Raw genomic sequence first — 71,313 nt, 5'->3', positions numbered from 1 at the left:
AACTGAGCATCCACAAATTCATTCAGACTTCTGGAGTGGTGAGCCTGCAAATGTAAAAACAATTGGTTGATAATACAATTATTTGGCAACATTACATGTACTTTGCAGTAAACACTTGTAAATTAGGAAAAAATGGTTTTAGATATTATCAAAATGCTTATATGTGAACCCTAAAAATACTTTAAAACTTATACTGTACGTATACCAAACAATATATTAAATTAAGAATTTTGGTTTTATAAACTGACAAAAATAGTATACGATAACTTCAAAACCATAATCATAAATGCAATTACATATCTAAAATTTTACATTAATAAAAGTACTACTGCAATATATACTTCATAAAAACTCGACTTAATTAATTAAATAATATAAAACGATTACAAAAAGCTTTTTACTTTAATTTAACAAAATAGCAAAAAAATAACTTTATTACATAACAACTTTAAAAATAATGTTATTTACATACATATGCTTAAGTGTTTAGTAAGTATTTTTTCTGCAGTTTTTCATTTACAAAATATTAAATTAAATAACAATGGGATTAAGAATTAGAGAAACTATTGGTTAATACTTATAATGAAGATTTAGTTAAAACAACGGTATGCAAATTAATATAACGTTTTAATTGTTACATATACAATGAACACACATATATAAAACTAAGATAAAATAAACTTGGAATATTTATTACAACATCAATGCCTCTTCAGCCAAATGTTTCAACCAATAAAAATTAAACATATATATTCAAAAGAAAAAAGTTATGAACTAAGTTCTAGTTATCAATATTTAAAATCTAACGTTTATAAGTAATTGATTAAATTTAATCTTCAATGAATATAATATAATCTATAAACTTTAACAAATTAAAAACTCTTATACAGTTAAATTATTTTCAAAGTTTATTATATATTTTAAAATTTAATAAAGCTTTTTACTATTGCTGTATACAGTTAGTTTTTGATAACAGTTAATGTTAAGCAGTAAGTATTATATTATAGTTCTGTATATACTATTCAAGACAATTTGAATTTGTAAGTATATAAAGTTCCTTTTATTTAATACTCTAGGGGTGTTTCAATTTTTATGGATCAAATCTAGTTTAAGCCCAATAACCCATTCTCAGTTTATCTAAACTATTTAGCTAAAGTTTTTTTTCTGAAATCAATAGAATTTTAAAAATTATACAGTTATAATTTTTTTACAGTGAGCTTGTGTTTTCCATAAACTAGCTAAACAGGAACAAAAACTACAAGAATATCATTTATCTACGAAAAATCTCGATAGTCCAAGTAGAAGTTTTTTCAATCAGTTATTAAATGTTAACTACACTGTTTCCCTTGACAGTCGATTTTATTATCAATTTTAAACCATTGAAATGAAAATATTATTGATATTGTTAGAAATTTTATTAGTTGTAGAAATAAATATCTTACAGGAAGTATTTTTTTCTATAGCTGCAAAATGTTTTTTCTTTAAACCAAAGAATCTAAACTGCTATAAATAACTTTTTATGCATACTATAAATAGTTACATACACTATTAAAAAAAATCTTTTAAAATAAGTTTTTCAGGTAAAAAATTATTACAATTTTTACTCAAGTAAAAGACCCTAAACAAACTACATTTACTCATTTTCAAATTAAAAAAATCTTTAAGCCTATCAAAAGAATATAAGCTGAGTTTGTTTATTAAACACTTTTAATTGTTAAGATTATAAATAACTATAAAAACATAAGAATTTATTGTAAAGTTTTATAACTTGAAAACTACAAACACGCAAACACTAGATGGATTAAAAAGGAAAGTAACTCACAAGTTTGTTGCTTAATTTTGATTTTTTGGTAAAAATTTGTGTATATACAACTTAGTATACTAAAAATACATAACTTAAATAACTTACTAATCATCTAATAGTAATAGTAGAAGTAGTTTGTTATTCAAAAAAATACTAATAAAATTTTTTATAACTGATAAAAATGAAGTCATTAGAAATATTCATTTAACTATAGATCATTCACACGCAGAAGTTTTGAAAGGTAATTTTTTAATTTAAACAACAAAAATTCGTGAATGTATTTAAGTATTTAGTAGTGATTAAACAGTGAAAAGTTTAAAAATTATGACTGGTCTCTACTATCTTTTTAGTTTGCAACCTTAGAAGGATGAGAACATGCTTTTTTACAAAAAATATTATTGGGTTTTGTATAAAAATTTTTAGTATAAAATATAAGCCCGTTTTTATAAAACAAAAATTAAATAATTTTTGAGATTCTTGAAAAAAATGCCAATACAAACATATGAACCCGCAAATATTTTTCGTCTATTTTCAAAAAAAAAAAACACATAATCAAAATATACTTACTTTTTAATTTTTTAATGTTAAAGACCTTAAATTTTAATTAACACTCGTTAAATAGATGAGAGTATTCTTAAGATTGGAATCTTTTTAATATTTAAAAAAATAAAATTATAGATTAAAAAAGTAAAAGGGTAGTTAAAAAAATAATATACATATACCTTATACAAAAAATTCATTAAATTAAAACGAATTTAAATATTAGTAATGGAATTCCTTAAAAAAAAATAAGGAGAAAATACATTTTTATTGACTTAGTCATTTTTCTTGCTCATTAAGTTTTATTAAAAAAAATATTTTTAAACTTATAGAGGTCCTCAATATCTTTAAAGTTATTTTGATATTTTTAAGCAGTTAAAAGTGACTGGTAGCCAAGGTAAAGCTTCATAAAATAAAATTGTGAAAACAAAATGGACCCCTCTATGCCCTTACATAAACCACTTTAATTTTATATGCCAAAAAGCACTTGACAACTTTCAAGCTGTTAAAGTATTTGGGAGCCGAGATAAATCAAAAATATATAAATGTGGTTTAACTTTGAATCTAAAACAGACCAGCTTAAGGCCTAAGTAAAGTATAATTTCTAAACAAATAGTCAAAGAAACAAAAATATTTTATCAACAAAGTTAATTGTTAAAAATTATAGGAGTATGATACTTCATATACTTTAATAAACATAAAACTTCATAATTTTAAGTCAATCCTCATTAAATAATACTTTAAACTTAAAAAGTGTGTATTAGATAAAATTTTATCACCAAGTTATTATTATAATCTACTCATCTTTTTTATTTTAGTCGGTATTACACTCATTGAGAATGCTTATTTAATTTCAAGTACTTGAGCAATGTTTTTGAGTGCTGGAAAATTATTTGATATAGAGAAAAAATAAATTAAACAGTTTATAAAACAAAACATAAAATAATTCAAAACTTTACATTCTAAATAGTAACTCTAGAAATAAATATACAACTAAGATAAGCTTTTTGGTATATACGGACGTGATACCAGTAAAAAGCAGAGCAACATATCATAAATTTACAATAAAAAGTTAAGAAAGAAATAACAGTAATATTTAAATAATTTAAGGAAACTAATTGAAAAAATTTAACAAAGTAAGTTAGGAAAAATTTTATTATAAGTGTATAATATTATTTTGAAAGTTTTTAAACACTATTAAAAAATCAGAGGGAAATAAAATATTGAGAAAAAATCAAAAGTACTGCACAAAACTTGTCATTTTTAAACAGTTTAACATAACAGAAAAAATGAAACAAAGTTTTATGGACGCTCTAGAGCAGGGTTTCCCAAAATATTTTCGAAAGGCCCCCTAAACAGAAATAAAAAAAGCTATGGCTCCCTCCAACAATACTACTTTTTTTACTTTTCTTCATCAAGTCCAGAATATCTAGATAAGTTTCAAATTATGACCTCATGGCCCCTTTACAGCTCATGCCCCCCTTTGCTCCTCATGGCCCCTAAACTTGGCCCTTTTTGGGAAACCCTCCTCTATAGTATAGAACTAAAAAAACAAGTCAATGAAAATGTTAGCTGTTTTTAAAATTTTATATTTCATATACTGCGGAAATATGCATACATAAAAAATTGTAACTGACAAATAAAACTAAACAAAAAAACATTTTAAATATAATTTAATATAAGTAAAAAAAATAATAAGTATATTAGTATTTATGTTATTCACTAGTAGTCAATAAAAAAAAGTCTTTCTTTATTTGATATTTTTTAAAATCAACCAAATAACTTACTTGAGTGCTACTGACACCTTCTAACAGCAACTTTGTGATTTCTTGCTGTCTGTCGAAATCGCCTTGTGCAACTTGAAGTTCGCGTTCCGCCTGCATTAATATTTTACACTTTTACTTTCATATATAACTTTTTCCACAATAACATAACGTAAATTGTAGTAAAAAACAATCATTTAAAAGCAATATTTATACTTTTTATATCAACAGTTTGTTATTTATTTTCATGTAAAATTACTTAATTTAAATTATTACACCCAAACTATTTAACAAAGTACTGATAAACAATACAAGCATGTTTCAATAATTATCATACAAACTTGCTGCCTGCTCTCCAAAGTTTTCGCCTTCTTCGCCTTGCTCTTGCACGCGTCCAGGTCCAACCGCTTCGTTTCCAGCGTCTTCGCCTCCCTCTGTATGGTCCTGCTGTCTCCTTCCAGGAACTTGTTCAGCGGCAACAAGAAGTTCTGCACGGTGGTCCGCAGGAACGTCTGCTCGGCCTGACCCAGCTTCATCTGCGTCTCACCGCACCGCTTCAACACGCCACCTGGCGGATAATATATATGAAGTTTCAAAATATGCGAACCGTTAGCACTTTTTTTTGTAAACTTCACACATTTCTTAGTTCAATTATTTGAACTTTAAGGTCATGGTGGTGTTCAGGATGAGTACAGAAAATACTTAACGTAGAAAGTTATCTTTGAAGTTTTTTACTAAAGTTTATAGATATCAATAAAACAAGTAAAAGAATAAAGTTTCTAAAATATTATTTATGTTATGTCAAATATATATTAGTATAGTTCAAAAATTTTGTATAATGAACTTATTTATTGAAGAACTTTTAACTTAAAAATTGTTAATCTAAAACTAAATAGACCAAAATTATATTGACAAATAGTTATTAATTACAAGGTTTGCCATTCTTTTAATCAAATAACAAGTCCTACATATGTACTTACAAAAACTAATTAACAAAAAAAATATAATTAATTAAACTAGATAAAAGATTATTAAACATTGTTCAGCATAATACACAAAATTCAAATTAAAAAATATTACAAACTGTACTCTCTGAATAAAAATGCTTCTAAATACAAATTTTGCTTTAATTAAGAGAAGTAGGCAACAAAACCACAAGTAAAACACAAAAGTCAGATAACATGATACATTTTTTATGCAAAATGCCATAAAAAATCAGTTATTTACTTAATTTTAGGCCTGAGAAACCATGAATTGCACATAACTTAATATATTAACTTCAAAAATGTTGTATAATAAAAAAATCTTTAGGCATGTTCTATAAGTATTTTTCTGAAATTTTTTAATGTACATAAAGTATTTCGAAATATATTACTACTAAACCACTTCCAGTTTTTGTAGACAACTCACTTAATACATACAATAAACTTTTTTACAGTATAAACATATATCACTTCAAATTTTTGAATTACCTTACCAAAACAATGTTTCAATCAACTTCTTCAGCTGTTTAAGTTTTAATTTATAATATTTTACTATGAAGCTGAGCGTCTGGTTTTAATTGTTAAAACAAGTGAAACACTGTTTTCATAGTATAGTTAAAAAACTTGAAGTGATAATACACTCCTTATTTATAAGTTAAGAATATTTTTTTGTTATCTTAAAAATTAAAAGTACACAACTAAATATATACATAAATGAGTTACAAACCATACGAGGTCCCATTACCAAAATCATCGCCAGCTTGAATCATTACTTCACCCAGCTGTTCGGAATTGTTCAATCTGGATGGCGGCTTTCTGTCCAGCTTCGAATAAACGAAATCCTCCATCCTGGTTTCTAAATATAACATTTTTCTTATATTTGAATCAAATCTTATTGTACAAATACAAGTGAGTATATAGAAGCATAAAAATATATAAAAAAACTTTAACTGTATGTAAAACTAAAACTTTTTTTTAAAGTTTATCAAGAAACTGAAAAAAGTATAGCACAAGTCAAAGAATGAGAAACATACTAGTAGTTAAAAGCTGGAATACTTAAAAATCAAAAGTATAACAAAAGAAATTAATATATGCACTAACATTCATACTTTTAAAAATATACAAGTTTTTTTTGAAATCTTAAAAAGCTTTTCTGAGATTTAGGAGCAAATTTCAAACCAACATGACTCTTATAAAAACCTAAAAAAACTTACAGTAGAATAATTTAAAATTGATCGAGTGTGTGGATTGAGTGTGTTCTAAGTACATGGGGTATACTTGCTAGAAAAAAGAGCTTTTGTTATAATGAAAAATATTGAAAAGGTAAAAATCAAGTCTTTTAGAACAAGCAAAATAATCATTAAACTTTACTGGTTAAAAGTTTTGCACTAAGTTTTTTTTAAGCTTGAAATGGATGCTCATTGTTTGAATTTGATGAGATTTTTAATTACCTTCAATTTAATTTTCTTTGTAATTTTTATCAATTGGACAATGTAATACATTTCTTTTCAAATTTCCATAAAAATGTTTTATAGATATGGAAAAACTAGTTTTAGGAATTTATAAAATATAGCTATTTTTAGCAATTATGAATTATTTATTTAAATGCAACCTTTTTTATTTTTTCCTTATATTATTATAAATTTTTAAAATTTCAATTTATTTACATTATTATTTTTTAGAAATTCAGACAGTATTTTGAGTTATTGCACGTAAAAATTTAGAATCTAAACTGTTAAAAAAACTTTAAAATACATTGTAGAACAGGGATTTCCACTATACTGGATCTAGCTTTTAGACCTTAGTTTGCTGACCTTATCTTAATACATTATCTTGAATAAAATAAAAAAGCATACTCTTTTATTACAAATTGACAATTTAATTGTTTTCTTTACATCAGTTTAACTTAATATTTAAGTTTATTATAACTGTTTGAAATTTACATCTAACTTTTTTTCATAAATTTCCTTTAATAAATATATTTAAGTTTGTCACAAGTTATTTAAAGATTGCCTAAGTAAAAAAAAAAAAGTTAAAATAAAAAGATTGTTATCAGTTTTTCAATAAATAAGCTTTTGCACCTAACCATTTATCTTAGTAAATTTTTTACTTTTTTACCATTTTATATAACTGTTATTGAAAAAAATACTTTTTTTGCTCTATATAAAAACTTTTATACTTCAAAAAAATCAACAAATCTTTGATTTTTTTTTCACAAAGACAAAAACAACAAAAAAAAAATCACATACCTAAAGGACGGTTTGAGAAACTTAAATATTATAATATTAAACAATTTACAAACATATATTTTTTAATTTCAATGCATTTAGAAATATCCTTATATTATAAATACATGCTTATATTTTATTAAACAACTTGTAAAAACACTTTATTAAAACAAAAATGATTAAAAAACAACTTGGATTAGGCTGTAGAACAGATTCTGTAGTAGCTTTTAACTTTTCAGTCCATTGTTTAGTTTTTTCATACCTCATTTGCAAATTTTCAAAGTTAGCATCATACTCAGTTTTTTCTGCGTTTCCTAGTTTTTCCTCTGTGAACTGTAGATATTAAATCAAGTTAACTTTGTTTGAAATTAAAAATCCAACTATTAATACCAGGTGTTAATGACATTTTGTCAAATATTTTAAATAACTTCATCTTCAAAAAATGTTTAAAAAGATTGTACTTCAACAGTTTTTAGTTTTATTTGAAATAAATACTTATTTTAACTGTATCTGAATAAAAATGTATATTGTTTCAAAAAAAGTATATCTACTATCTTTATAATTTAAAGGTTATATACTTTGAATACATATTACAGGGTAGCTTTTGTTTATAACAAAAAACTCAGTCTGGTTGATCAAAAACTAAACTGAAATACATTAATAGCTTGAGTGGTAAGAGCAGAGATACGAAAAAAGTATAAAAACTTAATAGTAAAAAACAAGAACTTTAATAAAATACTGTTAATCAAACTTAAATCATAATCATAACAAAGTAAGTTAAAGCAGAGGTAAATCACTTATTCTATAACTTGGTTTTATTTTGTAAAAGTGTTAAGTTGCTTTTTACAGATTTCTAATATTAAAAATAATTCATGAGATATATTAGTTAAGTTGGAGAGTACAATAGGTTCCTTAAAAAAGGAGAAAACTATAGAAGTGAATAAATAGACTTTATGTACTAAAATGTTATGTCCTACTACAGTTTTAAAGATAATTACTTCAAATTTTAGGAATTATTATTTGCAATATTTAGAAAACTCTGTAATAACAAATTAAAATTATAAAATAAAATTTTATAATGAAAAAACAAAAACAAAATTACTTTAAAATTTAACAAGTCCTTACAAGAGATTAAAAAATATATATATATTTACAAGGCTATCTTTAAATATTTAGGAAATGTTCTTTTCAATTTTTAAAACAACTATCAGCAGGCAGAATTTTGAAAAATATTAAATAAAAAACTTATGACTGAAATTTAAAGATTTCTTGTGTTTATTTTACATTCAACAATCGAAAAAAAAAATTCCTACAAGTTGTTAAATATTTAAATGATTTTTTTTTTAAATAATTGCACAAAAACTGAAGGAGGAGATAGATTTTTAGTAAAATAGTTTATTATCTTTTTAGTTTGCACCTCCCATAAAGAACCTATTGAACTCTCTAATTTTGATTGCTTTTATCTTAAAAGTTACTTCGAATTTTAAAGCAGTCAAAAGTAACTGGTAGCTTGATGAGTTATGAGAAATAAACCAAAATTTCAAAAGCGTACAAAAAATTACATGAGCCTCCGTAAAACTTTAGCTTACTTTAAATTTAGTAAAAGTAAGCTACTTTTACTACATTTAAAGTAACTTTAGCTTACTTTAAATGTAGTAAAAGTAAGCTAAAAACTCAAAGGTTGTACTTTTATAAGCAACCCAATGTGCATATAAATAATATAAACAGTCAAACAAAAGTTTCAGACTAAATGACAAACACTAATATATATTGTTTTACCATAATATTTTGTTGAATTTTACAAAGTTTTAGAACAAGTATAAAAAATTAAGTTTTAAGTAATTTATTTATACCTGTTTTGCTCTTGAAAATATTGTTGTTGCATCTGATGTTATTTGTCTTAAATCTGACATAGATATCTTGGGCAGACTAAACTTATCCATTTTTAGTTACAAATTATTACTAAAAACTTGTAGTTATAAATAAAGTGCAACATTAGAATAAATTTTTATAAAAGATGAACCAAGTTTTAAGTTTTCAGTTTATTGTTTGATTCTATTATAATTAAATGAGTTTACTTAAGTTATTTACTCTATAACAAAATTCAAAAAATTATTTAGTTGAACAAAATTGTTTGTAAAAGAAGGCTACAGAAAAACGAGTAATTCAATTATACCTAAGGTAGAATTTAACTATTTTAATCAATCTCTTTGTCGTTTAGATAAACTGTATGACATGTCAAAGACATTAAAGAAGATATATCCATAGCTTTTGTTTCTTTGTACTTGGATTTTAATTTGAAAACTTGTTTTATAAACTAAATAAGTTAAATAAATTTTTTTACAACTGAAAAGCTTTTGGTTTTATACATGATCTACAGCTATTTAGAACATAAAGTTCATTAAATTATTAATTCAAGTTTATATTATTAAATTCTTAGATTAACAAATATTAAATACTTCTTAAAGTAAGTAAATGTGGCACTTTAAATGTGATACTTTCTTGCTAATGCAGTGGAAACAAGTTGAACAGGTTTGCCAGTAATTAAAACAAAAAAATAGCCTGAGTTTATTTAAAAGCTTTTAATTTTTTCCTTAGACTTTCATAATGTTATGTTAAGTTTAAAATCACTAGGAGCATCACTGATATTCTTAGTGCACTAAATGTTTACAAAAAGCTACAAAAAATGAGAATTATTAAAAATTAAAAAACAGCAAGACTGCAAACATAAAAGATATTTAGAAATGTACATGCCAAATTGAAAGTAAATTTTGAAACTTTTGTTGAACAATGCTCAGTTTAAAAGAAAGATAATTAAAAATAATTAAACCATCAACTATCAAACCACATATTGCATTTAATATATAAAATAAAATTTTATTAGAATATAACAAAAATATGCTTCAATAAGTAAAAGACACAAAGTTTTTTTAAATTAAATCTGTTTGTGGTAACATTTTTACTGCATTGAAATTAATACTTAATGCTATATTAAAGCAAAGCTAGGCGCAAAAAAAAAATTTACAAAATAAATGAAAATAAACTAATAAATTAAATGATAAACAAAAAGTTTTAAAATAAATCCTCTTTTTCTTCTTTCAAGTTTTAACAAAAACTATCCTGAGTTTCTTCAGAAAATCATAAACTTTATCATAAAATTACTTATTTAAAGATTTTCTCTAAAAAAAACCACTAAATTGTTGCAAAATATAACTTAATAAATTTTAAGCTAGCTAAGAGTAACCCTGGTAAACTTTTTTATAAAAAATTCAGTACCTTTTTATTTGGTATATTGTCAAAATCCACCCATTTTTTTTTAATATATTCTTTATTTATTAATTCATTTTATAATTTTTTTGCATTTTTTTATCTATTTTTCAAGCAGTGCACTATCAATGTTACCCCTAACCATCATTGGTAAGCGGTTCTCAAATTTGACTGGGTGGATTTTGAACATGTCCTTTTAATTTATTTTACTGATGTACAAATATTTTTTCTAGTAATTCTAGATTTTTAACTAAAAAAGATTTCCACCAATACTTTAAAACTTAAAAAAATTAACATAATTATTATTTAATATCAAATTAGAATAAGTTATATTTTATACTGAAAACTTTTTTTTTTCTTTCTCCTTAGACTGTATTTAAATTTGTATTTATTTAACAAATCATTTAAATTTTTTATTTTAATTGAAAACTAATTAATGCTAAAAACAAACTTAAAGTTAATTCTTTTCATTTTTGCAAAATTTAAACATCTTAATTAGTATTTTTATTAAACTTAAACTAAAAATAACTATAAACAAAGTTTTTTTTTTAATTAAACAGTTAAAGTTGCTCAGACAGAAAATTAAAAAAATTACATTTTTAAAAGTGCCTGACAGCTTTATAACTCTCTGATTTGAACATTGCAAAATCATAACCTTGTGGTCAACAAGTTGACAAAAATAAAGTTTTGAAAGAGTTACCATACTTTAATAAAAATCCATATCTCTGTAAGAATCTTTTCCTGTCAGGTCTTTTAACTCCAGTGTCTTTGATCATGGACAATTGTAGAAAATCAAAATGGTGTATTAGGACCCAATACACCATCAGGCCACACAAATATTTATTAAATAAGATGAGCTTTAAAAAACAAAGAACTATTTAACTTTAAATCAGGCAAACAACTATATTTTTATGACATAAAAACATCTCACTCTTATACATTACAACATCTAACAACTCTTGTTAAAGGGTTTGGAGTTCAGGAATATTAACTTTTGTGGAATAATTATTGCAACCTAAGTAATTATACAATGTTGTATGTAAGATAACAATGAATAAAAATGATTCACTAATAAATTAGTTTGTATTAAATGTAAAAATTATAATATTGAAAGAAGGATTAAGGGACAGCTTCCATTATAAACATTTAAAAATAAATTAAACTTTGTTTCAATTTTAAAAGTGTTACACTATATTTCCTTGAACTGTATATTTCAAATTATAATATTTTTAAATGCATTAAATCCTTGAAAGCAGTGCACTTGATAAACAAAACATTTCAAAGTTTATAAAACTGATACAAGTAGTTCTGTTTTCCATTCACATTTTTTAATCAGTTTCGCTTTTTGACGTATTTATCAATAATGGTTTTGGGTGAGGTTTTATGAATTTTAAAAGTATTAAACTATTAAGTTATAAAAAAATATTGTACATAAATAGAAAATTACGACAGATACTAAAAAAAATTAAAAGTGTAAATTTTATGCATATTTGTCGGGTGGAGTTTCGATCTTTCAAGCTAAAATTTTTCAGTTTATAAATTCATACTTAGATTGTCTATTAAACGACAAAAGAAACGCTCTAAATTTTTACGTACATTTTGGAATAAAACCTATAAAAAATAGTTAAATTTTTTTTTAAAATTTTTTTTGAATATCTTCAAGCATATTTGTACATTTTCTTTTAAAAACTATGTTTTGGATGTACAGTGATTTTTTTCAGTAGATTTTTACTCTTTCTTCAATTACAATATTTAAAAAATGTTTAGGTTATATTGATACATATTTAATGTAATCTACAACTTAAAAAAATTATGCTGGCATTAGATGCTCGATCGAAAGGGGGAGCTAAGTAGGCACAATATTACTAAAGCATGTAGTTTTAATAAAAGAAAACGTTTATTCAGAACTCTTATTTTTGGAAATCTAGTGAAACTGATGCAGACTATTAAATAAGTTTTATATATTTAAGATAATTTAAACAACCACGAAAACTTTAAAGTAACTTTTGCAAACTGCAATAAAATATAATTAACATTAAGGTATTATTACAATTTGTTTTATCAAAAATAATTTAGATAAACTGATCTAATCTGGAGAAATTTGTTTCCATCTATTACTTAAAAAAAAGAAAATACTAATTTTTTAGACAACTTTTCACATGTTGATTAAAAAAAACTTACTTTGTTAATCATTTTTGCTCAAAATGATTATACTTTTTGATATTTTAACATTTTGTAAGTTTTATGACACTAAAATTTTAAGGTATTATACTTCTCAGTTTACGTAAACTGCAGTTAAGTTTTAATCTTATTTTAATTTGTATCTTTACAGTGTAATTATTTCTTTTATTTTACTAATGACACAAATATCAAACAATAAGCGTTTTATTTTATAAAATATTTATAAAAATTTTTTCAATAACGTTCTTATAAGAATGTTTAAACTAAACAGAAGTTAACAAAAATGATTCGTCAAAATTTTTTTTATAAAAAGCAATCATATTGCTTTAATAAAAGTCCTCCAACTCTTTTTTTTTGTTTATATAAGAGATCTGGAGAAGTATCCGTGATGCATAACTCGATCTTGTGAAGGTTTAAATAAATTTAAAGACGATTCAAGTTGATGTATGTTTAAACAAATTTTGACTTAGTTTTAAAACTTGAAACTTTACAGAATTCATACAGGGGAAAAACCTTAAGTTGGTTGCTAAGTATAAAAATAATTTAGGATTAAAGATGAAAACAAATATTTCATGAGTTTATTTGTTTCCTTAAAAATATATTTTATATTTAATGATTTAATTCCTATAACTTTTAATTATTAACCAAAACAATGTTCAATTTAGTAGATACTGTGTGAAATTAGTTTTTTTTTTATCATCTCAATGGAAACTCCCAAAAAACGTTTATCTTTGCAAGGGGTAGAGTTTGAGACTTTTTTTTACCAAACCAAGATTCCTCTTTAAGCAAAAGTAAGTTGACTGTGTATAGTTTTGAAATGCTACCCTGGTTAATTAAATAAACATATATATACATATTTATTTAGAAAATAAGGTGATTGTTTAAACTTAAACACTTTCTACAGAGCCCACTTGAAGGGCTTTTAAATAATTTATTAGAAGAATACAATTTACGAAATTCTAGAACATGTTTCGTAAAGACTTTTTTTTTTGTATAATTTTTGCATCTCTGTTTACCAAAGTGCTTTTTATTTTAAATTGAACCAGCTGAAGATTAAGGACAATCTTTTTTTGTCTTTATAAAACATATGCTCTAAAAATTTAAAAACCGCATTTTTTAAAACTAATTATATATATATATAAAATGAATAAATGTTGTAAACTTAAGATATAAATACTGTTATAGTAGTTATTAATACTGTAAAAATAGTATTAACAAAATTGTTTAGACTAACTTGTTTAAGTGAAAATTAACAATTTTTACACTAAGTTACAGACGTTCAGTCAATTTGCAGTTTGAGTATAATGTTTGCAAAAAAAAATGTTTGAATATAAAATAGAAATATATATTTTTCTTAATTTTAATTTGCTGAAGAGTGGTAATTGATATCAAATTATAGTTTTATTATAACCTTGTTTTGTATAAATTTAAAATAACTTGTATAAAAAAATTTGAAATACACAGCCTGCAAAATACTTTTTCTAATAAGTTAGCTACACCAACTATAAATTTTTCCCATCCTTATATACTAAAGTTCAGGGTTGCCACAAAACCTGAAACATTAGAAAAAACCTAGAATTTCACAATTTAGACTAAAAACCTGGAAGTTGAGAAATCTTGAAAAACCTGGAATTTGAAACAAGTTTTGCAAATCAAGTAGCATAATGTTGATTTGATAAAAAAAACTGTCATATAGATAATTTTTGTCATCATTAAAAATGTTTTTATTAAAATACATATTTACATTATTTTTACGTTATCTTTTCAAATTTTTTACGTTACTAGACACAGTTTTTAACCTTAACCTTAAACTAAAAAATGACCCAAAAACTTGTACTATCAAAAACCTGGAAGAAATTCAAAATAACTTGAAAAAAATTCTCAAAAACCAGTGACAACCTTGTCAAGTATTATAAAAAAACAGTTAAACAAGTTAAGTTACTATTAATCAAATTTTATTTATAGTGTTTTGTTTATTTATATATTTATCTACAGAATTTACAGAAAAACAATTTAGTTGTAAAGTTTGCCATAAAATTTATTCATTCAAGAACATTTATTAACACATAAAAATCCATGACAAAGCAACAGCATTCAAATGTGATAGATGTTCAAAATGTTTTTATAGCAAATTACAGTTTGAAAATCATTGTAGAACTCATACAAGAGAAAGACCTTTTGCTTGTGAAATTTGCAATAGAAGTTATTTTAGCCAAAACAGTCTCAAGCAACACACGACTAAACAAAATTATTTAAGTGTGACATTTGCTTAAAGGTGTTTTATAGCAAACCAATGCTTCGGAGACATTACAGATTGCACACAGGAGAAAAACCTTTTGCTTGTCATATTTGTGATAAAAAAATTGCTGAAAAAGTTACTTAGAAAAAACATCAAGCAATTCATAGTAACAATAAGACTCGAAATGATTTAAAAGCATTTCAATGTGATGTTTGCTTGAAGATATTCTCATTCAAATTTAAACTACAGATTCATGTTAGAGCTCAGTGAAAATCCTTTTGTTTGTCAGATTTGTGGAAGAAAATTTGCCAGAAAAAGTATACTAGTTCAACATCTAACAACTCACAGTTAGAAATTTAAATTGTTCTATTTGTCCAAAAGGAATTTTTTTTAAAACAAAAGGTCAGCTGAATAACCACATGTTGTTTCATTATGAACCAAAGTTTCAATGTAGTTTATGTGATTATAAAAGCTATATGAAAAGTCATTCGATAAAACACATAGAAACTCATTTAAAAAAAGTATGTTTCTTTTTGAATACTTGACTTGTTGAGTTAAAATTACATACAATGTATATTATAAGGTTTTAGATGAAACTTGAAAGTTTTTTTATTTAAATATTACAAAACAATCTATTTGTTTATAGTATCAACTTGATTTTATTTTAAATTGTGTATTATAAATGATGTTTGAAATACCGTTAAATTATATTTAGAATGAAATAGTAAAATATTTTAATTGCTTTCTCAGTCAAAAATTCAAACAAATTATTTATATATTTTTCATTGTTTTTAAATTAATAAAATATTTTGTTATTAATTTATATATTATAGATTTTTTGAATAAAATACAAATTAAACTCTTTATTTATTTAGCTTTTCAGTATTTTAAATAAGTATTTAAAAGACTTTCTTTTATGATTTTTAAGTTAAAAATATAGTTTTCTAAAACTGATTAATAAAAACTTCTGTTTTATGGTTGTGTTGTATATAAATAGTATTATTTTAAAAAATAAAGTATTTGAAGTTTGATATAAATATTTATTTTAAACTGAACTAGTTTGCTTTTTATAGTTTTTTATAGTTGTGTTATGGCTTTAAAATTGATTATCTACTTAAACTACATAGTAAAAATGACTAAGAAGAAAACTTTGTAAATAAATTTTCAAAGAACTTCTTTTAAAAATCTCTTTAGTTGATTTTTTTTTGCAGTTTGATCTTTTGTAAATAATGTCAAAGTTTTACTAAAAAATTATTTACAAAAATATAGTAATTAGAAAATGTATAAATGTGTTTATTTTTGCATTACAATTAAGTAAAAGCTTTAAGATATTTAATTTTTACTTTATTTAAAAAAGGTGTCTTCATTACTAACTGTTTTTTTTGTACTTCTGACCTAATTATGAGTTATTTAGAAGAACTACTACACTCTATTGAATATTGAAAATTTGGAGATTGTTATACGTATTTACTTTAAACAATAATACTTATCCAAAGTAATTTCATGCATACCTTATAGTAAGCAAAATTCAGTGAATTATTTAACATATCGGAGACTAAAAATAAAAACGTTTTTTCAATTGAAGGCAAATTAAGAAACAATAACTTTTTTACAGCACAAAAATAATTAAAAAAATAAAAGTATAACTAAGTAAGAAGTTATAGCTTTTAACTAATCATTAAATACTAGTATTTAACAAAGCAAAAGAAAAAATTACTTTATTCACTTAAACATTAAACTTACTCTATAATGCTTTGCCGCATTGATATAAATTAAAGTATACTTACTGAATTGTTTGAGAAAACTTCAAAAACTACTAATTTTTGCAAAGTAATATTATTTTACTAGTTTTCTAAATTTAGACTAACTTTTCAGTTTATTTATGTATAATAAAAAGTTTGTTAGCATAGTGCTAGTAAATGAACACAATTTACTAAGCTACTCTACTTGCTATTAAAAAAAACATCAGACTAATTTAGTCGAGACCAGCAATTCTTAACCAGGGGGTAAATTACCTTGTTTTAGGGAGTAAACTGTCTTTATCACAAGCAGAGATGTTAAATCGCAGAGCACAAAATCCCCGCAGTAGAATAAAAAAATAAAATCCCCGGCAATAGAATTAAAATTTCTTATGAAAGAAAAAGCTGTATTTTACAAGTTGAGAACATAAAAGTTTCATATATTCAATTACACCAACATATTTAAAACCATATTGTTTTTATAAATACGAATGCCTTAAATGTAAGTTTATGTTTTTTATTTTCATAAGGTTAATTTTAGTCACTTTATTGTTAATTTAATCATAACTACCTTTTAACCTTATAGTTGTAGGTAATGTTTGGTTAGAAAAATTAAAGAAAAGTATCTTCCACTTATTTAAATAATTAATAAACTAAAAACATTGTAGCTTTGGAACTAATTGATGTTAAGTTAATTTATTATTTGATTTTTTTTCCAAAAATTAGATGAAATAGACAAATTTTTTTTTCTTATATCCAACTTTTATCAAATTATTTGAATTTTTAAACTTGAAAATAAAGTTTGATTATTATAATTTTTTAAGATTCATTATAAATTATTTTATTAAGACATAGATTTCACTTAAAAGTAATTTGAATATAATTTATTATTTTTGTTTACAAACTTGAAACTACTATTTGCTAAGTAGAAATCTATTTAAAATTTTTAATTTTTAATGTGGCAAATTTATTGAGTCTTTTTTTATTATAATTAGGTAATTTATCTAAAAAAAAATTATACCTGAAAGTTTTAGTGTACAACTCAAGGTTTTTACAACTAGTTTTGTAAATTAAGCAGAGTTGAAACAAGGTCAGGAAAAGTCAGAAAACTCAGGAAAAGCAGAAAAAAAAGACAAATAACAAGAATAGTAAGGTTTTTTTTTTTAACAGTCAGGAAGTTTAACTAAATATTAAAAAATACCAGATTTTGTCAGTTTAAATTTACTGAATTCCTTATATTCAAAAACAAGTCTTTGAATGGTAAAGAATTAATTAAAATTCTTTAAAGTGTGATTAAAATTGAAAAAATTTCCAAGAATTTTACAAAATTACTTAATTATCAATGCCTTCATCTTGTAAAATTAAATGAATATCCTTTATAAAACTGCAAAATGTTTCTATTAAAATTTTGTTAAACTACCCTACTTGAACAGACAGTTTTTGTAGGCAGTATGATAATCTGTAGCATTTTTTAGTAAAACAATGATAATACACAAGAGTTTATCTAGCATACTTTAGAATTGAATTGTTTTTTGTTTAAGTAAATAAATAATTTCATTCTAATTAAACACTAGGTTTAGTGTTTTGGGTAATAAGTTTATGTTTATAATTTACCTCATTACAATTTTTTCAAAATTGTTTAAATTTTTTAAACAAATTATAAAAGAGGTGAATTTCATGGTTAAGTTTAATTATTTATAGTTTATTGTAGAATAGTTGTTTTTAAATATTTTTTACATAAATAAGGGTAAAATATTTACTACTAATTTTATAATTATTGATAAGATGAAATATAAAATTGAAAGCTTTATTAATTCCTTTTATTAATATAATTTAATATTTTTATTAACAAACTTGAAACTACTATTTGCTTAGATGAATTCTATTTTAAATTTTTGATATGGCAAATTCATTGAGTCTTTTTTTATTATAATTAGGTAATTTATTAAAAAAAAAAATTATATTTGAAAGTTTTAGTATACAACTCAAGGTTTTTACAACTAGTTTTGTAAATTAAGCAGACTTGCAACAAGGTCAGGAAAAGTCAGAAAACTCAGGAAAAGCAAAAATAAAAACAAGTAACAGGAATAGTAAAGTAAATCTTTTTTTGAAAACAGTCAGGAAATTTGACTAAATTAAAAAAAAATACCAGATTTTGTCAGTTTAAATTTACTAAATTCCTTATATTTAAAAACAAGTCTTTGAATGGTAAAAGGTTAATTAAAATTCTTTAAAGTGTGATTAAAATTGAAAAAATTTCCACGAATTTTACAAAATTACTTAATTATCAATGCCTTCATCTTGTAAAATTAAATGAATATCCTTTATAAAACTGCTAAATGTTTCTATTAAAAAATTCTAAAACTACCCTACTTGAACAAGCAGTTTTTGTATGCAGTTTGATAATCTGTAGCATTTCTTAGTAAAACAATGATAATACACATAAGTTTATCTAGCATATTTTAAAATTTAATTGTTTTTTTTAGGTGAATGAATTATTTCATTTTAATTTAACACTAGGTTTAGTGTTTTGGGTAATAAGTTTATGTTTATAATTTACCTGTTTATAATTTTTTCAAAATTGTTTATATTTAAAAAAAAATTATAAAAGAGGTGAATTTCATAGTTAAGTTTAATTATTTATAGTATATTGTAGAATAGCTGTCTTTTAATATTTTTACATAAATAAGGGTAAAATATTCACCTCAATATGTTACATGCAATGTTTAATCTTTTCTCTAATAAATAGAACTGTTCTAGTTTTTAAAATGTAGTTTAAAAATAAATTAATTTAAATTAAATATTAATAATTTGCCATGGTTTATGTTGCACTAATAACAAGGATGAAAAATAGTTTCACCATTATATTGAAAATTTTATTTATAAAAATAATATATATTATTAAATTTTAACTACATTTAAAAATCTAAAAACAATTTTTCATTAACAATAAACTTGTTTTTAAAGCCTGGCGTTGGTTTAATTGTTCTATTTTTATAGATTGAATTTAACCAAAATTATTATGGCCCATTAAAAATTGTTGTTAATGAGAAATAAAAGAAAAAAAAAATCGATTTTTAAGATCATAGGAGGATGAATATATTTTTTAACATTTTGATATTAATTTGTTTTTTTTATTAAGTATAACCATATCATTAATATTTCAAAGAACTTTTCCTGAAAATTTTTAAAATCTAAAAACTTTTATAAACATATTAAGATCTTGAAACATTTAAATTTGTGGTACCTTGAAGAAATTATGTATTTTTTTTAAACACATGATACAAAAAATTATAGTCAATAAACAAAAATGTTAATTAAAACTTAAAATCACAGAAATTTTTTTTTTGTACTTTATAAGTTTTTTTTTTTTAAAGCATTAAGCTAAAGAACTTTATTTTTGTTATAAAAGAAAGAGCTTATGTATAAAATTAATATGATTTACTGTTTTAATTTTACAAACAAAATGTTATAATAATAAAGTACAATGTAAATTAAAAATTTTAAAAGTTAACTTTTTACTAATTTTATTAAAACAAAAGTAAAAAAAAATAACTAATGAAATTTTAATATAAGTTAAAAAATGTGAAAAAGTTAGCTACAAATTGTTACTTTAGCATTTTAGTTGCTATAGTAAACAGCTGATATTAACAGCTGTAATTAACAGGCATCTTGATTATAACATGACTGATCACAAGTTATGTACGTTAATGTTTACTGATTGTTTTTTTAAATTTAATTAAAAAAATTAAATAAAATTAATATATTTTTAAATGTAGTTTTAAGTAACTATTAAAGTCTTCAAATTTTACAGTTTTTTATATGTAACATACTTAGAATTCAAAAATTATTTTTCAAAACTATACACATTTTTATAAACTTGGTAATTATCTTCTAAAACGGGGTAAACTTCTTAATAAATTTCCTAAAAAGGGAAAACATGAGGAAAAGGTTAAGAAGCGCCGATTTAGACAAAATAGAAAAGTAAAGAAAAACTTGAAAAATAATTATTCTTTAAAATAAATAAACAGAGTATTAACACAGCTGAATTTGAAAAATTTTGATATAGAAGCTTGATTAGCTATGAGAATTCAGTAATAGATAAATACTAAATTTTAAAGAGTTCACTGACTGAATGTCTTAAAAATTAACTATTTTATAAACATTTTATAACTAAACATATCTATATCCGATTTCAAAGCAAAGGTGTTTCCCCTAATATTTGCTGAATCATCAATTAGTTTTTTATTTTCAAATACTTATACCCTTAACCCTAACCAACCTTACCCAAAATGTTTTTATTTTTTCATTTATACCCTTAATCCACCTTACCCAAACATATTAAAAATTAATTAAAACATAAAATCTTTTTTATGCTGACTCAGCAAATATTGGGGGATTTCCGTCACACCAACAAAAGGACTTCTATAGCACTATTTTACTTTAATTAGTGTTTAACATGTAAACATTGGTTCCTGTTGAAACCATCAAAATAAGAAGGCCATTTTCTTTTACTTGATTAAAATTGATTCATCAGTTGCAATAATAGGAAACAATTCAGAATCACAAATGGCAGGGAAGGTTTAAATAGCTAAACTAGGATGTATTTAAGTTAATACTGATTTACAAAGGACCGTGCAACATTTCAAACTTTCTGTTTTTCAGAGTGAATTTTATCAATTTTAACTATAAATTGTTTTATTGTTAAATTGGACAACCCCTTAAAATTTCTCCTGTGGTGAGCGACTCGATAACCGAAAGGTTTCTCTTACCATTACTTCATACTTCCTCAGGAAAATATGGATAAATTAATTGATCAGCCTGACAACCTTAAGTTAACCTGAAAGTTTCATCAAACTTGAAAAAGTCTGTAAATATATTTTCAAATGGCCTTGTTGGTTGATCAGAAACTTCTTGTCTAAGATAGCTTTGCAAAAGGTCTTTTTAGAATTTAGATAAAAAGTTGCTTGAGAGCTGCATTGTATAGCCAAAATTTTTGTGATAATAAGTAATTCTGTCTTTTTAAATTGTGGTTATCAATATACTACCAACGTTTTAGATTAAAAACATTGTTAAATAAGCAATAGAGAAGAACTGGCTGTTGTTAGAATAGTAGCTTAATTGTGAGTTTTTACAAAAAGTATAGTTTTAAAGTACTTTGTTGGCCTTATTAAGCCCGTGAAAGCCAGCTTTTAAGGACGAATTTCATTTTCAATTTTAACTTTTGACCTAAATTGATTCAATGCGTTGTTAATTCTAGCTAAGAAGTGTAATGCATCATCATATCTTGAGTACACTGACAAAGATTAAGTCTCTAGATTAGATCTTTTTTAACTTTATGGAAACACTTAAAAGTACTTTGTTGCTTGAAGTTTCTAATAAACTAATAAGTAATTTCAACGAAATGGCATACACATTTACTTAATGAAACAAGTAAAAGTATCTTGTCTGATTTACTGTCGTGCAAAGCACCATACCCCTACAATTAACATTAGGCTTTTGGGTCTTTATTTCCATTAAAAAATTTAAACAAAAACGCCCTTTCCATTTACTTAACCTTTTAACCCGTAGTGGCTATAAAACCTACACTTACTAAAATCACAAATTCATAGCTAGGAAGATTTCCATATACATCATAGAGTCCTGGACAAGACGTTAAAAGGTATCCGTGTTGTGCGACTTGATAACCGAAAGGTTCTTTCTGTACCAGATTCTATGACCAAAGTTTTATGTTGTACTATAAGATTACTTTTAAACCAATACTGGTTGACATAACATTGTGCAACCCCATAAGTTTCTATTTTGAATATCTGTGAACTATCAGTTCTATTTATAAACAGATCACTTGTTTTCTTTCCTGTTTTCTTTGGATAATTGCTGTTCTAATTGTGCAGTAGGTATTAATTACCAACATAAGTTGGTAAAAGTTTTCTGTCTTTCTGGTTAAGAGATTATAAATTCTTTTTAACTCGTTTATCAGAGCGCCTTTTCTTTGAACTTTTATGCTTTTCTATCTATATGTTGAACTGCAGATTAGAAAAAATTTTAAAGCTTGTTATTGAGAATTTATCTCTTAGCTGACATAAGTATACGATTTCACCCATGGATTCTTGACAATTGCTATCAGAAGTATTTCTCAACTCAACCATTGCACTTGAAAACTTATCATTGCCTAGGCTTTCTTGCATTAATATCTTAGTTACTATCATTATTACGAATACTCTTGTGAAGATTTTTGACTGTTTGACGACTATTTCTGATTTTTATTTGATATGAGCTATGTTCAACCCAATGGCCAAATCATTATTAAAATTAGTTCCAACACATATCCTTACTCTTAGGACTAAATTAAAATCAGACAGAAATTATTTAGTTTTTGATTAATTATTAATGAAAAAAAAAATGGTCTTTATATTTTTAAATTTTTTTATGTAAACCCAATTTCTTTTTTTGGGATATAGGTTTTTAGAAATAATTTAGTTAATCCTGACTTTGAACATGTTCAAGCAGTATAAAACATTTTAAGATCTAAATTTTAAAGAAACTTGTAACCATAAACTGTTGTCTTGTAAACAGTTTTCTTGTACTTCTTTATAAGAAGTTATTTAAAATTTAATAAACTGTATCAAATAATAACATAAAAATAAACTAGGTATTATTACTTATATTTTTTTTCTTACACATCTTCTATTAAAGACAAACAAACATAAATAGTTTAACATTTATGTTTAAACACCAAATACATTTATATACACTACTTTATACTAAAGTACTCATACACTTTTATAACTTGCGCAACTTGACAAAACTAAAAAAATTAATATATAAGTAAAATACCAATTAACTCTTAGAAACCAATTTGAATTTTTAAAATCTGCAGAACTTATCACTGAAAATATGTTATACAACACGTTAAACATTTAAAATCGAATATCTTATTGATTTCACTCTTAAAGGAGAATTTTTTTGAGTACTTTTAACTAGGTATACACAATAATAATGTTTTTATTTATTTTTGTAGCTCATTTACTATTTTCGAGGCTTATTACTTCGAGCAATAGCAAAGTTTTATTACTGTAAATTATAAACCTTTATAATATGTTCAAATTTAGTATCCTAGAGTTTAATTATTGATTAATATAAATTAATTATATTAATAATGATTAATGTTTTAAACTATCACTACTGTTTTATTATTGTCTTGTTAACGTTACACCTAGGCATCAAAATCCGGGCCTCTTTAAATGAAAAACACATTAAAAAAATACGAATTTTTATTAACAAATAAAGGTATAAGTTTAAAACTCATAGCTAAATAATGTTAACATCCAGCTAACAGAAATATTAAATAAAAACTTTCAAGATATATTTTTTATTGATAATACAACAAGGCACAATACTATCGATTTAAAATACTTTCAATATTAATTAAAGTGTAAGTGTATCTAATTTGTATGTTTTAAAAAATTAAATAAAAGTTTATAAATTGTTATAAATAAAATTTATAATAAAGTATACACATAAAATATCGAAAGACTAAAGCGTATCAACTATAAAAAAAAACTAATAAAAGCACTCTTATAAATAAGATACTTTAAAAAAACTATTATTATACAAGGCGTTGTATACAAATTAAAATAGTTACGGAAACAAAATACTGTATTTACTTAAAATTCTTACCAATTAATATTTCACTTAAGTCATCTTTTTAAACTTTGGCAGATCATTTAATATTTTACATGGTTCTAAATTATTTGGCAACTTTAACCTTAAGCTGTTAAAACTATAGAAAAATATTATTCATAACAATATTATAAAGTTATATATTTTTTCTATTATTAAACTTTAAAACATAGTTATTTTTTAATGAAATAAATTGTTATTAGTTACACCTTTTATCATTTTAGAAAGTTATTAAAGTTAGTTACAAGGCATAATAGGTTTACAGTTTAATAATTAATATTCACAATAATAAACAATTAAACATCATATTAGGTTATCAATAATGATGTAGTAGTTAATAGATAGTCAAAAAAGATAGTGCTTATCTTTTTTATCATTTAAATTTCACAGTAAATTGGTACAACATTATCAATTTTATATTTTTTCAATGTTTTTAAACTAAAAAAAAATATTTCGCTTAAGTTATATTTAAAGAAAATGTAGTCAAATGAGTTTTATAGTAAAAAATTATTTATTATTAAGTTTTTGAAAAAAAAAGTTTTATTTTATTATGTGAACTAGTTTGAAAGGTACCATAACTTAAAAAAACTATTACGATAAAAATTAAGAAAAACTCGAAAAAAATTTGACCGGTACACAAGTGTTTTTAGTCAAAACTTTTGCAAAAACTTAACATTTGTCTGGTAGTTTAAATAAAAAGAAACTATGTTCATTTTTTTAACAAATAAAAGTTGAAATAAGCTCCGTTAAAAAAATGAAATGTTTCTCACTAAAGCTTTTGTAGATTTTCAAGTGTATTTTTATACTTAATTGAACTTACAAGATTTAGAAAGCATTTGAATAATTTTTGATGTTTTAACAACTTGCCTTTTTAAATACTATAAGTTAAGAAGTTTTTTAACTCCTAATTTCTGTTAGTAGAGCTATAAAAGTTGAAAGTTAGTACAATCGATGGTTTGAAACTTTACGAGTTTAAATTTTTGTAATCTTTGAAAAAAAGGTGCCTAAAACTACAAACATAAACATAATTTTGTAAAATTTTACCACTTTTACTGTTCTTCCGGCTCCTCCTGTATGGGTCCTAACTTTGGTTTGAACTTTAAAAATTTTCCTTGCCTGCGTTCCCGCATGATCATGTTGGCGTATTGCTGCGTTGTTTTCGGCTTGGTCGTCATGTATCTTGTTACTTGTTGCGTCGGTTGCCACGTGATGCGATGTCGTTCCAATTTGCTGCGAAGAATCTCTGCTTCAGACCTGCTAAATCTAGAAACAAATGTTTTTTCAGAATCATGAAATAAATTTTCAGATACACTTTCAGATGAAAAAATATCAATAACTAAATCAAATACTTAATTCACCAAGTAAACTTGCACTTTTAATTCAGAAAAAAGTGCAAACTATGCAATTCCGTGATATTTAATCAATTAAACATTAGTTCGTGTATAAAAACTTTTGAATAATGTTTAAAATTTATTTCAAAAACAAAAAGGCCCAAATTATAAGCTACTCTAAAAGAAATATATCAATAGCATATTTTCTAAATAAATATCATTTTTACTTTTATATGTTATTGTTACATAACTAAATTTTAATGTCGAAATTTTATGTTTCAATTGTGAGTGATTAAACCTATTTTCAATGTTTTTTTTATCTGATAATTTTTGAGTGAAAGACATTAATTTCGTCACGTATAGCCAAGTTAATTTTTTTTACATTTTAAGTATTTAGAAAATATTTCGGTATAAAAACAAAGATTTCGGCTTATAAGTGCAACCTTAGTTCTGGCAGCCTACAGTATTAAAATCATTATAAATTACTTAAACTCTTTTAAGTGACTAACAAAAACAAAAATGTAAAGTTTTAAGTTTTAATTACTTTCTTATATTTGCTATACTTAAGTGTGGTTAATGTTTTTTAGCTAAGCGTTAAACAATTAAAACGAAAAGTTTAATCTGTGATTATGAAACAACAACTTTAGTCGGAAAAAATAATCTTTAAAGAGTAAATGTTACACACTTTCTAACCTTCTGTACACAGTTACAGCTAAGTACACAAATATGAATGTGGATAGCATGATTAATATCGTGTTTTTTAAATCTAATGTAGATTCAGGTTTTCTAACTGCGGTGTTTTCTTTGTTTTCCAAGGTAGTTGTCCTTAACGCTGGTTTTAAACAGTTTAATAAGTTTTACATAGTACTTTTATTAAATATGTTGTTCTTAAACTTGAATATTTTAGCTTACGATCAAAGTTGCTTAAAAATAGCTTAAATACTAAAAAAATAGACAGTTAAAGTAAACGATTTATTTTAGTTATACTAAACCTTTAAGTTGTCATAATTCTAATCACATTATTTCTGTTGAAACTATTAATATAAGTTAATTACAAAAAATTAAAAATTTTTAGATTGTAGTTTTAGATACACTTATATTAAAGTTATGAAAACTTTGTAGTAGCTCACAATGTTTATAACTAATCATTATAATTTTCAGTTTATAAGATAACAAGCTTTTTTTACATAAACTTTGAGACTTTTACTGTCTTCAATCTGCTTAAACTTTTTTTTAACTCTAATCTTTTAATATCGCATTGTTTAACTTAATGTTTTAAAACTCAAATTTTTAGTAAAACTTGCCAAATATGTTTTTGTCTGTACTTAAGTTATTGTGGTACTTAATAAAGTTTTATTTAAATACTTATTATTTGTCACTATTTAAAAATCTTTAGATAAAATTCATTCTTCAGTGTTTAATTTTGTAGAAAAAATTAATTAAATCTATATTCTTCTATTTGAGTTAGTAAAATAATATTTATCAGATACAACCCTAATAACTTCAATAAATAAAAAGGGCTTTGATTAATATGGTTTGTTCGATATTTGGAGATTGGTGACTTTGGAATTGTTGAATATTTGGTTGTGAAAGTTTTAATTTATTCAGTTTCTGCCTTGTATAAGTTTTATGTTTATGTTTATTTAATCACTGTAATTTGTTTTTTCTTTTTATGTTAGTGTCTTTCAGTTTAAGTGGCTTAGGTTTTAATGCCTAGGTCCTTCGTTGGACAATAAACTTAATAATAATAATAATAATAATAACATATTTTTTAAAATTCTATCAATAGCTAAAAATTTTAAAAGTTTTCATTAATAAAAATCTATATAACTAACTATAAAAAAGAGAAAACTTTTATAAATAGCCGGTAAACTTTATTTTCTAATTTATCGCGGGCCACATTCTATATCAAACGATATCAAAATCTTAAAACTAATTAAAAAAATCTTAAAGGGCCGAATCCTAAAAACTTATACATATTTTTATGTAAGTATAACTTACAAGATCATGATGGCTGAAACGATAAAAAAAAATTAAAACGAGAAAATAAATGACTACCAAAACTTATTAAATATTGTAAGTTTAAAAACTTATCTAGCTATACCTAATAATAGGTAAAAGTTTTTAAAATGTTTTATAAGATTATAAGGGTTGTTTTATTTTTTTTTATTTTAAAGAGATAATTAACAATAATTAAACAAATCTATCAGACTTTGACTTTTCAGAATTCAGATAGTAAGAACTTGAATGGTCATTGGTCATGCACCGATATAGAAAAATTGCAGGCAGGAGTTGTTTAAAATAATTGTAGTATTGCTACTTTGAACCAAAAATTTGATAAAATAGGCAAGAATAAAAAACATTTAAATTGTAGTTGATAGAATATGAGTCTAATTAAAAGTTTAAACAGACTTTTTTTATCATTTAAAAGGGTGTTTATAGCTAAAAAGCAAGCCACTTTGCCGGCTGCAGTTTGCCGACCTCTGTTATAGGTACTAGCTTATTTCACGAGGTCTATTTTAAAACGATTAGCTTTGAACCTCTAAGCTCTACTAAATTTAAAAATTACAATTGTGTCTTATTTACACAATTATTAAACGACTTACTCGTAGAAAACTTCGCAACACATCTGTATTGTAGTTTACCAATTTCATTTTTACCTTCTACGGCTTGGCAAACTTCATCAGCCTTGCAAAGCTTGCAATTTCTTTCTTCTGAGGTAGCTAGAAAAGTTTTTACTCAATAAAAGACTCTGTTTTTTGTGAAATAGTAATTTAATAGAAAAATTTTTTGATAGCTAAAAATTTTTAGGTTTTTGTACTAAAATGAAATTATTGTCAAATAGTGTTATCACACAACAAAAATAAAAAACTTTAAACTTTAAAGTATAACATATTGATACTATACGTTGTGCATTCACGTATTTTTATTTAAAGGGAGCAGATACAGGAACAAAAACTTGTTTGCAAACTTAAATCTAATAAAGAATGCATAAAGTTTATTGAATAAAACAAATGCTTTGAGTAAAAACTAGACTTTTTAAAAATTATATATGAACTGCTTTATATTGTAGTTTTGTTTAATAAAACAATGTATTCAAACTACTTGTAAGGGTAGGTGTCAAATATGCACGAAGAAGCTTTTACATGGGTTGAACTTGATTTTGTTATTACTATTATAATTTTTAATTTCTACTATTACTGTTACCCCTGACCCTTAATTTTCATAAGTATTTTTATTATTATTATTTTTTTTTAAAATTTTTTTTAATTATCACTGTTACCCCTAACACCTACCCTTGATTAGTATTTGTTCATTAATTTTTTTTTTGTTTACTGTTTTTAATATTTTTTATAATTGTCACTGATACCCCTAACCCTTACCCTTAGTCGATAACTTTTTTTTACTTATTATTTTTTTTAAATTATTTTTTTAGTATCACTGTTATCCCTAATCTTTTTGTATAAATATTTTGTACAGCTAATTTATACAACTTAAATTAGAGTATCTTGAAAAACTAAAAAAGGCACGATTCACCCTTGTATGAAAGAACATTTTTACCCGATTACACTTTTGCACGAAGGGTTATTTTTGCACAAAAATAAAAAAGAGATAAAAATGGTAACAAGAAATAACGACATAAGGCACGGATTAGGAGTAGCAATGATAGTAAAATATAACATTAATAATAAAGATTTAATTGAATAATTTGAAACGAAAAAATCAACAATAATTATAATAAAATACTGACTAAGGGCCCTTAGCAACTAAGTTTAGCGGGAAAGGGTCAAATATACACGAAGAAATTTTTGCACGAAGATACATTTTTGTATAAATACACTTTTGCACAAAGGGTCATTTTCGCACAAGAGTAAAAAAAATATAAAATAAATCAAATAAATAAAAGCAAGAAAAAAACGATAAATTAATTAAAAAAACAATATAAGGCTAAAAATTATCAACTGATGGTAAGGATTAGGGGTAACAGTGATAGTAAAAAAAACTACAAAAATAAATTACTAGAAAGAAAAACTATTAAAAAAAACTAATAAAAAAAAAAAACTGATAAAAAAAACTAATAAGAAAGCAAAAAATAAAAGAAACTACTGACCGAGGGTAAGGGTTTATAGAGCGATTATATACAGCGATAGAAAAAATTTACCTGGTAAAAACTATCAATAAAAAAAAAACTAGGAAATAAAATAAATATTAAAAAATAAATTATGAAATAACCGAGGGCAAGGGTTTAGGAGTAATAGTGATATTAAAAAAAATATACCTAGTAGAAATTAAACGTACGTTTAAAAGTAGTTCATTAATGTTTTGAAACTCTTTTACAGAATAAAAAAAATATTGTGATTGAACTTTTATACACCAACCTGAAAGAATTAGAACTATTTGTATGAAGAGAATGCACTTAAGCATATTTTCTTTACTCTAACAAGATCCTGTATTAAAAACACTTTATTAATACAATAATACAATAAAAGACAAAACCTAAATCACTGTTGATTAGACTTTAGAAAATAACATACACAAATGTTTATTAATATAATTAGAATATTTTTGAACGTAATACTATATTTTTACTATGGTACTAAATAACATATGTATTAAAGAATGCAATTCATTATTACAAGTCTTTAAAAAAATTTTATTTTGACCTGTTAGGTCTCTGAGGCTTTTTTTTTGTTTTTCTTTTAAACATATATCTCGCATCTTTCAAAGTAAATATATTAAAGATATTGAAAATTAAAATGGTAAGGAAGTATCTGATACCATGCACATACAATTATTAATTCTAATGTAACAAATTTCACAATACAAATGTTTACCAACTTAAACTAAGTTGTTACAAAGTTTAAAAACTAAAAAAACTGTACTGAAATCTTTTTTAAAATTCTTTCAAATTCTTACATACTAAAGGTTTACTAGCTTTTGAAATTCTTTCCATTCAAACGTTTAACTTTTTCTAAAAGTATTGTACTTACTTTTAGTAAAGATAGTTTAAATTAATACTTACATAAGTTTAAATTTTACGGTAGTATCTAATTCTTATCACTCCAGCTTGATAAAAACTTATTGTTAAATTGAAAGATAAAACCTTTTAATTCTTTATTTAAGATAATAATAAAGTAAAACATGTTTGTCGAATAAAAAATTATCACAACTTTTAAAATTAGTGTTGCATTTCGTAAACATATAAAACTTCAGTTTATTAGAATTTCGATAAATGAAAGCATAAACGGTTTACCTTATGTTTATTATATTTTGGTTAATGTGCTTAAGATTGAGGAGTAATTAAAATTGGGAAGGTGTCAAATATGCTAGAAGATTTTTTTGCACGAAGGGTCATTTTTGCACGAGAAAGAAAAAAAGAGTAAAGAAAAGAAAAACAAGCAAAAAAAGATGAATTAAAAAAGTTACCGAACGAGGGTAGGGTAAGGGATAATAGTGATAGTAATTAAAAAAATAGAATAAAAAAAAATCAATACGTGCAAAGTGACTTTGTGCAAAATTGACCCTTCATGCCAAAGTGTCTTTGTAAAAATGTGAAGTTGACGCCGTAGAAAAGTGTCTTCGTGCATATTTGATCCCTCGTGCAAAAATGTCCCTTTGTGCATATGAGACTCCTACCCAGTAAAGTTACTCTTAATAAATAAGTAAAGAATATCCTTATTTTTAAAAAGAAAGTTTACTGTTGTGAAACTTATCTTAAGTTATTTGTTTTAGTTTTCAAAGTTAGATAACTGCCAAGATATGAATTTTAAAGTATTTTTTTAATCAGTATCATATAAATTACTATTAGTACTCGGAAAATAACACGTAAAAAGACTAGATAGGTAAAAGCATTGAGAAGTTAATTTTCAAATTCTTTTCCACACCAAACAGAACGTCTTACACATTGCCTTCGCACTTTATTTTGAAGGCTTTGAGTACCAGAGTATTATTTAAGTTTATGTGAACTATGACTTTGTAAAAACATAATGCGAAAAACCCGGAACGTTGGTATAGCTTCTGTTTTTCATACAATAGTTCAACAAATTATACAGCTGGCAAGATGCGGAAAAAATCCTTAGCAGGGTTTGAAATTATAATTTTGATTTAATTTGTTTAAAGAGCATAACTCAAACATCAAATTTATTTAGAAAAACTATTAATTTTATGGGGTATGTATTTCAATATATCTAGTGTAAGTTTAATTAACAGTTAGTTTTGTGATTTATTTTCAAAATACTTATGAAAAATTTATTTATAAATTAAACACCTTTTTTTTCATGTAGAGCTATTATTAAATTTGATGTTGTATTTATTTTAGTATTTTTTATTTTATAGAACTTTAAATTTTACTTCTTAAAGTAAAACTGACTAGGTTTTTTATTTTTCTGATAGTACACGTCTCAAATCTTAATATGCATAAAATAAAAATAAAGTTTTAAATTTATTTTTAGAGTTCATCAGCTTTATTTACAAGTTTTAGCTTGATAAAAGCAATATAATTAAGTACTTTATCAAGTTTTAGTCGAAAGTTTATTACTTTATTATCAATAATTGTATGACCATCTATATTCTAATATTAAAAATTACAACTTACAAAGTTTTGTTTATAATAAAAATTAAAAAAAACATTTAATCCTAAACTAACTTTTACTGTAGCTTATTTAAACAAAAAAAAGTTAAATACTAATAACAAGTAAGTAAACTGATACTGTAACTTTATAAACTATAACAAAACTTTTTTTTTGTAATTTCAAGCTTTAATGTATATATATACAAAATTAATTTACATAAACATTTTTTAACTTATTTTTATTAAACTTATAAAAATATAAGCTATGATTACACCTAAATAAATTATAAAAACTGATGAAAATTTTTAATAAGAATCGGAACACTTTTGTAACTAAATCAAATTTTCTTTGAAGTTAGTCCACCGCATCTAAAAATTTTTATAATAAATTTTAACTTAAAATATTATAAAATATTTATAAATTTAACTTTTAGTAAAATAAAATAAAAAATGTTGAGTATAGTTTTAAAGAAAATGCGTACTTTTTTTTTTGTCAATATTATCTAAAAAAAAGTTCAAGCATATATATGATTAATTAACTTTAACTATAACTAAGAAAAATATCTTTATAAATTTTATTACAAAAATTTAGTAAACGACTTTTCTTATATATGTGTACTGTACAGTAATTTAAATTAAAATTTTGAACTATTTTATTTTACTTATAGTATAAATTTTTATATTTTTACTTTACTTATTTTATTAGTTGTACAATTTTAACTCTTTTAGTGATCAACGTACTTGAAATTTGTTTGTAAAATGTAGTTATAATATTTATGAAAAATTAAACATTTTTTTTTTACTATTAGACAAAAGACATAACATTTCTTGATATGGGTTGATTTAATTATTTCGTTCTAATCAGCCTTTTATAATTCTAAGTTTGCTTTTGCTACAAAACAAATCACTTATAAAACGAAATTTTTTAATTGGGTTATTAAAGAGTTTTTTGTTTATTTTATTTAAAATTTTTTATAGCTTAAAATATTTTAACATAATAACACACAATGCCAAGAGCTAACAAAAAACTCGAGTTTTGACACACTTAGTGTTAGTAATAAATGTTTTTTTTTGATAACTGAGTTGTAACTTATTAAAGTTATTTATTTATTATTGTTGGAAAACGTACCTTTGATGTCACAATCGAATCCAGAGAAACCAGGCTGACACTTACATTTGTAATAAGGGTAAATACTTTGGAAAATGCACCCTCCACCATTCTTACACACCGGTGCGTCAAAAGTTGATACTCCCTTTGTGTCCCAAAAAAATCCAATATTAATTGAGCAGGCATCTTTAAATTATAAAAAGAATCACCACCAAGTTTATGTAATGTTTGATCAAAAACAAGTTTAACTGTTTGTAATATATGAAAGACTTTGAATATTTTTAGGTACCTTTTTAAATCATACTAAGTTTGTAGTTACAATTTTTAGTTTATGTTTTTTTGCAAGTATCTGCCACTCTGTATTCAAATAAAAACTTATAAACTTTGACCTTAAACTTTCATTATTCTATACGTATCAATAAATATTTCTAAGTAAAAAATAAGCACTAAATTTTTTAAGGAAGTTTATGAAAAAAAATTATATTTTGTTATATTACTTTTTTAATAATCAATCATGAGCACGAAAAACACTAAATTCTTAATGTATTTTGTTCAAAAATAGTATGATAAAGTTCTAAAAGTTATAGAAAAACAAACTTAAACAGTTGATTTTTTTTAAAAGAACGTACATAATAATGTATTTAAGTACTTTTGCGAAAAATATATTTGTAACAATAAATATCTAACTCCAGCTGCAATGATTCCAGCCTTGATACCCATTTGAACACTCGCAAATTTTTCCGCTTGGAAATTCGCGGTACAGCCAATCAGGGTCCGTGTCGTCCAAGTCTCTGCAGTAGCCGTTGACGCAAAATTCCGACAAGCACTCGTCAATTTTCGGGACGTCGTACCTAATTGGCGGAAAAGAATCCATCGATTCAACTTTAGTTACAACAGTTTTGGTATTTTCTGAAGTGTCTATTAAAAATGAAAAAAAAAAAATTCAAAGTGATATTGTTAAATTATAACCTTGTTAACTTATTCAGTAGAACCTTAAAAATACATAAAAACTGATACTTACTTTAAGAAGTTAAAATTTAAAAGTATAATTTACAACTTAAAATTACAGAAAAAATTATTGATAGACATTAAAGTTAAAATAAAACATTTTTTATTTATAAAAACGTAAAAGCGCACTACGTTAAGTGATTGAATATTATGTTTTTAATTTACAAACTGTTTAATAAACAGTTTTCAATTAAAGTAGACATATTTTATGATACTTTGTTTTATAACTATATAATGTTTGAAAAAAAGTATCCTGACAGGAAAAAAGCTTTTGAAAAATTTATCAACCTCAAAAAAATTAACAGTATAAGGTACTATTACATATACCAATTGAAAAATGTTGTGAAACTTTGTTAACATTTTTTATTTGTTTTTTTTTTATTGCAATCTCAAAAAAATTATTTGAAAGATCTAAAGGTAAACTTTTTACTTGTTTTTCTTTTCTGATTTTTAGAAAAGTACAGTTTGTTTGATTTATAGTTTTTTTTTCTGATAATCGTATGTTTTATTTTTTACAGTGTTTTTTATCCCACCATGTTGGGCAAGCTTTTTAAAAAAGTATGATTGGATAAGAAAAAAGAATTTTTTTTTAATCTAACTGTTTAAGATTAAGCAATGCATAATATAAAATCTACACTTATATTTGTAACCTTAATTTTTTAATTTTTCAACGAACTGTTTTTAATGAACCAAACAATTAAAACAGACAAAAAAATACAAAACCTTATAATGCATAAAACTAGTTTTCCGATTTAAATATTAAACACTAACTTTAATCTTAGCCGAAAAAACAAATAGGTAGTTACAGATAATAAAACAAAGTTAAGTTTGAAGTGTAATCAAGCATAAAGTATTTGAAAATTTCAAAAAATCTGGACCCGATCCTAACGTTAAGGAACCAGTATATCGCTAACTACAATAACAAAAAAAAAAGATTGGCCACTTTTTTCATTATTGCTTTCTTTATAAATCAATATTATTTGTTTTGACCTTTTAGTTAGCACGAGAAACTAACAAGATAAAACAATTTGAGTTAGTTCTATAAAATTTATTCATGCATTATTTTATAAATTTATTTTATTTTACCTTTATTCTAGTAAAAGTAACTTATTCATAATGTTTTCTTTGAACATAAACTTATTTTGTTTATCTGCCACAATTATTATGCATTTTAGTTAAGTACACTAAAGAATCTATTGATAAATTACTAAAGTTTTAATAGAAAAATAACATTGACAAATTAACCTTTTAGTTCACAGTGTTTTCCTTTAAATCCGGGCATACAAAAACATGTATAAAATGGACTTTTGTCAGAATAACCGCAAGCAGCGCTATTTTTACAAACTGGTGGGTCAATCTTGTGGCAAAAGTCTGTGAAATGTTCAAGATAGTTTTGTTTAATATTATGAAAGTATTTTATTCGAGAGCATACTTAAACTGCAGTGGTTGTGGCCCCAATAGCCATCTTTACATTTACAATAAGTTCCGGAAGGATATTTTTCTCGCAAACTTTTATTTCCAGATGTTGAAACGCATTCACCGTTGATACATGTGTCGGGTTCGCACGTTTTAAGTGGTTCCAAATACACAACAGCTGAAATTTTTATTCATTTAGGTTAAAATCTTGTTTTAGAATAGAAGAGTAAAACTTTTTCTGCATCATTAAATTTTTTTAAAGTGTATTTTTTTCTACCTTTTACAATCTGTGTATAAAAGTTCAGTGGAAAAAAGTTATCTGCTCCTTATACTTAATAGTTTTACAAAAATAAAAGGTTAAAAAATAATACGTAATTCGAAAAAAAAAAGCTTTATTGTTCAGTAAGATTGTTAAATAATAATTTCATTATTAAGAATAACTTTATGTTATTTTATTTTTAATTAATCAGCCATATTTAAGAATTTTTTATCGTCAGAGTAGATAAATATTTTTCAACTTTTGATTTTATTAACATACTTTTAATGTTTATGTCTTAATGTTTTATGTTTTAATGTTTTAATGTTTATGTTTTAATCAAACTATTTTATGATTATAATAAGTATATACTTTTTTTTTAATGATTAGCTTTGTATTTTTGTAACCATACAACCAAAGTTTATTAATTATTATTTATTTGAGCAATAAAAAGTAAAAATGTTTAAGTGATTCAAGAATATGTCAAAATTTTTTCTACAAACTTTAACAAAAATATATTGAGAAAATGCATTACCACTTATACAACAATTTTGAAAATTAGAATTTTGTTTCTAAAACTCACGTAAGGTTTTGTACTCATTATTATCTAATGATCTTAGAATAGTTATTCTTGAACTTGTTGTTTTATTTCCGAGAAACAGCATTTCTTCAAAATTAAAAGCATTTAAGTTTGTTGGTTTATTACAGTTTTCTGTATTTTTTTCTTTCCACCAAGCTCCGCTACTTTCATATGAGCAGTATGGTGTTTTTACCTCATTTTCTTGATCAAAAGCTTTAAATGCAGACCCTTTTTGTGATTTAAGTACATCATCTGCGTTAAAAAAATGCTAAAATTTTGATCAAAAGTTATACATATTGAAGTATTTTAGTATACAATAAAAATATTATAATTTTTTTTTTATAATTACTCTCATTTGATTGTTTTTTATGAACTATAAATTTTCTGCTGTGTATAACTTTATAGCTGCATAAAGTTTAATAGGTAGTCTTATTGAACAAAAAACTTTACAAATTATCGTATAAAAAAGATCGTAACTAAAAACTTAATTGCATACTAGAACATATGTTTTTAAGCTTAAAACTTTTAAAGAGATATGTTACTGAATTCAGCCGCTACATTTAAATAGTTTACCTGTACCACCAATATCTGTTGAAAACATGTAATAAGACAATCTGTACTCTGGACCAGCTCCTATTTTGAACTTTCTATAGAAAAGTAAATAGTTAGTTAGAAGCATAATAAATTAAAAGCTGTAATACTTTTTTTTTTAAACTAGAGTGTAAATAGCTGATATCAAGATTGAACAACTTTTTAGTTTAAATAAAGTTTAAAAATTTAGGTAAAGATATCGCATTTTTAAATCTAGTTACAAAACAAGAAAAGTTTAAGTTTTATTTTCATCGTTAGTTTAGCTTTCAGTTAAATAAAAAACTAGATCTTAGTTTCTATTAAGAGATCAATTATCTTATGTAAGTAAAGTCGCATTTTGTAGACAAAGTTTTTGGCGTGCATTAGTAAATTTGCAAATGTACTCTTAAGAAGGACAAGACCCAGCCTCGAAAGTTTTTTTTTATGTACCTCTGTTTTAAAATCATCAAATCTTTTAAATCGAATAAACTTTGACAAACTTTGTGTTTTAATTTATGTTATACTTGTATTTAAACATACGCATAAAATGATACTTTGTATAACTTTCCCTCAATTTCCGCCTCTACAACCAGCTGCCAGGCACCGTAAGACGTAAGCCTTTGAAGTTTTTCCAGTCCTAAATTAGAAGTTAATCAATTAATAACAATAAAAAGTTTATACTTAACAGTTTCCTACCTATCCAGTGGTTTCCATTTATATCACCAAAACCTTTAACATATTCCTCATAAGTTCGGTTGAATGAAATATCACTGTTGTTACGGTTTTGAACGGCCTAAAACATATTTTTTATTGCATTTTTACCATTTGGTAAACAATTAATTTTTGTTTTTAAAAGCTTGGCTTACTATTTAATAGTTTTAATACAAAAATTTCTTACTTTCTAGAATTATTATAAATTCTAATTTAATACAATATTTTTTTAAACATCATTAAAAAATATTGATTAAATTCTTCTCAATAACAAATACCGATAACATTTGGTTTCAAATTGTTACACAGATGTAATTTTAACCAAAACCTGGGAACATAATTAGCTTTCATAAAAAAAGTCGTTACAACTAAACTAACTACCGACTCTAAACTTTCTACTTTTTACATTCATTTATCTCTACTGAGCATATGACGATTTAAGTTTCTTTGTTAAAAAAACCCTAAAATAGTTTAATAGTGATTATGAATGACTTTTAACGTTATATTTGTGAAATAAGATGGTTTTTTTGTAAATAATTTCTAAAATATTCTTAAAATGTTGCTACTTCATTACTAAAAACAGTTTTACGAGGCTATGTATTATATACAGCTTTTTACAATATTCTAATACTGTAAGAAACTATACTAAAAAAAGAAATACTCTAATAAAAATATATAAGTTTATGTAATGTTAAAGTATTTTGATTTTATTTTGTTTTAGTCAGCATTTCACTTAGACTTTATTTTAATGTTGAGTTGAATAAGAATCAAAGTTTTTTAACTGACTTTATCTCAAACTTAAACTGCATAAATACTTGTTTATCCGTAGTATTTTTTTTCAACAGTTTATAAAAAGTATTTACCATAAAACTGTGGCTAAGTCTTACATTTCTAAACTATTTATACTCATTAATTACAAAGTTTTTCGTGTAGTTTAAAAATTGAAAATAATTTTTAAATCAATTAAGTTGCATCTTTAGTAACTGAAAAGCATATTTATAATTGAGTACAAACATTAAAAAATATTCTAATAGAAAAACTTTAGCTTAGTTAACATGAAATTAAAAAACATAGTAATCTAAATAAGTTTTTTAATATTTAAGTACACATGTCTGATAAATAACTTTTATTCATAACTTAAAACTAACTATCCAAGCTATAACTTTTTTATTCCAATTTAAACTTTTTACACATTGAACGTCTGTTAACTCCCCATTTTCGTATTTTATTGTGTACACGGCTTCCTTATACTTATCGACAATTTCTCTACCGTAAGGTATAAGATCGAAGCAATCAAAACCAGTTTCATTACCTAAAATACATTTAAATTGTTAATATTAGTTAAAAAAAATTTAATTATGCTAAGAGAAAAAAATTACTAAACCTGAAAAACTAACTCACTACAACTAAGTTTTCTATCTGAGTATTAAGATTAAATATACTAATATATAAATATTAATGAATTTACGATAAAAATTTTTAGATATTGTTAATTTTTTTTCAAACTTTTTATAACGCAAAATAAAAAGCATTTAAAATCTTTTCCATGTACTTATATTGTTTGAGGTATTCATGAAACAGAAGAATTTATCTCCTACATTATCCATTTTGTTTTTGAATCTTTTATAGGTACCAGTAGAAGCATGTGGATATTTTTTTATAATTTCCTTGCATTCATTTAGATTTGTCACTTTGTCTGTAAAAAAACAATAAATCAAGTTTTCTTGACATTAATTTGGTTAGTTTGTCGTTTAAAAAAGGTACAAACATTTTTCAATTATAAAATTAATTTAACAATAGTAAAATTTTATAGATGTTTATATAAAGTTAACTGATATCAGAATTTAGAAAATATACTTTTATAATAAAAAGTTTTTATTTTTTATTTTTACCTTGTAAGGCAAAAGTTTCTTTCAGATTTCGTTTTGACTTCAGCAGGTTTGATTCCAAATTAAGGTATTTTGATTTGAGTTGCTGAACATCACTTTTTTGTGCCAAATTTGTAGAAAAGCAAGAAAAAAGATACAAAAATACTAAAACTAGTTTAACATTTTTCATATTTCGGCTGTCTATATCTTTACAATTAAGTATCTTAAAAAATATTACTACATAAAAATGCAAATAAATATTGTATAAAAAGTACTATATAAAAATACAAAAGACAGAAACTGTTTAATTTTGTTGTTATAAAACTTTTTACTAAATGAAAACCTTAAGTGTCGATAAAAGTAATCAATATTTATTGATAACTATAAAAACTGTATTACTAATATGTACTTCGTATTTGTACAAGCTTTCAAAGCTTCAGATTATTTAGATACAATTTGCACTTTCTACAAACAAAAGTAATAATGCTTTCATACAGTTTTTAATCTTTTCATTGTCAAAACAATGTTATGAAAATTTGTTTAAAAGCGAGCGTTTACTAAATAGTTCACTTAACTGTTTATACTTAAAAACATTTTGATACAAAAATGTTTGACAATGGACATTAATATTTTTTTTGTTAATAACAATAAGCTAATACTAAGTTGTGACCAGTCTTATATATTGATATAATGCTTGTGTGTCTTTACGTGCTTTTGATTACTACTAAAAAAAGTTTTCTAAACAGCTAGAGAGTTTTTTTTTTACATTGTTCTCTGTATTCACCACTTATTAACTTAACTTTAAAAAAAAGATTTTTTAAATAGTTTTGTGTTTATGTAACTTATATATAAGAAAAATAAATAAATTTTATGTTATATTTAAATCTAAAACAACTAAACTATGACTATTATTGTGTAAAAAACGACAAAAATACACTTAAAGGATTGGTCCTAGGACTTGGTGTACAAAAAACCTTTCGCTTATCGAGTCATACACCAAAACAGTTTAATGTCATGCCCGAGATATTTGTTTTGAAATACTCGTTTTATTTTAACTAAATTCTTAAGTGAATTTTTGTAAGACTTTGGTTATAAGAGTTTCTATTCATAAACTAGTTCTACTTAAAAAAGTTTGCATTATAATATTGATTTCATTTTTCTACACATTTTGCTAATAAAAAGTACTAAATTCAGAAAGAGTATAAAAATTGTATGACCGCGATTTTTAGTAAACGTTGACATTTAAACGAGTATTTATAGATTTTCAACAACATCAAAACAAATAATTGTTAACCAATTAACTAATTTATTACAATTAGGGTTGGAAAAATTTGTTTTAGAATTAATTTCAAAACTATAATGGCCCAAAAAGACTCTTCAGCACCCGTCTAAATAAAATTGAGAAGCAATACTAACAAAAAATTTTTACCTTTTTACTTTCAAAAACTATGTTTGTTGTTTTATAAAAGTTCAAAAGTTTATTAGAAAACTTGGATAAACAGTATGTAATAATATTATTAATTTTAAGAACTTAAATAAATAAAGTTTCATATTCATTAAAAATAGAACTTTAAACTGAAACTTAAGTTTTTGTTAAAACTAAACGAAATATAATATTTTTAAATAATGTTTTTAAATATTAAATAAACATACTTTGTCTTCACAGTTTTAAGATTCGTGTACATAAACGATGAATACATAGTCAAACATCAACTTAAATGAGAAAAAAAAATGTTAGCCAGAAAGCTAATTTTTTACCCATTTAGAGCTTTACGTTTACATCAGAAGTTATTCCAGTTGGCGCGAAGCGAACTGAAGGGTATTTGCATATACCATACTTTGTTCTTTTTTTATACAACATCAACTCTCATATAAGATTTCTTTGATAAACTGTTTTTACTTTTAAATTATTCTATTTATTTATTTATAGTTTAAAAAGGTATTTAAAAGTTTTTTCTGTATGTTTACTTAGAAATTTTATAAAACTAAACTTGAAATTAAATTTATTTAATTGATCGTAAAAGTACAATCTTAACTTATACGGTATAATGCTAGCTTACGACGAACCTAAAAACAAAGAAAGTTTTTTCAACGATTTATAGGATAGCCCTTTTTTATTGCAATAATTAATGTTTTCTATAAAAGTATGTACTAGATTTAAGATAGAATGTTTTCAAAGATATAATAGTTATTTATAGTACTTAATAGTATTTATTAGTATTACTTTTTAAACTTTACACAAACTTGTTACCAAAGTTTTTTTTGATATGCTGTTATTGATGGTCAAGTGGTAAAGTTAATTATTAATTAATGTGCTTTTATTTGTTAATAATTCTAAAGAAAAATTAATGTTTTTATCCATGCAATCCTATTAGTAAAAAAATTTGAAAAATGCTTTATTATATACTCTACATCGTTGTGTTATCAACATTTTTGGTTATATGTCCAAATACCGAAAAGTTTTTCGAGCACCAGGTCATAGGACAAAAAATCTTGAACATTTTTTTTGTCGTTTAATAAACTTAATTCTATTACAATTTGTCGCTTGTAGCTTTTTCAAAGACTAGTGTATTATCATTATGATACCTCGTAAATCAAGTAAATCACCAGATCTCACCTTTTTGGACGATTTTGGAAATTTTGAGGAAAATAATTAGTAAAAGGGCGATAACCTACTCAAAGTAGAAACTTTAGGTTCCTATAGAAAAGTTAAAAAAAAGTCTGGAGTGAAACTGACCGGAGCTTTGAAACTTGCACTAGATATATGTATGAAATAAAGAAAAAAATAGGCGATCCTAACTTTTAGGTGCAATAACTAACACTAAATATTTTGAGGTTGCAAGACGATCTCTGGACAGAGGAACAATTATGAAATGGTTTTGGGAAACTTTGTTTCAAGTCAACAACTTATATTTTACTTACGTATTTATTTACAGTCTTTTTTAAGTTATTGATAAAAGTTTACAAAATATCGATGTATGACTAACTTCCAATCTTAATAAGTTAAAATTATACTTAAATAAGATTAGATATTTAAGCACTGACGAGGTCTTTGACCAAAACTTAGTTTGCATAATAAAGTCTTGAAAGAATAAGTATGCTATTTCTTCTCTAGTATTTAAGACCTCTTTATTTGTTTTCTAAAAATAAAAATTTATAATATTAGTTACCTAACAACAGTTTTTTTAAACATTTGTTAGAAATATTTTTACTTATTTAACGCATTTTTTTAACCGGTTTCTTTAAAACTTCTGTGGCCTAAGTTCCAAATTCAGCTTTTAACTAAAAATAGTTTTTTCTAACAACTTTAAAAAGTTTTTGTGGTGAACACTTACTATTCAGCTTTTATTTTAGTAATTAATTATTACTAGCGATTTATTATTGCTCATGTTTTTACTTTTACTAAAGTAGTATTTTTATTCGTAACTACAATAACTAGCGCTTTGCTATACAGTGTGCGGCAATTTTTTTAAATAGTTTAACCCATAAAAATACAGTAAAATGACAGGCTTGCAGATGTTTACAAAATTTAAGTTGAGTCTGGCACGCTAAAACAAACTTTGTAACTAACACTATATGTTCTGGAAGTTTATATATAGAGCAAAAAATTACTATGTCTAGTGCTTTATTGTTTAACTTGTATTAAATTTTCAAATTAGGATCTTACAAATTATTGATTTGAGAGTTTTTCTATGAAAAAATGTTTTACTTAATTGATAATTCAAATCAATGGAGCTATCTTGTAAGCAAGTTAAAAACTTTGACTGTTACCTTTATGTTAAATCGAAATTATACATAAATTAGATCTTATATAAGTTTAATTTTCCCCAAAATACAACATTATGGAGACTGTTAATCAAAACATTTTTTTAAACATACAAACTATTTTACTGCTTAAAAAAATGCTTTTAGTAAGAAAGTAGAAATGAGTAAGAACTTGTAGTTTTAAATTTACCAATAAATAATGCTTTTATTAAGAGCAAACATTTTGTTTTACTAAAGTTTTAAAAAACTTTTTTTACTAAATAGTTTTATTTAGTACTGAAATAAAAGTTAGTAATTTTTAAATGAGTTTTAAAATGATTAAAAAAAATAAGTAATATAAAATTTTATACTTGTTGAATTTTAAATAAGTATTTACAAGATATAGTTACATTAAAATAGTCTTGGAAACATAAAAGCTGATTAAAAGCTGATTAAAAACTGATTATGTATACTATTAATACATCACTACCTTTTTTCTGAAACAATTGTTATGTTATTTTGTTAAACAGGATAGCGATAGACCTTCTATCAGTCTATTTATTAGTTAATCAAAAAAAAAAACGTCAAAATATAGATGAAATTTGCAGGAAATTTAAGTACTTTTATACCATCAAATTAATAAGCATTAGAATTAGGCACGCTAAAGTTTAATTTGCATAAAAGTTTAAAATTATTTAAAATAACAGTTAGAAAAACATTTACAATCATTTAACCCAAGTTTTTGATTAGTTTTGAGATCTTATGTTTTTCTAAATTGCAAAGTCGTTTTTTACCAACTAAAGTATCGTATATTTAAGGGTTATTTTTGAAAATAAAATAAAGTTTAACTTTTTTCTGAATAAACATTTAAAATATGCTGTTAATTGGACTTCCATGTCCTCATTAATTTAATACTTTCTTAGTTTTATAATCTTTTATTTAACTTTTGTAGTAAACAACGTGTTTTGCAAAGAAATGAATTGATAGAGGACACACAAAAGAAATTCTTAGGTAAATCTGGCTCACCTATTAAATTTAGTTTCTCACCCCTACAATGTAGTTGTATATAATTTTATTTTATTTATGTACTTTATTTTATTTTGTGCTGCTAGTAAAACACAAATCTGAAAAGTCCATATTGAAATGAAAACATGATAAGTGTCATAGTAAACAGTAATTCAAAACTTATGCTGAAATCTGCATTAACATTAAACAAAATATCGAAGTGTAATAATCTGTGAAAAGTTAAATTTATAAAATAGTCTAGTTTGTTAAGGTGAAATTTTGAGTAATTACCTAGGATGATGTTGCACCAATATTTAGCTGTAATATTATTATATTCTATGTCTTTTTTAGCCATAATTTTATACTTAAATTTTATATTTGTTAATTATATAAATAAAATTAAACTTATTTATCATAAACTAATAAAACTTAAGGTTGTGGTTAACTTTAGGTGATCACCAATATCAAGCTTAAATTATAATACATTTGATGTCTTACTTGATCATAATTTTAGGCTAAAACTTTATCTTTTGTAAATACATTAAAAAAATTAAACTTATATGTCATAATTAATAAACTTATATACTTAATTGCTTTTAATTTACAATATAAAAGTGACTATATCATTACAATAATTTATATTGATTATGATATTGTAAAATAAAACTGATTAAATATTTTAGTTTAGTTCTTTCTATGTATTTATATAGCTTGTTTAAAACAAAGTATTGTTTTTTAGCCTAAAATTATGGTTAAATAAGACATAGAATGTATTATATTTTCAGTTTTATATTGGTGCTCACCTAAAGTTAACCATAACTAAACTTAAATATTTTTATCACTTTTTTTTTACATTATAAACTGATTATATCAATACAGTAAATTATATCAATTACAATATTGTAAAATAAAATCGATTGAATATCAATTTAAATAAATAACAATAAAATTTAATTCTCACTATATATTTCTAAAGTAAACATATTAAACTAAAACATTGATTTTTAGCCTAAAATTATTAATAAAAAAGAAATTAAAAAGCAAGGTTGCCACATGGTCAGGAAAAGTCAGGAAACTTAGTAAAAAAAAATAAAAAGTCAGATTTGTCAGTTTAAATTTACAAAATTCCTTATTTTCCAATTGCTTTCAAATTGTAAAAATTAATTAAAAATCCTTAAATTCAGAAAAAAATTCCAAAATTTTCCTAGAAATTTACAAAATTGTTTAATTTTCAATGCATCTAGTATAAATTAGTAAAAAATCTGCAAAATTTTTCTATTAACATATTGAACAAGTACCCTACTTGAGCAAGCAGATTTTGTAAGCTTTTTAGTATTGATGATCTGTAGCAAGGACATTTCCATAGTGAAACTGTGATATATACACAAAAGTTTATCTAGCATAGTTTTAGAATAAAAGTGTTATTTGTTTAAGTAAATAATTGAGTTCTTTATAATTAAGCAGTTAATTTAGTATTTTATGTAACAAACCTATGTGTATACTTTACCTCTTTATAATTTTTTCAAAGTTGTTTAAATTTATAAAATAATTTATTAGAGAGGTATATGCCAAGATTAAGTTTACTTATTATTTGTATTTTTTGTAGAATAACTTAAGTTTAAAAAACGAATTAGAGTATATTTATTGGTTACAAACTTCATGCTAAATGATGAGAGGAAATATTTTATACAACAGATATATAGTTTACTCTTTTATGTATTTTTTTACAGTTATATAAGTATATTCTTTTTTAATTGGTTTTTAGTTCAATGATTTTATATTAAATAGTTTGGGTAGTATTTTGATAGTCTAAGTGAACAATTTATATAAGTAAAACATGCTTTAAGTAAATATTTTTTATTACTATATATTTTTATCTTTTAGGTTGTTTTACAACTATTAAACTAAGTCTGATTAAAGTTTACTTTAAGAATTGTAAGAGATTAAGTTCTTAATTGTTTAAAGGTTTTATTTGTAAAAGTTTGGTATTGTTTTTAGGTTTTAGTTATGGAAGTTCGTTATTAATTTAAGGTTTTAATTGTAAAAGTTCCTTATATGTAGTTTCGTTTATCTAGATACATGTATGCTAGGAAATGCTAAAAAATGTGTCTTTTTTCAGACAAGCTGTGTTTATAAGGTAATAATACAAGTATTTTGCTGATAGAGCTGTTTATTGCAAATACATCAATCATACACAGAGGTTCAAGTGATGTAATCGAAGTTTGATGATTGAATTCAGCAAGAAAAACTTTTGTTTTGACCTGTATTGAAATTAGATTGAAAGCTTTATTTAGTTTTTAAGTGTTAGATTATGTATTTTAGAATAAGTTTAAATTTAGAGTTTGTTTTAGAAAAGTCAGGAAATCTTTCTCAGCTTGATCTGTGGCAACCATGAAAAAATTATTATGATATAATTTCAGATTGATATTGGTGCGACATCATCCTAGGTAATTACCACATTTTGCTTTGTTAATAAGTTAAAATAGTTTTAACCATAAGAAATACTGTTAGTATTGCAAATTAGGTTTTTTAAAATATTAAGTTATAAAAACTTATAAATGTGATCACATAAAAAGTTTTTTGATGCTCTTTTCTTGTTACAGCAAGATACTTGCCTGGAGGTATGAGATTCTTAATTGTAAGTTTTTACCTACACCAGTTCATTGACTTTAGTTGTAAGTGTTTAATTTGTTTCTCTTTGTGTCTCTTTTAGATACATTTTCCTAGGCTACATTTTTGTAGGCTAATACCATTTGAATTCTAATACATGTATGTAAATATTTTTATAAACAACCAAAACTTTGTAGGCAAGTTGTTTAACTTAAATAAAACTGTTTTATTTTGGTTCTATTTTCATAATTTTTGAATTAACAACTGTTGGAACTTCATCTTATAATAACTCACATTGTGTTTCAAAAAATAAAAGTGTTACTATTTTAGTTTATATACAAACTTTTGAAAATATTGTTAAGTGTTCTATGTTAATGAACCTTTTTTATTTTGGTTTATTAATTTCAATGTTTTTTGTTAAAAGTTTGAACAATATTAACTCCCTATATTGAAGATTTGTAAAAACAAGTTAAAAAAAGTTTTTAAAATAGTATACAAGTATTTTGAAACAAGTAGCAAACTTAAAAATCATCTAAAAGAGAACAATTTAAGTACTTTTTTTGCCAAATATTTAAGCACTAATAAAAAATCATAACTAAAAACTGATCAATTATAGTAAAGATTAGTCAAGCAAATGTAGAACAAAAGAAACATGTTTCCAAAATGAGGAAATTTTAGAAAAGAAATGTAATTTACTAAAAATACTTAAGTCAGAAAATGAAATAAGCGTATACATTGAACTTTGTGCTACAACTCATAAAACCATTGTCAATATCAAACAAACAACTAAAGTTACACTAGAATACAAACAAGCCCCCAAGCTATCAAAACTCACACACTGAGCATAGAAAACTGAAAATAGAAAACAATTAATTTGGGAAAACATTGGAAAGAGAAAAAAAAAACAAAAAAAACATTCAAGTTATGCTAAGAAACAATAATTAAACTTTAAATTGATTCAACTTGTAATAACAAGAAACAGAACTAATGAATTAGACATAGGAACTATTTTATACTATTAAATTAAAAGAATCTAAAACTTAACTAAGTGTTTAATATTGTTTTTGATTTTAAGTTTTTGTTAATGTTTTATTGATACTTTTTTGTTTGCATTTATATGTCTGTAATTTTTAATTTTGCTTAAACATGTATTTATAGTTTAAAAAAAATTACGAATTGGCAATATGTAACAATACTTTGTTTTCGTTTTTATGCTTGACTAACTTTAAAGTTATACAACTGCCATTGTAAAAATGTTTTTTACTGTTTTTTTATTGATGTTTGACATGGTGGGTTTTCACTGTTCAGCCCATCAAACTAAATAAAACAGGAGTTTGTATTTGTATTAGTTTATTAAAGTTAAATAATAAGCTTTAGATTAGGTAAAAATATGTACAATATAATTATGCATTACTCACATTTTTATTTATAAACTATTATTTATTAAAAATTTAAATTTACTTCAAATAAAATACAATAAAAGGAACCATTCAATTTTTTTACCAGTTTTATACTATTTATAATATGGTATTACCCTAAACTTAATTTTTTATTATAATTGGGCAAGAAAACTTCTATTTTGAAAAGCTGAAAAAGATAAAAAAATCTAAATTAACTTCAAAAATAAGTGCCAACCCTAAAACATACTTAATACAATGTTTATATTTTTGTTTGAATTTTTAATTTAAATAGTTTTAAGAATTATTTTTTTCTAGAAAATTTTATTTGAATATCATCATATATTATTATTTTTCACTATATATCGAATTGAGGGAGGTAATTTAACCATAAATAACCTGAAGGCTTAAAATTTAAGTAAAATAAACCTGGAAAAACTTTGATTTGGAAATAAATAATTTAAAAACTTGAAATTTTAAGCATGTAAAGTAATTTAAACACAAAAAGCGGTAAAAGGGGCCACTAAGCCATAATTTGAAACTTACTCTAGATATTATTGAACTGATAATGAAGAGCAAAAAAAAAAAAAAGAAATTAAGCGTTTTTAGTGGTAGTTTTTTGAGAAATTTTATTGGAGGGGGCCATTACTTTTTTAATCTTTTTAATGGAGTCTTTTGAAAAAGTTTGGGAAACCCTTATCTAGATGAATGTGGTGAGAAACAAAAATATCACACATTTGATTATTTTTTTAAAGAAGAGCTATACTTTTTCTTACAATTTCAGTTTATTTATCAATTATAAAATACTTTAAGTAGTGTTAAAATAAAGTTTGGATATAATTTTTTTCAATTGCACTATTAATTGTGGTGTATCTAGTAATTATTAAATATATTTTAAGTAAACAGTTGACTTGAAATATGTTGTTGTTTTTATTATAAATTATAGTGTATATTAATTCCTAAAGCTATATCAACTTACTGCATGCTTATACAAACTGAATTTGTAAATTTTTTTGATGTTTATGCTTTTTCTCATGTAACAAATGATATAATTCAGTTTGATCTCTCTATCTGTAATGAATAATAATGTTTACAAACAACAAGTTTATTGGAAAAAAGTACAGTATACTACTGCTTAAGTACGCACTTTTTTTGGTACGCACCTTGCCTTAAGTACGCACTTACCTAGAAAGACAGAAAAAATCTAAATTTTCCTAGACTTAGAATTTTTCTAAAGACTTGTTCTATAGAGCCATTTTCTGACGCTTTCCATCCATTTTTCTAAACTTTTATAAAATTTCTAAATTTTTTGTTTTCAAATACTTTCAGAACACCTGCAAAAGAAAGGCTAATTTCAATGTGACATAATACAAAACTACTTAACTCTAAAAACTAGTTACAATTTTTACAAAGTCAAAATAAACATTTAAAAAGAAGCAACAACAACAAAAAACTAAAGTTTTAAAAAAATTAATGAGCATCTTATCATTGTGCACTTATACTATAAATGTTGCTACTGATAAAAATTGTCTTAAAAAAACAGTCGTGAAACGTTTTTCTTTCAAATAAAAAAATCAACCACTTTTTAGCTAATGGAAAATTATAATATATGTATTAACTAAACTAAACTTAGCTTGACTAGCATTATGTACAGGGTTGCCACTCGGTCAGGAAAAGTCAGGAAATCAGGAAAAGTCAGGAAAAATTTAAAAAAATCACAAAAGTCAGGAAAAGTCAGGAAAAAATGGGGGGTTTTGAAAAAAAGTCAGGAAAAGTCAGGAAATTTGTTAAAATTTTTAAAAGAAAGTCAGATTTTGTCAGTTTAAATTTACAAAATTCCTTGTTTTCCAAAGCCTTAAAATGGTAAAAATTAATTAAAAGACCTTTAAAGTCAGAAAAAAATTCCAAAATTTTCCTAGAAATTTACAAAATATTTAATTTTATTTCAATTTCAATGCCTTCATCTGGTATAAATTAGAAAAATATCCTTTTTAAAACTGCAATATTTTTCTATTAACATATTAAACAAGTACCCTTCTTGAACAAGCAGATTTTGTAAGATGTTTAGTATTGATGGTCTTTAGCAAGGACACTTCCATAGTGAAAATGTAATATATACACAAAAGTTTATCTAGCATAATTTTAGAATGAAAGTGTTTTTTGTTTAAGTAAATAATTGAGTTCTTTATAACTAAGCAGTTAGTTTAGTATTTTATGTAATAAGTTAATGTGTATACTTTACATTTTTATATTTTTTAAAAATATATAGATGACAAAGTTCCTTAGATATCGTTAGTTTATCTAGATACTTTCATGCTAGTAAATGCTTAAAATTTGTGTCTTTTTTCAGACAAGCTGTGTTTTTAAGGTAATAATACAAGTATTTTGCTGATAGAGCTGTTTATTACAAACATCAATCATACACAGATGGTTTAAGTGATGTACTGGAAGTTTGATGATATTATTCAGCAAAAAACTGTTGTTTTTAACCTGTATTAAAATTAGATTGAAAGCTTTATATAGTTTCAAGTGTTAGATTATGTATTTTAGATTAAGTTTAATTTAAGAGTTTGATTTAGAAAAGTCAGGAAAATTTCGGTAATAAGTCAGGAAAAAGTCAGGAAAAGTCAGGAAATTTTTCTCAGCTAGATGAGTGGCAACCATGTATGTAGAAACTTTTTATAGAATAAATAAATATTAAGACATTTTGCAGATTAGAATTATGTATCAAATGTTATTCAAAATAAAAAGACTTGTTTATTTGGCTTAATTATTTGGTGGCTAGTTGTAAGAAAGAAAACAAACAACTAAATTTCATATTAAACTATGTTGTCAAAAAGTACGCACTACCCGTGCTAAGTACGCACTTTTTGGTCGGGTTCAATTTGCGTACTTAAGCGGTAGTCTACTGTATGTGATTATATACTTTTAGGATGAAGTAAAAATATTACTACCCTAAACTAAATCAACCATATAAAAATGGTGATTATAAAATCAATATAATATACTAAGTAAAAAAATCTCAACCAGTTTTATGTAATTTATTTTAGTGTAAAATACTTAAAACTATTTAGTTATTGAAGTAATAAATTAAAACCAGTAAGGTGTGTGAGGAAAGTTCAATCAAAATAAAGTTTAATTATAGCTTAAAGTAAGTTTTTTTATAACATAATTAATTTTCTTGTATTTAAGAATTAAACTAGTTCCCTTTATTTTTTTACATAAAGATTTATGCTTTTTTAAAAACTTTAAGTTCTGCATGTGAGTTACAAAATGTAGTTTACAGTTTCATAATAAAATCTCACTTATTTGTTGATACACTGCCCACTGATCTCTTTGTACAAATGCTTTAAATATATTTTATTGTTGCTATCCAAACCAAATCAAGTTTGTTTGTTCAAGTAAAACAGTGACACAAAATATTTAACAAATAAATAATCACTTTAGAAAATCTGAAACATTGAAAAATACTTTAGTGTCTTAATATTTATTAAATTTAATTTTTAGTACTCTCTAAACACACATCAACAATTATTATTTTACCACTGATATTGACAAGTACAAACAATAAATGTATAAATGAGAAGAATATAAGCATGTTGACTTACAATACCTTAAATAGTGTTTAGTAACTCCTCATATATTACTAGTTTTACCTTTTTATATGTTTTGATGTCTTTTACATTTTAAGATTTCTAGGATATTTTTGTTAAATTAAGTTCTGGCTGGGTGTAAAACAGTTCCAAACAAGTTTTAGCTTTTCATTGAATAATATTTAAGTCGAGCTACTATTGCTTGCTTGATCTCAGGCTGGGTTCAGCAGTAAATATAATGATATAACTTAAGTCCAGCAAAAGTCTGAAATAAAACAACGAAAAAATTCCATGGTTGCAGTTAGTAGTCTTGAAAAGTTTTTTTACCTAAGTATAGGAAAGCAATAATAAAGATTGTATTGTTAATTTTATTAAACAAATTGTATACTAAGCTTAAAAATTATTTGTTGTAATTAAAACTTTGTTTACAGGGTAAATAATTTGGTAATGTATAGTTTAACTGCAAATGTGTTTTTAAAGAACTTTCAAAGACAGTCTGGTGCTTACAATCTTTTGATTAAAAAGACTTTTAGCTTGTCAAAAAATGTAGGTGGTAGCTTAAAATGTTACAAAGTATCACAAATAACTTACCATCAAAAGTTTTCTACTAACTTTCTGCAAGTCAAACTCTTGAATCAAACTCAATTATCAAGTCCAATTCATACAAGTTCTAGAGGCCAACAAAGGTCAGAAGAAAGCCAAGCAAAAGAAGAATACTTTAGCACAACTTTTATCTACCTTTGTTCAGCTGTTATAACAATGATTGGAGCTGCTTATGCTGCAGTTCCTTTGTACAAAATATTTTGTAAAAAAGTAGGTCTGGGCGGTGATGCTAAGGGTGCTTACAAGATAGACAATTTGCAAGTCATGAACCCAGTGAGAGCTAGAAAGATCAAAGTTTCATTTAATGCTAACGCCAATAGCTCAATGCTTTGGAACTTTACACCCAGCCAAAAAGAACTGACTGTAGTTCCTGGCGAAACTGCCTTGGCTTTTTACACAGCCAAAAACCCAACAGACGAGCCCATTGTCGGCGTAGCAACATACAATGTGGTTCCGTACAAGGCGGGCCTCTATTTTAACAAAATCCAGTGCTTCTGTTTCGAGGAGCAGTGGTTGAATCCAAACGAGGAGGTTGACATGCCCATTTTCTTCTACATTGATCCCGACTTTGATGATGATCCAGATTTGGCTGGTGTTTCGGAAATTGCTCTCAGTTACACGTTTTTCAGAGCTAGACAGGGGATGACGTTGCCACTGCCAGGTTTCATGCAAGCTGATCTGTCTAAAAACACTTCTTCCTAGTTTACTTATATTAACCATTAGACTTGGTATAAATTTATTGAATTATATTTGTTTTAATTGCAAAACTCGAAGTTTAAATGAACTAATTACTAAAAGTTAAATTTTTAATTAAATACCAATATATGATGTCTGGACAACATTTTTTGATAAATAGTTTAGTTTAACATTAGTTGGATTTGTATTAGTAATTTTTTAAATTTTTTTTATAGATATTTTTATGATATATTTTAATTTCATCTCTTACAAAAACCTTTGAAATTGATAACTTTCTTTGTTTAGTTATTCGTAAATATTAAATGTATTTAAATTTTATAAACAAATTCGTTTAACAATGCTTTAGTATTTATTAAAATTATGACTTATATAACTTTGTTGAAATAGTCAAGTGTTTGCTGAATATTTACAAATTTCAATGAAACAAAGGTTGATAAGCTTATATAAAAATCTACTAATCTGTAAAAGTTTTATCAAAATAAATATTCTTTGTTAAAAGAATAGATTCGAATATATATTTATATCAAAAGAATTATTTTTTATTGAGTTGTAAATGTAATTTATATAATTGTAAAATTTTTGAGTAGATTTGGAATTGTTTTCAACTTAAAACTTAAAAAACATATCACTTGAGATATAGAGATTGCATGTAATTAAAATCGAATGTAGATTTAAAGCAATATAAAACCCAATGACAAATTGCGTTTAATGCGTCTTAAATGAACATATAACAAAAATTATACTTTCTTTGTTATCTTTTTTTTGAAATATTTTATGTATTTATAAATTAAGCAGCTTATTTTTAACTTAATTTAGATAGGTCAATCTTTAAATAAGTTAATAAATTTATTTTGTTACTTAAAATTTAGTTCATAAAATAAATAATAATGTCTACTTTTAGCACTTTATTAAAAGTTATTTTTACTGTCCGGAATTAAATTCTTTAAATTGCTTTTAATTTGTAAATTTTCAAGTAGCCTTAATTATAATTTTCAATAAATATTTTTTCTTAGTTTTTCTCAAAATATTTTATAAAGCACCTCAAGTTTAAACTTGAAAATGACTGAAAGTAAGTCGAAAGGATCGAAAAATGACAAGAATAAAAGCAAGCAAACACAGTCGTTGGCAGTAGTTAAAACATTTGCTGAGGCAAGTGGAGTGGGACCTATAAATGATTTGACAGCACAGACACTCATTGAAAACCTCAAACAAAGACTTTTGTTCGTTATTCAAGTAAGCAGTAAAAAAAAAGACGTTAAAAAGTTAAAATTTTTCGCTAAGTAGAATATAAATTATTTAACTAAATATTTACTTTGATTTTAGGGTGCTAAAAAGTTCACAGATCATAGGAAAGGACAAAAATTAAACTGCATGGATGTTGAAAAAATGCTCAAAGTATGGTTTTATACTTTTTGTTTCACAGTTTTTTTTTACATGGGTAACTTAATTTTCATAAAGAAATTTATTTTTAAAAGCATTTATTTACCTAAGCTCATAGTTCAGTTTGTTATTTTACCAGTTTTAATAATAAGATAATTCTAGCCTTCAGTTATAATGTTATTAAAGTACTTATCTAAAGTTATTACTTTTGCAAAACTTTTATTATACTTGAGTTTTATGTCTGTAGGCAAACAATATGAAGCCGTTGTACGGGTTTTCATTGGGTGAGTATGTTCCTTTCAAAAACCTCAATGGGGGAGGCAAGGATCTTTATTGCGAAGATGACAACGAAGTGTTTGACCTTGAAAAGCTTGCCAGTGCTTCAATGCCTAAAGTACCTTTAGAAATTGGACTAAAAGGTTACAAATAGAAAAAAGTTTTTGTATTTACAAACTATAGTATATTAGCTAAAAAACTACTAATTTTAAGTTCCTAGGCTTACCTGACTTAGTAATTTGTATTTTGATTTTTGATGTTGCAACTTATATCTATTATTATTTTTGACTGTAAATGTTAAGTTTCAGAATTAATTAATTTTTTTCCTGTAAATTTTTTTATAAACTTTTTCAAAGCTGGTATTTTTATTCAAAAAAAAAGTTGTTTTTGTTTACCGAAACTAAATATTTATAATGTTGATTGTAGCTCATTGGATGTCAATAGACGGTGTCCAGCCAAACATACCCGAAAATCCCACTCCTGAACAAGTGTTCCAGTTAGATATTTTGGTTAACAAGAAAACATCGCAACCTAATGATAGATCCAGCAAAGTTCCTTCCAACAATCCGTTGCTAAACTCCACACAGGTTTAAAATGTTCCAAATGAATTACATTTTTACATAATATGACGTACTATTAAAAAATTAGTGCAAGTTTATTTTTTATATTAGTTAGTAAATAGTGTATAGAAGCTTTATAAATTTTAACCTACTAGCTTTTGATTTTACAAAAGGTTTTACTTTTTAAGTTTATGCTTAAAATTTTATTTTACTACAAAAACAAAGTATTTATTTTTGCCGTTAAAAACATTTTTATATGTCAAATATAATAAGTAAGTTGTATTTCATACAAACTGTTAAATTTGTAACTATAATTTTTGTTTCCAAATGGTTTGCTAAATTATAAGTTTATTTTTGAATTCATAAAAATTTAAAAAAGAAGTGCTGCAGTTTTAAAACCTTATATATGTTTGATAGCTGGAAAGCAGTAATGGGAAAACGAAACTGAAAGAAGTGTTTTCACACGAACTGGCAGTGGAACAGCAACTTTACTACAAAGAAATCACAGAAGCTGCAGTCGGATCTGATGAAAAAAGAAGAGCAGTTAGTTGATGTTTTATTAAATATAAATAAAAAATAAATAAACTAATGACTCTCAAATGTTTCTACTTATTATACATACACAACATTAAAAACTTTCATGGTCCAGTTTTTTTATTCAAATTAAAATATAAATGTACTACCATAGAAAATAAGTTATGTATTTAAAAAATGAAAAGTAGCGGTTCTTAGTTTGGAGCAAAGTCAGGTGTCTTAATGTTTTTTGTTTATTCCTGTACTGTCCATTTAAGTGCTAAATTCTAATAGATGTAGCTGATGAAAGCTGGATGAATGAAACATTTGTTTTACTCTTTTTTAATTTAGCATTTTAAAATAAATTTAAAAACTTTTTCATGCTGGCTTAGTGAAATTTAATGTAGTTAAGAAAATTTGAATCTTTTTATATGTACACTGTGTATTTGTTTATATATAAGTGTTTTTAGAACATTTAATTTAGTCTTATATTTTTATTTAGTAATTTAGATTATTAATTATATACTATATCTCGTCACTTGAAAATAGGATTTTTTGTAATGATTTATAGTTAGCAAATTTGTTGGTATATGTTATGTACCAAACCAAAGAAACTGCATAAGTTTATAAGCAAACTATCTGAAAGTTATATTTTCCATGTGTATTGACCTTAATATTTTAATAATGAAACATACCAGCTTGTTTTGAGAGTATAGACAAAATTAAAATAAGAAATATACTTAATTTTCAGTTTTTGATTTTTATACATACCATTAAAACAAATAAATACAGTAAGCTTATCTAGTAAAAAATACATGTTTAAACATTTGAAATAGTGTTTGGTTTTTAATAAACTTACTATATTTTAATAAATTATAAACAAAACAAAAGTTTTCAATGAGTTTATGGTTCATTGTAGATGGTGTGAAAACAATTACTGTTTCCCAAATAGAAATATGTCTACAGTTTTAAACTTTATGACACTAGTGATTTACCTGATCCTAATTTTATGGGTCCGGTAGATCACTATATGGCAACAAAATGTTTTTAAGTCAATCAAAACATTGCTAATGTTTGAGATTTATAAGTATAATTTATCTACGTATACGTTTTAGAAGCTTTATCAGCTATAACTTTGATTAAAGACAAACTGTTATGTTTTCAAGGCTGTTCATGAATATTGTGAAGATTATTTTGTACATTTTTTATAATTAAATAAGTAAACAAATTCAATTTTCGAAAATTTTTACATGTTTATATCCAAACGTTATTATGATGAACGATTAACACTTTTGCTTGAATTAAAAATAAAGCAGTTTGTTTATGATTACAAAGTTTTAAGTATGTTTAGAAACAAGTTGTATACAATAGTAATATTTTTCTGCAAATCTACAGGAAGCACTGAACAGTCTGTCGAGTGATCCCGGTCTTTCTCAGATGTTACCTCGTTTCAGCACGTTCATATCGGAGGGAGTGCGCGTGAACGTGGCGCAGAACAACCTGGCACTGCTCATATACCTCATGAGGTTGATGAAGGCATTGCTGGACAACCCTTCGTTCAACCTTGAAAAATACGTAAGTTTTCTATTTGATTAAAGTTTGAACAATGCTGTATTGATTTCAATGATTGCTAGTTTTTAAAAATGTTTTATCTTTTTTATTCAAAAATTGTGTTTTTGATTAAATTTAAAACTTGTATTAGTTTTAGAGTTTAGCGTATAAAATTATTTATCAAAGGCAAAAATAGTATTTTTGTAGGTGCTGACATTTATTATATAAATCGTATAAATAAATTTCGTATGAATCCTTAACACTGCACTAACAGTTTTTTCACTGATTTTTAAGAAATATTTTTTTTTGAAAAAATATTCAAATAAAATTACAACTTTTCAAATTACTTATCTCAGACACTTCAAAGGTCCCAAAAATAATCTTTTTTAATGTAATTTTACTTAAAAGTTTTTGATATCAAAAAATAGACGTAAAATAATTTATTTATTAAGTCCAGTTACTAAATTTACCATTTTAAAAATCTTACATTTTTGTGAAAATATAACATTTAGAATATTTTTTTTTCCGGCTGTTTAGTTTCTTACTTTTATATATTATCTGTTGAGTTTAAGTTTCATGCTATGTTTTCTTTGGAACTACTATAAAATGTTCAGACTTTATTATAAACTACTAAATTAACTTTGTTAATCAAGCCAGTTTTATTATCTAACAATCACTTTAAATATAAATGCATTTTACTATATAGTTTCGCTACAAGTTTATGCAATGTTAAAGTGCACATTTAGAGTGTTTTGTAGGTTTATGATTTTTAGTTATTAATTGTTTTGTCAGTTTAAATCAGCTCGTATGTATATTTTCAGGTCTTTCACATCATATTTGAAACTTAAGTTTAAATTCATCTAACTTACTTTTTAAAACAATCAAATACTTATTGATAAAACTATTTAGCTTCACGAGTTAAACCCGGCCATTATGACGTGTATAGTGAGCAAGCAACTGTGCTCGAGACCGGACCACGACAACCACTGGGCGTTGCGGGACTACGCGGCCAGGATAATGGGTCAGGTGTGCAAGAGCTACAACACAACTTGCAACCAGATACAACCTAAAGTTTGCGCCATCTACTGCAAGGTTGTTTGATTGTAAAAATATTGAGCTTACTAAGTTATTGCAACTGTTGTTCTAAATGTGTTTTAATGTTTTTATTATATTTATTTATTATTTTTTCCAACAAGTCAAAGTACATGAAAATATTTTGTATAGTGTATGTTTTAGCGTTATTAATGTTTTTTGACAATTCTTTTCTTATATATTTGTATAATATATTATTTGTTTAAACAGTTTATGCTCTTATATTTTCTGGTTTTAAAAATTTATGTTTAAGTTACCTTGATATCATAAATGATAAATACACAGTTTTCAAAATAACGACTTGCAAACTTTTAGTAAGTGGTTATTTTATTTGGTTGTACAACAATTTGCTTCTTTATAAATTCATCTTTACTAGGTTTTAATTTGATATTTACTTTAGATAAGTGTAGTACTTTTAACGCTATATGTAAGTTTTACTTAAACTATAAAATATTTCTATAATCAGTATAGATTATAAATTGACACAAATCTGAATATTGTGTTTAAATCAGCATAGTTTAATACAAACTAACATCTATTTTTACTTCAACATGTTGTCGAATTAGTGGCACCATTTCAAGACTCAGTGAAATGGTTTCTTGTAGTTTTGCCTTTATTTTTCTTGTTCGTTAGCTCACAAGCTTTAAAACGATCCATTGTGCATTGAAAATGTATAGCAGGACTTTATATGTTTTAAAATCATAAAAATTGAAAATAAAATATCGCTTAAGAGTTTTTTGAAATGTTTTGAATAAATTGATTTGGTAGTTTATGCTATTAGTTGTAATTATAACGTAAAATTTAATTTACAATAAATTATACAAATAATTACAATAAAATTTAAATTATATTATCTATTTGAAATGTTTTTAATCGACGCAGGAAAGTTTTAGTTGTTAAAGTCTTTTACGGCTTTGTCTCTTAGTATACGTTTTATAATATTGTTACTACAAAATAATTAGAAAATAACTAAATAAACATACGTAACAGTGCTTATACGACGAAAGTATGGCCTTATCTGCAAAATACGGATGTGTAGCTGGTCTTTACGAACTTGGATCTGAGGTTTGTTATGTTTTTACCGTTATTGCACGCTTACATGGAAATTTGAAATAAAAAGTTGATTATTATCATTTTTTCAAAACCAAAGTATAAATTTTTATTTGTATTCTAAATAATCTAATTAAAAAGGTGAAAAAAACAGTGCTTGTTAAAATGATAAATTCTAGTTAAGAATGTTCTTTTTTAAGAATATTGTTTTGAATAAGTTTTAAATTATTGAAGTTTAAAAAAATTTAAAAGTAATAGCTGCTTTTCAGTCTTACTTACATTCTAAGCTATTTAAATAGCAAATATAAACGTAAATGTTTTGATTAGCACATTTTATTTTTATTTTCATTTGAACATTTTTTTGTAAATAATATTTTTTAAATAAAAAGGTGCACACTACATTATTTTTAATGAAAGATGGTGATTTAATTTAACTTGTTATTAAGAATTTTAAATTTCATCACTTTGAATATTTAATAAACGAATAAAAGTCTTAGTGTAAAAGTAGTTAACTGTTACTTTCTTCTCCATTGTAAAAATTAGTTATATATATTTATTATTCAAGTTCAACTTCCAAATTTTATCATTATTATATTATCAATAAAGTAAAAACTATGATACGATTGTACGCAAGTTATTTTTTCTTGTAATTGGTTTCCAAATTCTTCTTCTTATCAAAATTTTTGTTTAAAATTCCAAAATCTTTTTTTTTGTTTTTAGTTAATATTTTAGAAAAAAAAGTTTTAATAGTAATGCGAATATTTAGGTAGTGGAAAGATTCCTAACGCCTCGAATAAAATTTGAAGCAGACCGAATCGAAGACATACTAGAAAGTGATCAGGTAAACTCAATTGACAGGACCGCTGCTGAGAGGCTCAGAGGAATAATTGTTGTTAGTTTCTTGTTATCTGTTTATACTAACAAAGTTTTTTTCAATTTGAGTAAGGTATTTGAGGATTGTAAGCGCTTGTATTTAGCTATATTTCCTAAAAGACTCAGAGGTGAAACTGTATCTTTTCTTTAGTCAAATGGTTTTATAGGGATGGCAAAAATCTTGAAAGCCTGGAAAAACTTGAAACTTGACAACTTAAGCAAAAGAAAACCTAAAGCTGAAATTTAGTATCTGGATTTTGAACAGAATTCACTAAAAAAACTGGATCTTTTAAACAATTTTAATTATAAAATAATGAAATTTTGATTAGATACGAAAAATCTATCAAATTCAATATAGTTTTAATTTCATTTAGAATTTTATTTGTTATAAAACACATTTAAAGTTTTATTTTTGTATCTTCTACATATTTCTATAGTATTTAAGAAAGTTTAAATTTATTTTAAATTCGGAAAAAAATTGTACTTTAAAAAATTTTTAAGGAAATAAGAAAATATAAAAAAAAGAACCTTTGGCAACCCTGCATTATATTGTTATGTATAATTAGTAACATAATGATATAATAAATGATGATCCAAATAAGTTTTTTAAACTGAGCTTTGGATGTTTGTGAAACTCCCTTAGTTTTTATTATTCTGTACTTTTAAAAAATGTGAGATTTCTATACTCCTATACCAACAGTTTCTAAATTTGAAAAATGTTTAACACATTGTCAATTAAACGTTCTGTACATACTAAAATTTAAAAAAATACCTTAGTTTTAACCAAGCAACCGTTGTTTTTTTTTGGTGTTCTCTATATATAATAAAACCAAATAAGTAGTGTATAAATAAGTATAGCAAATATTTTTAAAATATAAAACAAATCAAAGTTTTGTTCCTCATATTTCCGTAGGTATACAATTACCTTCACAAAAATACTATCTCATTGTTTGAGTGTTGAATCTTAGTTTTTTAATGTTGAATGTTTGAATAGCGAGTGTCACAAAATTAGCCAACCAGAATGAGAAGCGTGCAAACACTGATGCAAGTCTTTCTAAACATAAGTAAAAAAGAATTATTTGTTATAGTTGGAGATCACATTGTAAGACAATCTTAACTGCATTTTAGATTATATAATTGAGTGATCTACTGCCTGAAGACAAAGAGACTATACTTTAAGAACTGCATGTTTATTTATTCTTGTACGTTAATTTTTTAACTATTATTATTTTTTTTTTAATTTCTTTTAATGGTTTTAAATCTTTTTAATTTAGATTTAAATATTTTATAGTTCTCACATTAATTTAAGTTTTTAAAGTATTTACCATTTAAAATTATTTTATGAAGTTTTTAATTCTTGTTAAAGTATTTATAAAAAGGAGTTTGTATTTTTGAAACATAGTGATTATATTATTTTTTCTGGTTAATTTTTAGAATAGATTTATTTGCTCTAACTGTGGTGTTTAACTTGTGTAAATTGTCTAAAGTAATATCTGTTAATTAATTAAGTTAGTTTTAATTATAATCTATAATAGTATCAACAACTTAAGTAACAAACCCTGGTTTGAATGGACATAAAAAATAACCTTTTGTAAGTCATATACATGAACCTGGCATAAGTTTTGTGGGTCTCATCACATCAGATAATTTGCCCCATCCATACCAACTTCTGATTTGGTCACCATCACCCAGAGTGGTATTTAAGTCGCTGCACATGATTTTAATAGGGTAAAAGCAATAGTAGGGGATAGTAAGTTACATCTAATCCAGAAGGACTGAACACTAGTCCAGGGACCCCAAATCACCCGAAGTAAAATATTCTTTTCACGGACAATAGTCACATAGATAATATGCCATTTACTATTCACAGTGATACTAAAATTAGTCATAGTAATAGTTACAGTCCATGGGGGTCAGTTTCAGCATTGTTTAATGGAATTATAGTATGCACATAATGAGTGATAGTCATAATGTAATTAAGTCTTACCACCTAGGTATTGTGGGTTGTCTTTCTTATCAAGTAGCCAGTGAAGTACGAGACAGTAGTGAAGCTGTAATCCTAGACAACTTGGCATCTACAACTGAGCGATAGTTGCAGATGGTTGAGATGGATATTGTGTCTCAGGCTATACGTCTCAAAGAGCTAAAGTTGCAACAGTAGAAAAAACAAAAGTTGTTGCCAATGATCAAAAAAGCACATCAGATTGAGCTTGATATGCAATCCAGTTGCAGAGATCCTCTTCAGCACAGTTTATCTCATAGGGCTAAAGGAATTAATTGGTGCAAGAGGTGGATATTATCATGTTGATAATAAGTTGATGAGGAAAACTCCAAGGTTTGACTCAGGTATTAGCAAAAATGTTGACTGCAGGAGATGGTAGTAGAGAATTCATAGTCAAATCATTAAATCTATTTTTTAAAAATATATACTTATGGTAACTCAAGAGATGAGTTATTTTGAGGATATGTATCGCAGTCTTTAAATGTTTGACCAATAAGTAAGGTGCCAGGTTCTCACTTCAGTCTGGCCACATAGGGACATCAGGATTTACTGTACATCAGTTTAATTAAATGAGAGAGCATACTAATTTTTAATAGATAACATATAAAACAGAGATCGCCATCAGGAAGAGTTCTTTTTCTTAAACCTGAGTGTATTGTTTTAAAACCATGGAACTTAATATAAAAATTTAGAAAGAAGAATAGGACATTTTTATACATACACCTTGCTCCTGACCACTTGATGGGTAAAAATAAGAGAAGTTATTTATTTAGATTTTAATAGTTAAAACGCTGCTGCAGATATATTTGTGATGCAGATCAGCAGTGCACAAGAGAAACACAAGAAATATAAGCTTATAGTGGTATCAGGTTTAATAAAAAACGGTCTTAAGGGCATAGGGGGGGAGAGGGTAAACACCTTTTTTTGAAATTTGATTTTAATTTTTATAGTTTTTACTTAGGTACAAGATGGTTTTTACAGATTTTAAATATTCAAAATAATTTTTGAGATATAGCCGGTTAAAGTCGGAGGCAACAGTAAGATCCTTACGGGAGGCGCAATCTAAAACGGCAAAAATAGAATTGATTATTTTTAAACCGAAGACATATTAACAATGAAAATCATGAGTAAAACAACAGTATTGAAAATAGCAATCATCAGATAAATGAGTGTCAAATTCCAACAATTTAAATTCCGACAACTGAAATTCTTTAAAAATGTTTAATAGGCTATATTTCTAAAAATATTAAGTATTTTTCTAGAATAAAAAAGTCGTTGTAGATCTATTAAATAAAATTATGATATAAAAAAAAAACTGAAAATAAAAACTGTTGAAATAAAAATTTAAAAGTTACTAAAATAAGTGTATTAAGGGCATGTAGGGTCCACTTTGAATTTTACAAGTTGATTTTATTTTATAGAGTTTTATCTGAGCTATCAATAATTTTTTACCGCTTTAAAAAATTCAAAGTAACTTTCGAGATATAAGCGATCAAAGTCGGTGACCTCAATAGGTTCCTAATGGAAGGCGCAAACTAAAAATACAAAAAAAAAGACTATTTTACTCCTTCATTTTTGAGTAATCTTTCTCAAATTTTCACAGAATGTGTATTATTTATTTTTAAAGAGATTGAATGCAGGAATTTTTATAATTTTGAGTAAAAAAAATATTGTTTAATAACTACCTTTTTTTTTCGTTTTTTTTTGTGTATAAAATTCTTATTTTCCAAATTTTAAAAATTCCAACATTCAAAGTCTTCAAAACTACAAATGGAATATTTCCTGAAAATTCACTATACCATCTCAGAAAAAGACATAGCCGAGGCAAAAACAGCATTTGCTCAATTGAGACAGCACAAAAAAAAACAGAAAAGTTTGACTTTCCTGAAATGTTAGACGAAATTTGACTTTTTGTGTTTTTTTTTGTTGAATTATAAAGTTATTTAAGTTTGTTTTTTAAACATTCAGTTTAAAATGTTTTTATAGAATATATAACATGAAATTTTGTTTTAGATAAAATACTTTGTTAAAATTGGAAATTTAAGAATTTATTATTGTGACATCATAATAGCTTGATTAGGACTTTTTTTAGATTCCAGGTAAGCTTGAAGTGTTAGTATATATTTATTTCATGTTTAACACTTTTTATATATATATTAAACTTATAATTGAAATTATATGTTTAAGTTTATGTTATATGATACGGTCTGTTTTAGCTGCTACTAAACATTTATCTCCGACACCACTTAATACAACCGCTTATTAAAAAAAGGACTCAACATTTTTAAAATCTGAAAACAGCATCTGAAAAATTATGAAATTTGCTAAAAAGTAAGTCCATGTGTTATTTTTGACCAAAAAAAGTTCTTACCCCTCCTCTATGCCCCTAAAGAACTTATTTCAGCCATATCTCTAAAAATATTTAAAGCTTTTCAAAAAATAATGGTGTGTAGATATTAATTATACCTACATACATGTTTTTAAATAAATTTTGTTTTATAAGTTGTGGCCATTTATGAAAAATTTTAAGAACCTGAATTGCTTGCACCCGACTGTCAGGGTCAAAACCAAAATACGTCTATACGTGAATATAAAGATAAAACAGTAAAGCACAAAAAACATGCAATCACTGAAACTCTTTCTGTTAGTACAATCAGAACGTCACAAAAAGATTCTATCACCAGGAAAACTTAGGATGTCTGGTCATTCGGTTTAATGTTCGTGAGGGCTACGGTTTTATTAATCGTGATGATATAGACAGTGATATATTTTTCACCAGGCTGCCATTACTAAAACCACCCTAACAAGTTCCCAAGGAAGCTTGCGCAAGATAATGTTGTTCAGTGTGGTATTGAGTACAAAAAATATGTCAGAGGCCGCGAACGTAACAGGACCAAAAAGACAAACCAGTTCAGGCCCTATGCCCGAGACAGGTTGTCAAGCTATAATTAGCAGTTCAAAAGGCAGCAGGACCTCAACAAAACAATTACATAGAAAATATTTATCGCAAAACAAGGAGTTATCAACAGTATGAGGAAGAACAAACAACTACAGAAGAAGATGTATACGGGAGAAAAGCCCTCAATTAAGAAAATAAGTTTTGTACGGTATGAACATATACGGTATGTACGGTAATTATTAAGTTGTCGGAAAAATTTAGGGCTAGGTAAGGCACAACAGTTGAGTAATGTTTCTTTGTGATTAAAAAAATTTTGTCTATTGCTTTTTGAAAAAGTATTATAATGTTTTTACTTTTATGTCAAAGATTTATTCAAAGTTGAATATTCTAATAATAAGTTATTGCACGTTTTTTATACCTATTAAAAAAACAGATTATTTCAGAGTTTAAAAACCAGTGTTAAAGTTGTTGTTTTTTATCTTATTGTATGTACTTAAATTATTCTTTAAAAACAGTTTTAGCAATAAATTGAAGCAATAAGTTTTAGCCTGTTGGAGAAAATTACTTTTGAAAATTTTGCTTAATATCGGTATATTTAAAAAGGGTAATAAATACTATTTAATTAAAAATTTATTTTCTCCTACGTTTTTTGAGATAATTACCTGAAACGGTTAGGAAATGTTCCTTGCCATATGTAGAAAACTTTGTATAAACAAAGTTTAAGAATAAAGAATAAAAATTTTATGCAAAATAGTGAAAAAAAATCAGTTATTTATTTTAACTGTTCAAAAATATAGATTTAATTGTTTGCTAACAAAAGATTCTAGTGAAACAAGTTCACTGGAATATAAATAAAAACAAATTATACAGTAATCTTCCTTTATTGTACCAAAATATTTTTCTGTGCGTTCACGAATAAATACACTTCAACTGGGTTCAGTAAAAAAATAATTACTGTAATATGATAATAGAAGCATAGAATAAAGTAGGTGTATACATGTTTTCATTAAAATTAAAATAATTTCTACAAATTTTTACAGGTTAATAGTTAATAATAGGTAAAATACTTAATGATAAATCCGACTGTTATAAAACTATATAATATTTGTAATTATTAGGTCTAAATTAAGTAAAGTAAACTAAAAACTACAAAACAACAAATCATAATATAAACAAACCACCTACTTTAATGAAAAGAAATACTGTTTCAAATTTATCTACCGCTGTCTTTACCGTTGTTAAATTTTATTGATTCACTAATTAATTGTTGTTTCATTTTTATTCAAAATAAATTACATACTTCTTTTCATAATAAAGCGCTTTACTGCTCTCCTATGCATAAGAACTAACTTTATAGTACAAATTAAATAGCTGTCTTAGTGTTCATATATATTGTGATGTAATTATTGGATGTTTTTTTTTAATCATTGACAACGGTAGATAAGTTTAAATCAGTATTTCTTTTCATTAAAGTAGGTGGTTTGTTTATATGATTTGTTGTTTTGTAGTTTTTAGTTTACTTTACTTAATTTAGACCTAATAATTACAAATATTATATAGTTTTAGAACAGTCGGATTGAACATTAAGTATTTTACCTACTATTAACTATTAACCTGTAAAAATTTGTAGAAATTATTTTAATTTTAATGAAAACATGTATACACCTACTTTATTCTATGCTTCTATTCTCATATTACAGTAATTATTTTTTACAAAACCCAGTTTAAGTGTATTTATTCGTTAACACACAAAAAAATATGTTTGTACAATAAAGGAAGATTACTGTATAGTTTGTTTATAGTAATTTTTTTAAAATAAGTATTTATTTGTTTTTTTTTTAACTTTCTTTATACAGAAATTTCTACATATGGCAAGGAACATTTACTAACCGTTTCTGGTAATTATCTCAAAAACAGAGGAGAAAATACATTTTTAGTGAAATAGTCTTTTTTTCCCTTATTAAATATACCGGAATAAAGCATAATTTTCAAAAGTAAGTTTCTCAAACAGGATTAAAGCTAAGGAGTTATTTTTTTGTGCTGACTGTTTATGTGATTTCCAAACGTCAAAAATTTTACTAAGCAAAGTTCCGAGTTTTTCATTTTTGAGGGGTAACAGATGCACCCTAATACCTTTTTTTTTTTCAAACTTATATTACTTAATGAGTTTTGGCTCTTTAAAAAGTTGCGAGAATTTGAATTGCCGGATTTAAAATTTTTGTGAATGGTCATGCACCCGCTGTTTACCCATTATAATTTAATTTGGGAGAGTTGGCCAAAATTGATTTGATAAAATATTTTTTCTTACCGTTCTACCGGTAACTACTCTAGTAATGTTAGAGTGAAGATTAAAAGTGGGAGACGAGAAAAAGTAACGTAATAGCATCTTTCATATGATGTTTCACTGTTGCCCTGGCTTATTAGTGGTTGTCGCTCTTGGTACTACAAATCTTTATTAAGTCAACCACATTTAAACTTGAAAATGCGATATAGTCTGGTAATAATTCCATATGCTACTAATAATAGTTGTATTTAACTGATTTTTTCTGGTAAACACTGTGTGTGTCTGAGCAATATTGTAAATATGTGTATTCAACAGAAGCACACCTCACAAGTGATATACAAGAACATAATGGCCGACAACAACTACTTCGACGTCAACTTTGAGGAAAGGTACGGATTCCTCGGGAAAGATCTGGAGAAGAACTGCGATCTGTTGAGGCAGGCAGAGCAGCACCAGAACAACTTGTACGCTTCAACCGGTCTTCACAACCGATCAGTTAACCTTGTGAGTGATTTGAATATAATAACAGTTATTTTCTTGTTAATTAAAAAAATCCAGTAAGTTATAATGAGGTAGTTAGTGTTTCAATGTACGTTTTGTTACACTTATTTTGTTTATTTACGTTATTAACTTTACCTTTATCAATAGATTTGCCAAAGTTCCACAAGTTCTTTCAACAAGTTCTTTTCATAACTTTATTAACTACTACTAATTTAGTCAAGTTGTTTATTTAAATTAGTATTTTTTTGTCTGCTTATTTTGTATTAGGATACTTATATAAAACTTTTAATTGCTAAGCTATCTAACTGTTAAGCTACTAGTACATAAGAAGTTTATTTTAGTTTTATAACCAAGTGTTGAATACATTGCCATAATTACACAATAAAGAGGTTTAAGTTAGGGGTGGGCAACGTACGACCCGCGGACCGGATCCGGCCCGCAAGCGAAGTTACAGGCCTGCGAAGCGTCAATATTGCAAAGTTTTTATAGAAATTTGCATCATATTTTTACAAATCAAAACTGTAAGAATTTGACTTTAAAAACATGCTAAAAAATGACTTTGTAAATTAATGTGTACTAATAAATATACCATTTTGTCCTAATATTTTGTGTTATTCTAAGTTAGTTAGAATATCGTTTTGTCAAGTTAATGCAATCAAAGTTTTTTTTAAGTACGATGTTTTACATACGTACCTTTGTCAATTACAATGTCAATTATATTTATAACAAATGTTTTAACATCTGACATGTCTCAATATATATATCTTAAGTTGTCAGACTTAAGAAAAATTTGTGTAATTTAAGGATTCAAAAAAGGAATCCACTGTCTCAATATAACTAGATTCCGGCCGGATCCGGATCTCGACTTAAAATTAGTATCCAGTCGGATTCGGATCTAAACAGTCATTATTCGACTGGATCCGGACATTGGATCCAGTAAATAACTAATTGAAAATGCACCGGCCCGCAAAAGACTAAATATTTTCGGATCCGGCCCGCTGATTGAAAAACGTTGCCTACATCTAGTTTAAGCTGTAAAGATAGTTTTAAATTGTGTCACTATATTCATTAAAACTTTCAGTTTATATAAATGCATGTATAAACAGTATTTTTTATATTGTTAGTTAGTATTAAAGAAACTGATGTAGCTAATAATAGTAGCTTATTTTTTATTGAACTTTATCAACAAATTAGTAAGATTCTTACAATGCCTCTTTCATTTTTGAACTACAAGCACTGTTAAGAGTTATTACACTGTAACTTAGTGGTCAGCAAACTAGACCTGCTCGCTTGATATTTTTTGTTTTGATTATAACAAATTAAACCACTATACTTAAACTAAATTTGTTTCCAGTTGAGTAAACAAAAGTGCTTGTTATCATTTCTTTATATTTTTACTGTCAAACATTTTTATTAACAGTATTAAGTTTTGTGTTTGTAAAAGTTTACACAAACAGAATGCCGACCCCTGTTGTTTTTTATTTTATAACAGGATAGTATAAATATTTAAAAAAAAAGTTTGTTTATAAAAATATTTGTAAACTAAAGAGCAATAAAATGTATATTAACATTTATCCTGCAAATTAAATGTGTTTTAAAAACAGTTGTTTTAATTTTAAAGCTTTAATTTTACTAGCCAAAGCAATAAGTTCTACAAAACAATGTTTTATAGCATTTTGCTTCAATTGTTTCATGTTTTTAGTTTTAGTCACAGTTAAAGAAGTTTAAATGTTTTATTTTCTCCATTTATTTCATTTGTATAACTTTTATCATATTAATACTGTATATATACACTATATTTGTATCACGTATTTAACAACTCTGATGTATTGTCTTGTTAGGTTTGTAAATAAATTTTTATTTTATTTTCATTAATATAAAACAACTAACAGCCAAGTTACTGAAATGAAGTATGAAATGAGCAAAGAGGCGCAGTAACATTCCACTGTTGAAAGAATGTCGAGTTTTCAACAACGCTTGGACTCTATGATCCTATTGGTTATATTTTTTAAAGTTGCTCTGATGTACAGTTAACATTTGTTTCGAGTCAGTTCAAAAAGCTTATGTAACTTACATTTGAAAACACCTAGATTTTAAAAGTTTGAATGTTTTAATTTAAATTTAATTTTTTATGCTAATTTGAAATTCTTTGTTAGTTATTTTTTTATTTTTATGGTTTTACACGGGGATCATCATATTTGTTATTTTTAGTCTTTCATGAAAGTTTTTAAATATACATACTTTAATCTATTTGTCTGGTGTTAAAAGTGTTGTAGTTTTATAGAAAAAATAAAACTAATCAACAACGACTAGTATAGTTATTTGTAGGTTAGAAACTTTTAAAAACTAATATACGGTTTTGAATATGTTTTTATATTTTTTACTTGAAAATTTATAGTTTTGGTATTGTGAACTAAAAGTATATACTCTGCAGAGCACTAAATGCTTTATAAGTGTTATATGCTGACTCTATAGTTTACATACCTATGTTTACTATATATATACTTTATTTGATGTTTAAATTAATAGATTTACACAGTAAAATCATGCTTAAACAATTCAAAGACAACAACAGTACTTTATAAATTAATTAGTTTACAACAAATTCGTTTACGTTTATTACAAAAATAAGATTTATAAAACACAGTAGTTTCATTTATAAAACAAAATATACATTTTTGCCACATACAACTGTATTTTGACAATCAGTGCAGATTTAAAGTTTGTTCTTAAGTTCATTATTGTGTGATACTACAAATTTATATTGAAAATTTTCCATTATGATTTTCATATACAGGGTTGATCTTACGTTTGTTCTTAGTTTTTTTAATTTTTTTA

General features: G+C 24.7%; 3 protein-coding genes across 3 annotated transcripts in view; 2 read left to right on the top strand and 1 right to left on the bottom strand.

Moving 5' to 3' along the window:
* LOC145842755 (endophilin-B1-like) overlaps positions 1-9,288 on the bottom strand; it is a 13,039-nt gene extending 3,751 nt beyond the window's left edge. Inside the window, exons 1-6 of the mRNA XM_082950232.1 lie at positions 9,172-9,288; positions 7,510-7,651; positions 5,818-5,946; positions 4,449-4,675; positions 4,132-4,221; positions 1-44 (exon numbers count right to left, since the gene is read on the bottom strand). The exon at positions 1-44 is cut by the window's left edge and continues 54 nt beyond it. Of these exons, the coding sequence (XP_082806358.1) occupies positions 1-44; positions 4,132-4,221; positions 4,449-4,675; positions 5,818-5,946; positions 7,510-7,651; positions 9,172-9,261 (722 nt within the window). The 5' untranslated portion in view covers positions 9,262-9,288. The remainder of the gene's footprint in view (positions 45-4,131; positions 4,222-4,448; positions 4,676-5,817; positions 5,947-7,509; positions 7,652-9,171) is intronic.
* Positions 9,289-52,630: 43,342 nt separating this feature from the next.
* On the top strand, positions 52,631-53,632 carry LOC145842127 (cytochrome c oxidase assembly protein ctaG-like). The gene has a single exon (XM_082949514.1). It carries the CDS (start codon positions 52,643-52,645, stop codon positions 53,498-53,500), a length of 858 nt encoding a protein of 285 aa, XP_082805640.1. The 5' UTR covers positions 52,631-52,642; the 3' UTR covers positions 53,501-53,632.
* Positions 53,633-54,522: 890 nt separating this feature from the next.
* Positions 54,523-70,727, top strand: LOC145842238 (transcription initiation factor TFIID subunit 6-like). Its single transcript, XM_082949657.1, has 11 exons — positions 54,523-54,727; positions 54,818-54,889; positions 55,122-55,293; positions 55,577-55,737; positions 56,128-56,253; positions 57,619-57,798; positions 58,684-58,866; positions 59,857-59,931; positions 60,683-60,808; positions 68,290-68,478; positions 70,368-70,727. Exons 1-11 carry the CDS (start codon positions 54,554-54,556, stop codon positions 70,377-70,379), a joined length of 1,470 nt encoding a protein of 489 aa, XP_082805783.1. The 5' UTR covers positions 54,523-54,553; the 3' UTR covers positions 70,380-70,727.
* The last annotated feature ends 586 nt before the right edge of the window (positions 70,728-71,313 follow it).

The sequence above is a fragment of the Thalia democratica genome, chromosome 8 (genome assembly GCF_965202585.1).
Source record: "Thalia democratica chromosome 8, ktThaDemo2.hap1.1, whole genome shotgun sequence".
In the NCBI taxonomy this organism is placed as follows: Eukaryota; Metazoa; Chordata; class Thaliacea; order Salpida; family Salpidae; genus Thalia; species Thalia democratica.
The sequence above is the reverse complement of the archived record's forward strand: the minus strand, read 5'-3'. Positions and strand labels throughout refer to the sequence as shown.

What these genes read in the sequence shown, in the direction of transcription:
- LOC145842238 (XM_082949657.1), top strand. Translation starts at nt 54,554, where the DNA reads ATGACTGAAAGTAAGTCGAAAGGATCGAAAAATGACAAGAATAAAAGC. An exon ending in GACTTTTGTTCGTTATTCAA is followed by an intron (nt 54,728 to 54,817) that starts GTAAGCAGTAAA and finishes CTTTGATTTTAG; the next exon opens with GGTGCTAAAAAGTTCACAGA. An exon ending in TTTGCGCCATCTACTGCAAG is followed by an intron (nt 58,867 to 59,856) that starts GTTGTTTGATTG and finishes CATACGTAACAG; the next exon opens with TGCTTATACGACGAAAGTAT.
- LOC145842127 (XM_082949514.1), top strand. Translation starts at nt 52,643, where the DNA reads ATGTATAGTTTAACTGCAAATGTGTTTTTAAAGAACTTTCAAAGACAG.